General features: G+C 41.6%; 2 protein-coding genes across 2 annotated transcripts; one reads left to right on the top strand and one right to left on the bottom strand.

The window, feature by feature from the left end:
* The first annotated feature begins 3,784 nt into the window (after positions 1–3,784).
* Positions 3,785–9,558, top strand: LOC309710266 (uridylate-specific endoribonuclease C-like). Its single transcript, XM_082539569.1, has 8 exons — positions 3,785–3,914; positions 4,041–4,097; positions 4,194–4,293; positions 4,376–4,487; positions 4,578–4,699; positions 8,622–8,734; positions 8,879–9,029; positions 9,113–9,558. The coding sequence occupies exons 1-8, from the start codon at positions 3,904–3,906 to the stop codon at positions 9,386–9,388; spliced, it is 942 nt and encodes a 313-aa protein (XP_082395695.1). The 5' UTR covers positions 3,785–3,903; the 3' UTR covers positions 9,389–9,558.
* Positions 9,559–16,140: 6,582 nt separating this feature from the next.
* Positions 16,141–18,567, bottom strand: LOC309709495 (uncharacterized protein). Its single transcript, XM_082538108.1, has 2 exons — positions 17,254–18,567; positions 16,141–16,665 (listed from the first exon to the last, which is right to left on the bottom strand). Exons 1-2 carry the CDS (start codon positions 18,377–18,379, stop codon positions 16,364–16,366), a joined length of 1,428 nt encoding a protein of 475 aa, XP_082394234.1. The 5' UTR covers positions 18,380–18,567; the 3' UTR covers positions 16,141–16,363.
* Between the last annotated feature and the right edge of the window lie 40,822 nt (positions 18,568–59,389).

Raw genomic sequence — 59,389 nt, 5'->3', positions numbered from 1 at the left:
CAGCTTCATGGCGCAGAGTGGAAACCTGTTGCCTACTGCTCTAGACGCCTCACGGAGGCTGAAACACGCTACGCACAAATCGAAAAGGAGTGTTTGGCAAGTGTTTGGGCCTGCGAGAAGTTTGATAAGTATCTATGTGGCTTAGATCGCTTCAGGCTTGAGACCGACCATAGACCTTTGGTACCCCTGGTCAATAGCCGGGACCTTGACAATGTTCCATTGAGGTGTCAACGCCTCCTGATGAGGCTCATGAGGTACAAGCCGGAGGCTGTCTATGTCCCTGGCAAAACGCTTGTCATCGCCGACACGCTGTCACGGAGTCCACAGACTTGGGCTGAGGATGACATTAGCACTCACAGTGAAGTGGACTGCTACATAGCCACCGTGTTACAGGGCATTCCAGCGTCCCCAAGCCGAATGGAAAGCATTAAAGCAGCCACTGCAACGGACGTTGAACTACAGACCGTCATTACGTACATTCGCAGGGGTTGGCCTGCACACGGAGCTAGTGTGCCATTGAACATTAAAGCGTACATGAAAGTGAAAAACGAGCTATCAGAGGCTGACGGCCTGGTTATACGAGGCTGCAGAATTGCCATTCCAAAGTCGCAGAGAACAGCCATTCTACACAAACTACATGAAGGGCACCAAGGCCTCACCAAGTGCAGGGATAGGGCTAATTCATCTGTGTGGTGGCCGGGGCTCTCCACTGAGTTAAAGAATGTAGTGCTGCAGTGCCACACATGTCTGGCCCAGAGGCCAACACAGACAAAGGAGCCGCTCATCCCCACACCTTTGCCAGATCGTCCATGGCAAAGGATAGCCCTGGATCTCTGTGAACACAACCGGAATAATTACCTCGTTGTGTCGGACTACTACTCACGTTTTCTGGAAATACTTCACCTACCATCCACGACCAGCGGCCAAGTTGTTCAGAAACTGAAGTCGACCTTTGCTAGGTTTGGGATCCCTGACGTGGTGGTGAGTGACAATGGCCCTCAGTTCTCCAGCTCTGAGTTCCAGGCCTTAGCGAGAGAGATGGATTTCGCCCACATAACGTCTAGTCCCCACCACCCACAGGGAAATGGTCACGCGGAGAGGGCAGTACAGACTGCAAAGAAAATCCTCCGGCACGACGACCCACTGATGGCGCTAATGTGCTTTAGGTCTACTCCCTGTGCCACTACAGGCTTCAGCCCAGCGGAACTTCTTATGGGGAGGAGGATCAGGACGACCCTGCCTACCTTGGAGAAGAATCTTCGACCTAAATGGCCAAACAAAAGAGAAGTTAAACGAAGGGATGCTGGTCAGAAGGCCAAGCAGGCGTTCTACTTCGACCGCCGCCATGGTGCTAGGCCCCTACCTCCACTTCATCCAGGGGATGCTGTCCTAACTAAGCTGGACCAGGAGAAGGCTTGGACAACACCGGCCATCATCTCCAAGGAGAGCGTCACTCCGAGGTCCTATCTCGTTGCCACACCCCAAGGTGCGATGCTGCGATGGAACCGCCGCCATCTCCGCCTCGAACCTTCTCCACGGGCTATGCCACAACCCCTTCCAACACCCACTGTGGACGCTGAGGAGCCGCCACCTCAGTGCACTGGTGCGTCCACTCCAGAGACCCCACATTTGGCCCCTAGTCTTGCCCCAACGCTCGCACCCACTCACGCTGACGTACCGACTCTGCTACGCACGAGGTGCGGCCGGGTACGTAAGCCAGTCAGCAGGCTGGATCTATAGACATTGGGGTGATGGGACAGAAGGAAGGACTGGGGAGTGGGAATGTTGTATTGTTGCTGTTTTGCACTTATGTTTTCAGCTGCAACCAATACTGCTGTTACCTGGTTGAGTTAATTACCTTAAAAGTTTGCCATGTTTCATGGGTCCTGTTTTGTGGACACTGCCCTTCAGGCTGACAGTACGCCATTTGTGCTCGACCATAAGAGAACCGCCCAGAGGCTATTATAGTGTCGCATGTTATCATTGTGTCATTGCTGTTCTATTTGGGGTTTGTTATTGGACATAACATGAAAAGGGGGGAGATGTCATGTACTGGGCTTTACGGCTTTACGCCACTAGGACCTGCTCTGCGGCAGGGGGCTGTCTATATCCTGTTCTATGTCTTAGCTGACACACACGTTGTTGAGCTGTTATAACCCCTGCTGGATGCACGTTCAATAAAGCAGCGTCACAAGAAAGCAACCGAGTGGTCATTCTACATATATGTTTCAAGTATTTAATTCCTTCACAACTCCAATCTGGAAAATTAATCATATTGTTTTGTAATATGTCAGGGTTGTTCCAGATACATATGTATGTATGTATCTGTTTGACGTTGAAGGGGCGTCATTAAATTCAAACCCTGATGGTATAAAATATCTGCTTATACTTTGATTAGTCGAAGATCAATTGCTGTCTGCGTACGGTGGTGATCTTCCCACGCGTGTGTTCATTAAAATCAATTGTTTGACGAAGCTCTTCTGGACCATGGTTGTTTTTACTCTCCTCCTCAATATTTGAACCCTTAACAATGCCCTCTGCAGCTCTCCACCTTCCCTGAAAAGATGTCTTTTTTGTACACTTATGCAATTAATAAGGGGACGCAAGAACTCTCTAATGTTGGTCGATAATGTTGACAGATAATTGGAGATGACAAAATCTGCTCTACACAACTGCTCTGTAATCAGAATTTCTGTGTTTTGTTCAACAATTAAATCCTCCACAAAGACTTTTATTTATAGAGCCTCAATTTTATTGTCACAAAGAGACGGAGAATGGTTGTTCCCCTTTAGCACTCGGTTCTGGAGTTTACCCTTTACAGCATCCAGGCCTGACATTAATTGTTTACCGCTGTGAGGTGGCACAAAATCTGAATGCTGCTGAGTTTAGATGTGTGAACTGCTGTGGCGCTAAATGACAGAACACTCACTAAACTTATGAGATGCGTCTTCTGTGTGTAATCGAGAGCTCGAAGTCTCGAACTCTCTTTTATTTCTGCTTCTTTTTTTCAGTCTTTCTCAGATTTATTTCTTTTGTCTAGTCTGTCTGGCTCTCCTCTCATTTCTTCTTGTCATGTCTCCACACGTTCATACATGCACAGTAAAGCCTTTCTACAGTTCTGCACAAAAGTCTGTGTTCAGTGGTGAGATGCACCCATCAGCCCCTGCTGACACCTCTGTACTGGTGATATACATCACACCACTACAATGTAACCTACTATAATAATGCTGTTGACATGTGGTCACTCTACAGGACATGCTGACATAGTTAACACATATGTGTGCTCCTGCTCAGAGGTAAACCAGGGCAGCTATATTTTTCCATAAAGCTAGATTTAATCTAGGCCGTTAACTTTTAATGTTAGCATCTTGGTGAATTTTAAAGCACAGAGGCTTTCGTTTCTGAGAAAACATTTTCTGCTGTTTGACAGCTCAGTACACCCCCCTTGTGTTCAAGTCACAGACCACTGCCTTTCCCCAGATTTACATTTCACCTTACATTTGCACAGCCTACTTTACCTACTCATTGAATAATGAGTCTACCCTTCTCTTATCCCCGTTTACACTGAAACAATACATGAAAAACCTTTCACTGAGACTCTGGATAGGACTTTTGTGAAATTGCATCATGTGTGTGATGGTTTATAAGCTAAGTTGTATAAAAAATAAAAATTAAAACCACCTGAAGCTGCATCGCTGTATCACTTCTTTAGTAAAAGTTCATGCAAAACCATAGAGAGAGGCTGTGCCCTGAAACGAGGCGCCATCTGGTGGTTAAAAGTGGGTCTCAGGCTCAGAAAGGCCACTGCAAGATTCTGGGTGGAGGCTGGACCTTTAGACAGACAGGCTGTGTGTGAGTCCTCTGCTGCAGTCCAGGCTGAAACAGTGGACACTTTCATTTGTCATGTCTGCGAGGTTTGTATTTTTATTTACTGACTGAAGATTAGTTTGTTTACGTTGTTGCACAGGCAGCTGAATACAGGTCAGAACTTTGCTGCTTTTCCCATCTGTAAAAAATGTTTTCACATCTGTTATGTGCAGGTTGTTCTGTGGATTTCTGCTCCTTGCAGTGTTCCTCAGTGGACTGAATGGATCAAGGTACAGTGGTATAAACCAAACTCTGCTGATGTTTCCTCTATTTGCGTGTGCATGCGTCAGATGTTTGCATAGCCTGTCTGACACTTTCTATAACAGACCAGCTGTAAACCAGGAGCTCTCCACTATTTTCAATGAGCTGTGGAGTTTGGATGTGAATCGCATGACACCTGGGATAGACTACATGATCTCTGTTCAGGTGAGAAATCTTTTCTAGTTTATTTAGCGCCTGCTATGTCTTGTGTTTGTACAAAGACGTGTTCTGTGTTTGAATTGCCTAGGGTAGAGCAAGCTTTGTAAGTCAGGGCAGCCACACGGTGCAGGATCACGCCTCGCAGCCGCTCTTCTCCAACGTTAATGAGAGCAAACTGAGAAATATAACCACTTTTTCTAGTAAGTGTGTAGTTGTGAGCACTCTGAGCTTAAACATTCAGATCGTGTTTGCAGTCATCACTGTAATAAATGGGATTTCTGGGCTCGCAGGCTTTATGACACTGCTGGACAACTATGAGCGGTCTACTGGCGTGACGGAACAAGTCACCACAGAGGAGCTCACAGAGATGGATCTCTTCTTGGACGCCGTCTTAGAGACAAAAGTCATGAAGGTATGCGTCACAACAAGCTCTGTCGAGCAGAAAGTTTACATTTGAGCACTTTAGTTACTCCATTCTGTTGGAGAAACCTGGTAGTTTCAGTCTGAATGTCTCCTCACAGCAACAAGAGAATTGTTTTTGGTATTGCACAACTTTCTATTGTTTCCTACAGTTCATGGTTTTGAGGCTGCAGCTGAACTCTAGAGGGAGTTTTATGTTCTTCCTGTTGCACTGCTGCTCTGCACACATTACTTCAAGACATTACAGAGGCAAAATAACATCTGTGTGCAGCTGTGGAATGTCGCTCTGGCCTCAGCAGTCTCCCAGAAGGGGATCACTGCAGGAATGTGGACATGATGTACTTTTTGTAGGTGGAAGAAACCCCACGCTTTTCAGTGATCTCAGCGGGGACACATGAGACAAATTCCTCACAATAACCCCTCCAACAGCGGAGATGCTGTGCTTTTCTCTTCAGAAATAGCACAGCATCTCCTCCTCTCCTCTGACTCTGGGCACACTCAGGTTTGCAACCATGAAGAAGCCAGAAAGAAAATGGAGGAGGATGTCAGATATTAGAGGATTTCTTTTCACAAAGTTTAAATGAGAAAACAAAAAAAAAAGAATCTTTAATAACACAGCTAAAGACAATATGATTCACAGAATCCTCGCAGAACAGAACACAGATAGGTGAGGTGCACAAAGTTTATTATCATCCCCAGCCAGTTGTGGCTTCCCCGCCCAGAGCCTGGTTCCTTGGGAGGTTTCTTCCCACTTAAAGGGCTTTTTTCCCTGTAGCCAAGTGATTGCTTACAGTGGTATTGTTCTGTAGGGTCTTTCCAGCCTTCCATCTTCTTTTGCTTATCCAGGGCCGGGTCATGGGGGCAGCAGCCCAAGCAGAGTCAAGTCCAAGCAGACCTCCCTCTTCCCAGCCACCTCCTCCAGCTTGTTCGGGGGAACATCAAGGTGTTCCCAGGCCAGCTGAGAGATATAATCTCTCCAGCGTGTCCTGGGTCTGCCATGGGGCCTCCTCCCAGTGGGACATGCCCGGAACGCCTCACCCAGGAGGCGCCCAGGCATCCTTGTCAGATGCCCGAACCACCTAAACTGGCTACTTTCAATGTGAAGGAGCAGTGGCTCTACTCTGAGCAGCGAGTAGCCAATTTCTTAAAGATGGGAACCACTACCCCGGTCTGCCAATCCAGGGGTACTGTCCCTGACCTCCACGCAACATGGTAGAGGCATGTCAACCAAGACAGGGTCTTTACCTTACAATATTCAACCTCTTCAGGTGACTGGTGTTGTGATTTAGTGCTATAAAAATGTATTTGAATCGAATCTTGCTCACTTTAGGGGCCGCTTCCATCTCACCCAATCTCTAAAATCTTCTTCTGTCACACCAACCCTCTGCATGTCCTCCTTCACTACATCAGTGAACTTTTTCTGCCTTCTCTAAATCTTCAGCATCAGTTTTTCCAACATATCCTATCCTATAGTATTCCTCCTCTGGACATGTCCAAATCATCTCAACCTGCTCAACCTGAGTTGTCCCCCCTGATGTACTCATTTGTAATCTTCTCCATCCATGGTGGCAGTGCCACCATCTCCAAATCATACATCACAGCAGGTCTCGCTGCCATCTTGTAAACCTTCCCTTTCTCTCTTGCTGCTGTCACAAATCACCCTGACACTCAACTCCACCCTCCCTGCACCCTGTTCTTAAACACATGAAACTTGCACCACTGGATGAACCAGATGACTGCAGGTAACATTTGGACAAAAAGTCTCATGACTCCATCTTTAGGGCTTAGTTAAATTAAATATTTAATAAGTTAATTTAACAATTAAAGACATATTCATCCAAAAGACACTCTTATAAAGTAGATTAAATATAGTGTTGACATAACATCTAGAGGTATGATTTGTTTTTTTAAAGAGTTAAATGTTGTAATTACATGAACAAAAGTGCTTTATTTCCAAGATGGCATCAGGGTTAAGATAAGATAAGATAACCTTTATTAGTCCCACACGTGGGAAATTTGTTTTGTCACAGCAGGAAGTGGACAGTGCAAAAGTTATGACGCAAAAATTCGAATACAATAAGAATAAATACAGTACACAACTGTACAGAATAGAATAAAATAAAATACTATATACAGTAGAATAAAATAAAATAAATATACAATAAGATAAAAATAGAATACAAATACAAATACTATATACAACTGAGTAAAAATACAACGATGACAGAAAGGATTATTGCACTTAGTATTATTGCATATGTATGGATGTGTGTGCTTGATCAGTTAAAGTCTTTATTATGGAGTCTGACAGCAGTGGGGAGGAAAGACCTGCGAAATCTCTCCGTCCCGCACCGTGGGTGCCGCAGTCTCCCACTGAAGGAGCTGCTCAGTGCTGTCACAGTCTGCTGCATGGGGTGGGAGATGTTGTCCATCAGGGATGACAGCTTAGCCGCCGTTCTCCTGTCACTCACCACCTCCACTGGGTCCAGAGGGCATCCTAGAACAGAGCTGGCCCTTCGGATCACCCTGTTCAGTCTCTTCCTGTCCCCAGCAGAGATGCTGCCGCCCCAGCAGACCACACCATAAAAGATAGCAGAAGCCACCACAGAGTCATAGAAGGTCTTCAGGAGTGGGCCCTCCACTCCAAACGACCTGAGTCTCCGCAGCAGGTACAGCCTGCTCTGCCCTTTCCTGTAGAGGGCGTCTGAGTTATGAGTCCAGTCCAGTCTATTGTTCAGATGAACACCAAGGTACCTGTAGCTGTCCACAGCCTCAATGTCCATACCCTGGATGTTCAGTGGTTGCAGTGGAGAATGCTTGTGCCTGCGGAAGTCTACCACCAGTTCCTTGGTTTTACTGGCGTTGATCTGGAGGTAGTTCAGCTGGCACCAGTCCACAAAGTCTTGGGTCAGACCTCTGTACTCCTTGTCGTCCCCATCAGTGATGAGGCCGACTATTGCAGAGTCATCAGAGAACTTCTGCAGGAAGCACTGGGTGGAATTGTGGGAGAAGTCTGCAGTGTAGATGGTGAAGAGGAACGGAGCCAGAACCGTTCCCTGTGGGGCCCCCGTACTGCAGACGACCCTGTCCGACACACAGCCCTGAGTCCTCACATACTGTGGTCGGTCGGTGAGGTAGTCCAGGATCCAGGTAGTGAGGTGATGGTCCACTCCAGAGTTCACCAGCTTGTCCTTTAGAACCGAGGGAAGAATGGTGTTGAAGGCACTGGAGAAATCAAAGAACATGATTCTCACAGTGCTTCCAGCGGTCTCCAGGTGAGCGAGGGAACGATGTAGGAGGTGAATGACGGCATCATCTGCTCCAATGCCAGGCTGGTAGGCAAACTGAAGTGGGTCCAGTGATGAGCTTATTAGGCGCCGAAGCTGAGCCAGGACCAACCGCTCCAGGGTCTTCATCAGGTGGGATGTCAGAGCCACCGGCCTGTAGCTGTTGAGGCCCTTGGGGCGTGAAGTCTTTGGCACTGGTACAACACAGGAGGTTTTCCAGAGCTGTGGGACTCTTCCCAACCTCAGGCTCAGGTTGAAGAGGTGCTCCATCACCCCACACAGTTGGTCCGCGCAGGACCTGACGACCCTCGAGCTGATGCCATCTGGACCCGCTGCCTTCTTGCCATTAATCCTCCTCAGTTCCCTCCTAACCTGGGTGGTTGAGAGAGACAGGCTGGAGCCTTGTGTTGAGTGTGTATTGGATGCTGTTGTTGGGGGTGGGGGGGAGTGAGCAGGGTGAATAGAGGAGGTTTTAACACCTTTTACGTTTTTATAATTATTTTAGGTGTAAAAGCTCAAAATAATGACATAAATACATCTGTTCATGTTATTATCACAATAATATTATTATTATTATGGCAAGTCAAGTTTGGATTCATAAATATCATCAATGATGTTTCTCCACAGCGGGCTCATCAATACCTGGTGAGAAAAGGTCAATCCAGCTCTGACTTGAGGCTTTTCAAGAAACAGCTCAACTTGATCTGGTTCCACCTCTACCACAGGCAGAGAAACACAGGGTGAGATCTCCTCCTGCCAACCATCCCGCTTTAACTGTGTCCAGTTGTTAAATTCATCCATGAGATTCTGCAACACTATAATTTAATATGCATTTCTTTGGTAAGAAGTATGTGTGTTTCTGTTCTTAAATTGATCATCACCAGCCTGGACTCCAGTGGATTTGAACATGTGTTTGTTGGCGAGACAAAATCAGGAACAGAAATCATTGGTTTTCACAACTGGGTCCAGTTCTACCTGCAAGAGAAAAACCAACACTTGGACTACAAAGGATATAAAGCCAGGGAGCATGATTTGGTAAGAATAACAGTTCACCAGACAGAAGAGATTCATTTCCTTCGCTGGTAACATAACCATTAATGTTCATGCTTTTGTCACAGCCTGATCAAGATGACCACGTTCTCAACCTCCAGTTCAGCTGGCACGGTGTGGTGAAGCCCGTTGGCAGTGCCTTCATCGGCACCAGCCCCGAGTTTGAGATGGCCGTCTTCACCATCGTCTTCCTCATGAACACGGAGAGAAGCACCACAGTTGTGGTCAACATTGACCAGTGTCAGATGGAGCTGGTGGTGATCAGACACGGGCGCTCACTCGGGACGGCGTACCCCAAACTGCTCAGCAGCAACGGCAGACATGTCAGGCAGCACGCGCACTGATGTGATCCATCATTTTATTCACTTCTGATAAAAACTAATCTTTGTTCAGCAATACGTGGCCTCATTGATAAGGAACTGACCTGCCTAATGTACTGCAAAGGACATTTACATGTATTTCAAGATCACTGTGACCTCAGTAGCTTTCAATAAAATGTTACTTTGGAGTTCAACATTTTTATTTTGCACAGGTTTTTTTTTTTTTAGAAAACAAGTCTTTCTAGGCATTTACATTTATTCAATGTAATATATATAGAACATAGAACTGTGGCATGACCCTTGTGGGGACAGTAAAAGCGAACAAAAGCGAGATCCCGCAAGTGATGAAAAGTAAAGAAAATCATGTGTCCTTCCTCCCTGATGAGGCTTCAAAAAAGAAGGTTGTCCTGCTCCTGTCATCCATGCACATACAACCAAGCATAGGACCCACTGAAAACCTGAAATTATTGGATTTTAAAACCAAGCAAAGGTGGTGTTGATACTTTTAACCAGATGTGCACTCATATGGCTGTGGAAGAAAAAACAAGAAATGGCCCCTTTGCGTCTTCTATGGCATGATCATTGTTGGTGTGAACTCGTGGATCATTCACAATAAGAATGCAGTGAAGAGAGGTGACAACCAAATGCAGAGGAGGCATTATATGCAGGCTTTGGCACCGGCACTTATCAAACCATTGGCAGAGGCTTCCCTCTTCAAATCTGACACGTCAACTCACAGTCCTGATCTGTAGCATCCTCGACATCCCTACCCTTGTCACTCTTGCAGGTAAGGCAGGACCAGCAGTAGAAGAAAGTAGTATTCCCTTAGTGAGGTGTGCTGACTGCCCCGCAGGCTTGGACAGGAAGTGTGTCCATGCCATTATTACCCTGCGTGTACTGACAGCATGTAAGGAATGGCTAAGTAAGAGTGGTCCTAGAATTTGCATGTTATTTAGGGCAGTGCTTATGGATAAATATCACAAAGTGGTGATTACCAGGGGAATTCATAGGGTGAAGAAAATATTTTAGTCAATTGATCATTTTCACCCACTCAAAAATGCCATTTCTTGTTTCTCTCTCCTGCAGCTGTTCGCATGTAGAACAGCTGTGCCTTCACCAGGGAAGTCTCAAATGTCCCTGGAAGGGCAGGTCAAACCCCAACTTTCCAGTGTCATTATTTTTTGTTTAGGAATTTTTTATTCTCATATTCCTAATTTTTCATTAACTTTGGAGCATTTCTTTAGGGTCCCCCCATGACATTTGTTTTGTTAGACATGTTGAAAATACCACAGTTGAAAACAAAAGAAGACCACTCTAATTTTTTGTCATAATTTGATATATTTCTGATGTTAGTGATGGTGTTACTCTTTATAGTGACAGTGTTCTAGGGTTAAACATGACAGTGAGTTCAGCACACCGTTACTGTATACCCATTAGTTTCTCCCATACTTGAAACACATTTTAATCAAGAAGCATTAAAATTTATCAGAGTGTGTAAGGGCTGGTGTGTTCTGTTACCTTCAGGAGGGCAACAACTTCCATTTTTCCAGTTAAAAAGGGAAAACAAACAAATAAACAGCAAGTTTGTTTTTATTCATAAATCATGGAAAACTATTTGCACTGGGTGCATGTTTATGCACGGTCTCCAAATTGAACACTAGAAAAAACAATATGTCAGAAATGACAAACTGGGACAGCACGTTCCCCTTCACTCTGCAACTCTCTGTAAGCGAACAGCCTGCACACCTTTACAATGTTTTCTTTCTTCCTTATTGGAGTTATTTCTGAACCAGCTGCCTAATCCAGATCTTATTTCACCTAACTTCATATTTACTCTATCTCTCTATCGCTCTCCTGTTTTCTTTAATGAACTGCTTTGATGAAATTTTCAATTCCATTTTTTTTATATAGTGACAAATTACAACCTTTGACTTTGGAGGGTTGTACTTGGCCTGCTACGCTGGATGTAAGAAGCTCTTCTCTCAACTGATCAACATTCCCAAGGCCACAAGGTGGTCTAGTACATTGGCTGTTGCCTTTTCTGTGTACTGAAATGAGGGGATGCAGATAAATGCTGTCGGACTATCCAGTCTTTGAGTGATGACGTGATGAATCCTGTTTCTTATGGAACGCCAGGACTGCCATAATGAATTAATTAAATACACCATTAAATAATTAATTAAATGTGTCAATAATTAATTAAAATTGGAATTAATTAATTAAATAAATAGTTATGACACATGTAATTAATTAATTATTGACACATTTAATTAATTATTTATGTATTTCACATTTTAATTAATTATTGACACATTTAATTAATTATTTATGTATTTCACATTTTAATTAATTATTGACACATTTAATTAATTATTTAATGATATATTTATTTATTTCATTTTGGCAGTCCTGGCGCCTGGCTCTCGTCATGAAATAATTTTATCTGTCAGCCTCACCCATCAAACTCAGGGGGCGGGGTTAACGCTGCCCATGCAGCTTCTCTAACATTTGATTGGTTGCCGTGCAAAGTAAGTCAAAACAGGTCGATCCTAGATAATCGATTGCTTGTGTAGACTTGGGGCAGCCAGTTATCCCAGAATGCAGATCAAATCACAAGCAGCAATGGTGGTGGTGTAGTTTTAAAATACCCCGTTTTTCTGTCACCAGCTACACTTTTAACAGTGTTTTAGCCGCGAATGTCGCGCCGTATGTCTGGTCAGGTTGTCAACATAGAACATGCTTGCAAAAGTGCTCAGATGTTTTCAGAGATTTCACTAGCTCTGCTAACAGTTAGCATGCAGAGTGCACCGAGGGGGTACGTTAACCGGTTTGTTTACATATTCCACTCTCCGTGTTCCACATGTTGCATTCGCAGATTCTCATTTTCACCGAACGATCGTCTCTTTCCGCCTGGTCTTGTGTCTCTGTGCTTCTGTAACATAAAGAACGAGCTGACATTTTTCTCACGAAACCAGCGATCAGCTCAGCAGACCCTCAGTTTACCTGCATGCATCCTCCTCCTCATCTGTCAGCTGTTTAACACCTGCTGCTAATTCAAGAAACACGCCTAGTTACCTGGTGATAGTCACCGTTTAACTGGGCAGCCGGTGCTCGATATAACGCAATGTCAGCGCATTTTTCTGCACAAGATAAGTAAATATAGTATTTTCCCCGAAACTGCATAGTTTCACAGACGTTTAATGGTTCACTGGCACATGTGTTAGACTGAACTATCATCTAAATATCATCTGTTTTTTAATAGTTATTCAACTGTATTCTAAGCACCAGCTGTCTGTTAGAATGTGATTTTTTTCTCTCTCTGTTGGCAGAGGTATAAAAATGCGCAGGAAAATCTGACGTGCATGGCGAACTTCACCGACGATATTTAGGGAGGAATAAACACACATCAAACATAAATGAACCATTTGCCTGTCTCCATAATTGAGAGCATTTTCTCTTCTTATGTCAACACTCTCTCTCTCTCTCTCTCTCTTTTTTTTTTTTTGCTTTTTCGGTCATGTTATGTTTACCTGTCAAAGGCTTGTTACAAACTATGAAACACATTGTGCAGACTTCTGGATGTTAGAAGAAAACGAATACTGCTCATGAATGAGACTAAAGGCAGGAAGGTGTCCTTTAAAACTAAAAATGTTAATAGGACCTCCCTATTTATATCATAGTTTATGATATAGCACGTGTATTTCAGTAATAGCCTGCTGAGGCCACTATACGTGCTGGCCTCATATCAAATGTGAAGGCAGACTGAGTCTATGTTTGACGTTTGTTTATATCTAATCTTCCTTTTCAAACATTTAAACAGCAGCGAGTCTGCAGCTGAGGGAATACAAATTCAAATTGTCGGAACAGGTTTGCTCGTTTCTTGGATTCATTTGGTGATTTATTAAATGTATAACTGTTATTCTAATCTGCTGCTGAGTCTCTTACACTTTTCTTTATGCTGTATATTTTCACGTCTCTGGAATAGTTGGCAGTTAGATAGTCAGCTGGGAAACTTTGTGTTAACTCATGGAGCTGAGGATATCGTGGATATGCTGACCTCGCTGCGTGGTGTACAGAGCGAGGTCAGCATGATTAATATTCACAATAAAAATATTAGCCGAACATCATGAAGTCTGTATGTGTTTCATAGTGTCGAACAACCTTTGTACAGTTAAAGCCAGCAGTTACTACATGACGGAAACACCAACGTTATCTCTTTTATGCGTTTATACACAGGTCACGCTGATTACTGAACAAAAACCCAAAGATCAGATGTTAAACAGATTTATTTGCTCTCTCTCCTCCTTAAACATGTTTTTAATGTTAGTTATAATTCACAATTGGCGACTGAAACACGTAGGACACATAAGAACATCAGGAAATAAAACACCGATAAATATAACCTCAGTAAAAGAAGTCAGCGGGGGTTACTACAGCTGTGTACCGGGGCCTGCGCTTTGTCGGTGGGATTGCTTGCGAGGCGAGCGGGTCTATCCCACGCTTTGCCGTGAGACTGGGACGACATCTCCGAAATCATCGAAACACTTTTGCAAAGAGGCTGTATCTTGACAAACCGACCAGACACATGAAGATTAAACCACTACATTCTCGGCTAAAAAAATATTAAAACGGTATTTGGTAACACACAAACAGGGTTTTTCAAAGCTCAGTTCTGTTAGCTTCCACATGCCGGTTGTTGTGTGCTAGAAACAATGGCCACCAGGCCAAAGCAATGGTTTTGACTCGATCAGCGTTAACCCCGCCCCCTGAGTTTGATGGGTGAGGCTGACAGATAAAATTATTTCATGATGAGAGCCAGGCGTCAGGACTGCCAAAATGAAATAAATAAATATATCATTAAATAATTAATTAAATGTGTCAATAATTAATTAAATGTGTCAATAATTAATTAAAATGTGAAATACATAAATAATTAATTAAATATGTCAATAATTAATTAATTAAATGTGTCAATAATTAATTAAAACGTGAAATACATAAATAATTAATTAAATGTGTCAATAATTAATTAATTACATATATCATAACTATTTATTTAATTAATTAATTCCAATTTTAATTAATTATTGCCACATTTAATTAATTATTTAATGGTGTATTTAATTAATTCATTATGGCAGTCCTGGCGTTCCATAGTTTCTGGGCCCAAAGTGGTCTGCATTTAATAAAGCTGATGTGTTTTTATCATGTTTTAATGCTTTCTATCTTGTTCTATTTAATCTCAACAAGCCTCTAAAACAGTCAGTGATCACTGTTGGCTTCTCTCAGTTTTTATTAGGCTACTACTAATCATTTTAAAGCTCAGTTTTTAAACCCTTAAGATGTAACTACAGCCCAGCCCATGCAGCAGTATATTAATGACTAACCTCGTATTGTGGATGGATTATCTCAGTGGTTTTCCTGTTTGGTCCATTTACAGCATCCTGCCATGGGATTGCATTTGCCCCTAATCATTGGGAACCCTCACATTAACTTTTATCGAGTGGGAAAAAAGATTTCCGTTCGTTAGCGTTCCTCCTCCAGCTTTACTGTTTATGTTATGTTAATATAGCTTTGTTGCGCTAGCGATAACGTAGCACATCATTATATACCAGCTAGCCCAACCTCAGTAGCCCTACAAATGTCGCTGCTGTTTAGTTTTCTGTCTTCATTTATGTTGGAAGTGATAGCAGAGCTGTACGTTTTAATTTGTTTCATAAATTGCTCAGTCAGAACATGGTATATTATATTTAGATGGCCGCTAGCGAGCTAACTCCCTGCTAACTTCTAACTCCGTTAAATATCATAAATTGTGTTTTCATGGATGTCTGGATGTTAAACTTAATTGTTACACCTGGTAGAACAGCCACACTGATCATTTTATTACAGATGAGAGAATTTAGACAGTTTCTAACTCTCAGTAATGCTGCAGTGATCATTTGACTAAGGGACTTGCAGCGGAGTTTGGGCCCAGACATGGGCAATGACGTCAGACTTAAAGACCGGATAGGAAAACCCGGACATTTTTATCAATCTCAAAAATCACCCCAGACGCTCCGGATGGAACGTGAAAAGTGGACATGTCCGGGGAAAAGAGGACGGTTGGTCACCCTAATCAACTTACCTATGTCACTATACTTAAATATGTAGTATTCTAATACCTGGGAATACCTTAAACCTAGCTGTGGGCTGCACAGGGTTCTCAGGGAGAGCAATATTGAGAGACCAACAAAAGCACCACAAGAGAATAAGAAAACAATCCATAATGCAAAAACACACCAAAACATAACAACTCAAAATACTGGCTCAAACTGACCCAGAACCGTGACAGGTAAGGAGATGTCATTTCAGGACTTAAACCAGACTCTAAGAAATTGCTGTGTCTAATTTTGCGATGCTGCGAGTAACAAACTGGGTTCCGTCTGGAGGTTGAAGAGGAACTCTCCCTCACCAGGCCGACAGCCGTCTGTGCCACAGTTTATCTCATCTCAGTTTATCTCATGGAGTGCAGGGCTAAATTTAAAATTATTAGATATTTAAGACAATGTATATATTCTTCTATGACAAAAAATACAAGTGTTCATTTAAGCAAATAAACAGAGCCGTAAGAGATGTTTTTCAGAAATTGTTGTCTTTATTTTGATTTGCAACTAACAAATTTTTTAAAAATTTGTAGTTTTTGTCGTGCTCTCTATTATGTGAACCCCTCACCTAATTTGTTGTGTTTTTTTAACAAATTAAACCCCAACAATCAAATGATCCCCTGTGAGCAAGCACTAGGCACAGTGGAAAGGAAAAACTCCCTTTAAACAGGAAGAAACCTTTGACAGAACCAGGCTCAGGAAGGGGCAGCCATCTGTCGCGACTGGTTGGGGGGTGAGAGGCAAAAGAAAAGAAAAATGAGAGCACAAGTTAGCTAAATGTTGCGCACGTTGTCTAACATGAACAACGTATGGTTTTCTGGACTGTGGATGAAAAGCAGTCCATCATTACTAGTCTTTAAAAGGGACCTAATCCATCACCAAGGTGGCAATATGGCTCAAGGAGGCCATAGACAGAGTTAAATAGGCAATCACTGTTAAGCATTGAAAAGCCCCAGTAAGCTGCAGGTATAATAAGGCCTACTGCGGCAACACCTAAACCTATTTTAAGTAGGCGTTTGGCACCATGACGCCATGAACCACTAGTCGGAGCCACGTCAGGAGATGGTTCTGAGACAGGACAATCAAGCTCTTCAGGTTGAAGACCAAGATTCTCCTGTGTCGGGACCACATCAGGAGGTGGTTCCGAGGCAGGGAAACCTCCAGCAGAACCAGGCTCAGGAGGGGACAGTCAACTGCTGGGACTGGTTGGGGGGGGAGGGTGAAAAAAGAAAAAAGATGAAGAAGGTGGAGAATATGTGTTAGGGGGGACAGGAGAGGTGAAAAGTAAGATGGATCACAGGTGGAGGAGGACGAGGCTAAATCATCTGAATAAGCGGCAGAACCAGCCTTTTTTCTTCTTTTTCAGGTATTTTTCCATGAGCTCGTTCTCCAGGATAAGGGTTCTCAATTGATCATTTGTTTCTGCATTCTGCTGCTCGAGTTGCTGGCATCTTTGCTCCATTTCTTTTAAAGTTTCTTGTTTTTTTCTAAGCTTTTCTGTCAGGTCTTCATGTATTTTCTCTTGTTGCTTTTGTGCCTGCATTTCAATTATTTGGCTCTTCAAGTCATTGGACTTCAACAACATCTCCTTAATGACCGCTGAGTGTTTCCTCTTCATTCCATCAATCCTACGCTGCATCTTTGAACATCGTTTTTCCAGTATTTCCTTTTCTCTTTGCAGTTCAGGTGTTTCATTACAAAATTCTAGCAATTCTAGATTCCTTCTCTCAAGGTCCCGGAGAATACGTTTTTCTTTGTTCTGTTGCTTTTTTAGCCTCACAGGTTCAGGAGCAAGATTCTCCAGCTGCAGAGGTTCACCAGTGATGTTGTGAACAGCAGCTAATATTTCTTCTTCCTCCTCCCTTCTCAGCTCATCCTGAAGATTATTAATTATTTCTCTTTTCATTTTAAGATGTTCATAAAGTTCATCTATGAGATCTTCGTTATGAACAATCTTGAAATTTTGCTCTTTGACTTTTTCTTTCAGCCAAAATATTTGCAGTGTCAGACTTTCTGTTGTCTTTTCTTGATACTCAAGATTTTGTAAACGTTTCTTGAGATTTGTGTTCGCTGTTTTTAATTTGTTTATCTCAGCAGCAATGCTGCTGTTCTCCTTAAGGAGATATTCTTCCTTTTCCTGAAAGTCACAGTGCATCATTTGAACGGCTTTAACCTGTTCCTGCAATTTAGCCTCCAGAGATTCCACCTGTGACTGTTTGTCATCCAGAGCCTGTCTCACCCCACGCTGAAGAGTACAGATTTCTTTTTTCAGCTCAACTATCTGTTCAGTCTTGTGATCTATTTCTCTATTCTGTTTTTCTATTATCTCTTCTTTTTTTGATATTTTATGGTGAGCTTCTCCCACTTGGTGCTCAAGTCTCACTAACGCTTCCTTGAGATGTGCGTTCTCTTTCTTCTGTTCATTTCTCTCCCTTTCAATCTGAGACAACTCAGCAACAATGTTGCTGTTCTGCTCAAGCAGAGATGCTTCCTTTTCCTGAAATTCATGGAGCATCATCCGAAAGGTTCTAACCTCTGCTTGCAAATTTTTATTCTCTGCAACAATTAGAGCTTGGATGTTATCTGACTGTTGAGTCACTTCTTCAAGCTCAACCATGCTTTCCCTAAAGTGGACATTCCTGTCATGCACATCTGTACTCATTTGTTCACGCTCATTTTTAAAGCGATAGTAATTCTTTTTGTAATATTTCTTTTCGCGCTTTAGGGTGCTTAACTCCAACTGGAGTTCTTGTATTTTCATTTGAAGGTCCCTAGGCTCCGATATTTCTCTCTCCACTAACCCACATAGTTCGATTGATTCCGCTGGAATCGCTCTGTCAGACTGTGAATTATTGACTATTTCTCGTGACATTTCTTTAAAAGCTTAATGCAACGTGTCGAAAGAAAAATACGTGTGCTTAATTATTTAACTTTAAAATAGTCCCTTTCTGAAAGGTTTCTGGTTTGCTAAACACAACTCGCTGTTTCTGAAAATGTTCCAAGTAAAACTGTGTTTGCAACGGTGAAGAGGGGGTATTTATAGACTTTCGTGGCTGCGAATTTGACGTCAGCGCTCTTTGAGCCTTTGATCCTTTGATTCTTTGGAACGTGATGTCACAGCAGGGGGCGTGGCCAGGATTTTTGGTCGAGGCGTCACATTAGCAGGCCAAGCAAATGTTTGCTGTATGGTCGGTCATATTATTCGTATGGTACAGTACGGAGCCCCGCAAGGGACATGGGAGAAAAAAATGAGAAGAACTTTTGCGAGCGCTCGCAAAAGTTACTCGGGATCTTGCAAAAGTTTTGCGAGCGTCCGCAAAAGATCCTGCTACTTTTTGATGGCGGTTCTGTTGAAGGGTGCGGTACGGTACGGAGCAGAAATGGAGGAGGATTTAGAACATTTCCTGCGGTCAAGAGAGGTCCCACAAGAGGACATCATACACATGCATCAAGACAAAGTACGTATAAAATTCCGTAAGTCAAAGAACAAGACAGCATAAAACACCGGGGTTGAGAAGGCGAGTAACTTGTTGAAAAACACTTGTTGTCAGTGGCGGCTGGCCCATAGGGGGCGCTCGGGCTCCGCCCCCCCAAATGTGGAGGAGTAAAAATATATATTTTTAAAAAATTCATCAATGATAGTTTTACTATGTGTGTGCCCATATACAGCCAGGCGTATTTTAACATTTTCACCAGCTGACTCATTAAAGTTCAACCAACAAACGGTGTTTTTCTTCTTCTGGGGCGCTCGTCAAAGCGCCCTTGATATGCAGCGAAATAGCCTATCATTAAATGGTTGCCAGGGGAAAATAATAAATATTTGACCTATCAGCGTCGCTGAATTAAATGGTTTGGGGGCGCTTAAAATTGCGCCCCTGCAGAAAACGCGCGAAGATTTGCTGTTCTAGAATTTTACCTCAGTCAGTAGCCTAAGTGAGCTATAAGGTCAGAGAGAGACGATGGCAGCGGTATTGTTAACGGTTGAGGCACAGCCTCCCCCAAATTCGGTTAGATCGCTTCTAACCTACCCTTTTGCCAGAAGGACAATGGCAGAAAAACTGCAAGTTAAAGAGTTGGGACCTGACAAGCCCGAAATTCAACTAACCCAGGCAACGAAGGAGAAGTCAAAAGCATACAACAGGACTTTGGAGTTGGTTCCAGCGCAAGTCGTGGCTGACAGGCTGTGGAACAGCTAATGCACTTTTTTGTTTCCCGTGCATACTGTTCAAAAGTGACAAGTGTGATTTGACGTGGACACAATCTGGACAAACCGACTTAAAGCACCTCTCCGAACGAATCAAGAAACATGAAAGCTCACGAGTTCATATGGACAACAGTGTAAAGCTAGCTGTGCTAGGGAAAACTAGCATAGCGGCGCAGCTAGATGATGGACATCGGATTGCTTTAAGAAGGCACAACGAAGAGGTAGATAAAAACCGTCATATTTTATCTAAAATCATCGATTGTATTAAGTTTTGTGGTGCTTTTGAGCTAGCAATGCGGGGACGCATTTAGCCCACCCCCCCAATCAGTTTACAGTTGTTGTTTTCAATAGTTATTTTTCATTCATTCAAAAAAAAAAAAAATCTGTTCATGTTCATTTTTACAAATCTATACAAATGGCCAGAATATGGTTGTTCATTTTAAATTTAAATTAAAATTGTGTTGTTTGATGTACTCATTAACCCTTTACAGCCGATCGGAGCGGGCACGCTCTGTTTTGCGTAACTATTTTTAAATCCCGGTAGCTCTGCAACCAAGTAAGCTAGCGCAATAATTTTTTTTGCATATGAAACTGGAGGAGTTGTACTTACATCTTATGCCATCAGCTTGTCCTCGGTCAGTTTCCTTCCACATATAGCTTTGCAAAAACTGCATAAAAATCACTTGCAGCAACAAAAACATGATATTCCAGAAACACGCTTCGCCGATCCATCAGCTGTTTGTAACACTTCCTACGTCCATCAGCGCGAACTATCACATGACCGCATGACCTGCCCGAAACCGGAAGTGACGTCATTTTGCGGAAATGTAGTTTTTTACGATCGAGGCCTTATGAGCTTGTGTTTTACTTGTTATGTGTTTTAAAAAGTTATGTTTGACTTTATGACTTTCTGTGTCGTTTCTGGGATGCTTAAGACTCATATTGCACTGCTGGAAATAGTTTATTTTGATGCATATGCTGTTATTTTGCAAATTTGCACTATAATATTTATTTTTGTTTTTCCTGCAGTATATAAAAATTGGTGTATTTCAAAAATAAAACTATGAAGACACTCAAAATAAATTTCCTGTGGTGGGAAACTAGTTTGTGTAACTTTTTTGTATTTACAGTTTTGAGGGATAAGCCTCTTAAATTTCTCTAACTAGAAATATATGTTAAAAAAACAAAAACGATTTTCAATTTTTTTGTAGTTTATTGCACTTTTTTGCAATTTATGTAATTACTATGCACCTAATGCAGACATATTATTAAAGTTTGGGCTATAATGGTTGTATTGATGTATAGCAACTTGAAATGCTCCCAAAAATGGCTCCACAGCATGTAAAAATATAATATAAGCTCTGGCGAACTTGGTTCTATGGTAGGTCTTAAAGGGTTAAATGGGTCATTTTAGTCGATATCATAAAAATTGCCCCCCCTGAGATTTTTTTCAGGAGCCGCCACTGCTTGTTGTATATGCAAGCCTTTAATGTTAACTCTTGTAAATATGTTCAGGTTAATTAACATAACTGGTTAAGTGCACATATGTTTTGAAATTTCATAAAGTTATCTGGCTGTGCCGTTACCATGGTAACGTGGACGCCACTGTAATACATCCTTTTACTCTTGTAAGTGAGACATGTAGGCTGAAAATAAAGAGGTGTATCTTTTTTCAATGTCTTAAAATCTATTGACATATTTTGTAGACTTTTTAAGAACATTCATGATTTTTAATAGGCTAAGGTAAAAGATTGAAGAAGAGTCTCATGAACTTGAAGGGTTAATGTGTCTGCTGTCAATTACTGCAGTACTTGCACAAATAAATTTCAAACATATTCAGAACATTGATATTTTAGAATCTGTATAATTCATTTACATTTCTTATGGAAAGTGCATGTTTTTTCTTGTACCCAGGACCATGGACTGAATATCATCGCACAAGGTTTGCCTTTAGATTCAAGCAACCAACTTTCCCCATCAAATTCAGGAGATCCACAGAGCCCCCTACGTGTATCAATTGGCAGGATAAAGGTTGTTGATGATCTTTTGACTGTATTTATGGACAGTAGCATAATGAATGTGACTTTAAAGTTGAACTTTGTAAATGAAAATGCTGTTGATGACACTGGGGTGTCAAGGGAGGTTTACACTGCATTTTGGGAGCAATTTTTGGAACAGTGTGAAGGTGAAACTGAACGAGTTCCAAGGCTGAGGCCAGACTTTTGTGAGGCTAAAAGGCAAGCAGTTGGGCAGATATGGGTGAAAAGGCTTACTAGATCATGGTGTCTTTCCTGTGAGGCTGTCAAAAGGCATCAGTTGATGTAGACATTCTGATTACCGTACATCGTTTCTCAACTATCTCCCTCCTGTTGAGAGATCAGCTGTTGAGAAAGTTCTAAAAGGCACATTGGATGAAAATGATGAAGAGGACCTGCTTCACCTTTTCTACAAGGATGGGTTCCCACTTCCCATCACCTAAGAACAACATGCATCCTGCCATTGAAACAATGGCTCATAAGGCCATTCTCCAAGAGCCAAAGTATATAATGGATTGCTTCTCCACACCCATGGCACGTCTGCAGCTGAAACTGTCAGACAAGGAAAGTGTGTTGTCTCTGTATGAGACAAAGAAGGCCACAGGCAAAAGAGTAGTGCAGCTATTTGAAACAACAAAATTGATACTGTCTCAGGGAGAACAGACAACCTTTAACCATCTTCAGCGTTATGTCAAAAACACTGATGAACCAAAAGCTGAAAAAATCCTGCACTTCTGCACAGGATCTTCTGTGATCTGTGTTGACAAAATTTGTGTGTGCTTTAATGCTGAAACTGGGCTCAACAGAAGGCCTGTTGCTCATACCTGTGGAGCTACCCTTGAAGTGCCATTTACTTACAGTTCTTATCCTGAATTTTGTACCGGGTTCGACAATGTCCTTTCCAGCAATTACTTTGAAATGGACATCATTTGAACTTGATGTGTGTACTAATGGTTACAGCTGTAATTGTTATATGTATGATTATCCTTGAGTTCATAAATTCTGTCTTTTTTTTTTATTTATCATTGAAGCATTTCATACATTCAGCCGTATAGTGAGCAGTCATCAATTTAATTTTCCGATGGTTTAGTTGTATGTTACCTCAGATTTCACAAGGACTTTTCATTGTTTAAAATGCTTTGAAAATGACTTTTCCTCTGCTAATGTGTTTCCTCTTTTTTGATAAATGAGTGCAAATAAAAGCAGCTCCAGTTATTCAGATATTTTAAGATAAAATAAATGTTTTAACTGTTCTCAATTTTCTTCCATGGTCCATATTTTTTAGTCCATCCATCTCTTAAACGTTAATGTTGATTCAGAACAAAACCCTTACTTTAGCTTGATGCTGAGAAACTGAACTTTTTAACATGGGGTTCTATGAGGGCTGGCTGGCTTTTGAATCCAGCACACCAGAGCCTGACCAGAAACTGGTCGCTCCTGATATGGGCGTCACTTATGGCTGCCGTAATAGCATTTGAGCTTCTGATGAGGTCACGCATGAGGCGTTTTCATAATAAGACACGAAACGAATGCTGAATAAAATTTGAAATGTTTCTGCTGAGCTATTTAACAAGTCAGCAGCGCCGCTGTGTGGCCAAATGAGCGTACTGCATCAAAAATCAAACGAGACGCTGAAAATGAGAGACGTGGATAGTTTTCCATTGTTTCTAATGCAGGACGCTTCGCACAGCATCACGCACACAGACAAAATTCTTTTAAAATATGTTAAAACGTTGAATTATGTTAATCAATGATGCGACAAAGTAAAAATACTCCATTACTGTACTCATGTAGAGTTACAGTATACGAGAATTCTCCTGAGAGCTTTGGTTTTACACCAAACATCTGAAGTCAAACGTCTCCACTGCAGTGCCTTGCGGTCAGCAGCGGATCAATTCCCATGACAAAGTGGTCAAGATTCTACAGAGCATCCTGGTATTACCTCACCCTGTGAGGATTTTAATATGTCAGATTATATTCTTTTTTTTTTTTTTATACATTTGTCAACAGAACACAAGTTTCCACTGAAATCACAGAAAACATACCTGACAGAATCCTTTGGTTGTTCCATATCCACCTGCACAGGAAACACCGGCAGGAAGACCAGGCCAGTGTTTCTTACAGACCTTTGGTTCAATGGCAGACACGTCCACCACCGTCGGCTCATCAACAGGTTCGCCATCAGTTTCAGTTTTTCCCCATCCAGCCACCTGACACACTTGATTTTCTTTTAGGTTTATTTCAGCACGTGGAGGCTGAATTGTTTGTACTCTGTGAACTAATCGAACGTTCACACACAACTGGAGACACAACATGAAGTAAAAAATAGAAACACATTTTCATGTAAAAACTCTTTTAAAAATATAATTATTCTACAAATACATCACATGAAACTGATGCTGCTTTCAATGATGTCATTAGCATGTTCAGTGTTTTTGTATCCTTCATGGATTTCATTTTCTCTCAATCTTTACTTTGGGATGATCAGTGTGTGCGGTCACTGTGTGAGTAATCATTGAGAGGGAATTAAAAATGTCAACAATTTTAAACTGATATCTTTATTTCTCATTAGGCAATCGTCACAAGCAGGTTAATGTCAGCATTGCTGTAACCAACGGCTGTCAGAAGTCAAAGGTCATTTTTATTTGATGCTATTGCACTTAATTGTGTTTTATTTTCCCTCGAAATAACATCTGCCTTATCAATAACTTAGAGTGATCTGATCAATAAACACAAGTTTGAAAAAGTTTGTTTTTGGATGAACTTCATGAACAGGAAATCTAACTCACAACCGGTCACAGTGTGCAGCAGTGAGCACAAAGTCTTCAGTGATGAGGAATTCTCCACAGACATGTTGACCCTTGTTATTCTGAACTGATCCCATGTAGGGTATCGAGTTGTCCGGAGCTTTTGTTCCATGAAAAATTCCTGTTGAAAACTCTGGTAAATAAAAAAAAAAGAAGATGATAAAGTTAGTGTGCCGTTTACAGCCGTAAGATAAATCAGGTATATTTGATGTTCACACTGATGCCTTGTAGACATGGTAGAAAACAAAGAAGAAACTTGTGAAGACAGTGCATGGTGCCAGCAGGACACTCAAACTGTCCTTTACTCAGTAGAAAGACTTTTATACATCACGCGTCTTAGTTTGAAGGCTGGTCTATCGTTATCATCTCGACTTCCTGTCATGCCAACCTCTCTGCAGTGCAGGTTTGATTTACCATTATCTAATGTCAAAAGGGGGATGGTGCGTTACAAGGCAGCAAGAGAGACAGAAAGGCAGGAGAGTTCAGGTAAGAGTTGGATTTTAAATAGAGGGCTCTGTGTGCGGGCAGGCAGAGATGAGGATCCAAATGCAGGACTCAAACACAGAATTGTAACTCAAAACCTCAGCTTTATTGCTGGAGAAATTAAAACATGAACTGAACAAGGGTAGTGAACACGAAAATATTGACCACAGTATAAAACACACATCCGATGGTACGATGCGGCACTGAGCAAGGGCAAACACAGGGCTAATATACACAGGGAAGTAATCAGGGAATGGAAAACAGGAAACAGGAAAACAATACACACTAAACTAACACTAAACTAAGACACGGACTGGACAGAGAGAGACAGACTAGACACTGAACTAAACCAGCAAAAAACATGAGAACACAAAACCTAAGAACTAATCCCTAAACAAGAATAACTAAAACATAGATTAATAATCATCATCATCATCATCATAACCAACAAAAGCACCACAAGAGAATAAGAAAACAATCCATAATGCAAAAACACACCAAAACATAACAACTCAAAATACTGGCTCAAACTGACCCAGAACCGTGACAGGTAAGGAGATGTCATTTCAGGACTTAAACCAGACTCTAAGAAATTGCTGTGTCTAATTTTGCGATGCTGCGAGTAACAAACTGGGTTCCGTCTGGAGGTTGAAGAGGAACTCTCCCTCGCCAGGCCGACAGCCGTCTGTGCCACAGTTTATCTCATCTCAGTTTATCTCATGGAGTGCAGGGCTAAATTTAAAATTATTAGATATTTAAGACAATGTATATATTCTTCTATGACAAAAAATACAAGTGTTCATTTAAGCAAATAAACAGAGCCGTAAGAGATGTTTTTCAGAAATTGTTGTCTTTATTTTGATTTGCAACTAACAAATTTTTTAAAAATTTGTAGTTTTTGTCGTGCTCTCTATTATGTGAACCCCTCACCTAATTTGTTGTGTTTTTTAACAAATTAAACCCCAACAATCAAATGATCCCCTGTGAGCAAGCACTAGGCACAGTGGAAAGGAAAAACTCCCTTTAAACAGGAAGAAACCTTTGACAGAACCAGGCTCAGGAAGGGGCAGCCATCTGTCGCGACTGGTTGGGGGGTGAGAGGCAAAAGAAAAGAAAAATGAGAGCACAAGTTAGCTAAATGTTGCGCACGTTGTCTAACATGAACAACGTATGGTTTTCTGGACTGTGGATGAAAAGCAGTCCATCATTACTAGTCTTTAAAAGGGACCTAATCCATCACCAAGGTGGCAATATGGCTCAAGGAGGCCATAGACAGAGTTAAATAGGCAATCACTGTTAAGCATTGAAAAGCCCCAGTAAGCTGCAGGTATAATAAGGCCTACTGCGGCAACACCTAAACCTATTTTAAGTAGGCGTTTGGCACCATGACGCCATGAACCACTAGTCGGAGCCACGTCAGGAGATGGTTCTGAGACAGGACAATCAAGCTCTTCAGGTTGAAGACCAAGATTCTCCTGTGTCGGGACCACATCAGGAGGTGGTTCCGAGGCAGGGAAACCTCCAGCAGAACCAGGCTCAGGAGGGGACAGTCAACTGCTGGGACTGGTTGGGGGGGGGAGGGTGAAAAAAGAAAAAAGATGAAGAAGGTGGAGAATATGTGTTAGGGGGGACAGGAGAGGTGAAAAGTAAGATGGATCACAGGTGGAGGAGGACGAGGCTAAATCATCTGAATAAGCGGCAGAACCAGCCTTTTTTCTTCTTTTTCAGGTATTTTTCCATGAGCTCGTTCTCCAGGATAAGGGTTCTCAATTGATCATTTGTTTCTGCATTCTGCTGCTCGAGTTGCTGGCATCTTTGCTCCATTTCTTTTAAAGTTTCTTGTTTTTTTCTAAGCTTTTCTGTCAGGTCTTCATGTATTTTCTCTTGTTGTTGCTTTTGTGCCTGCATTTCAATTATTTGGCTCTTCAAGTCATTGGACTTCAACAACATCTCCTTAATGACCGCTGAGTGTTTCCTCTTCATTCCATCAATCCTACGCTGCATCTTTGAACATCGTTTTTCCAGTATTTCCTTTTCTCTTTGCAGTTCAGGTGTTTCATTACAAAATTCTAGCAATTCTAGATTCCTTCTCTCAAGGTCCCGGAGAATACGTTTTTCTTTGTTCTGTTGCTTTTTTTCTTCAAGAAGCTTTTTCTTTTTGCACTTTGTTTTACCAAACCTGACTATCAGATCGTTGTACAATTTCTGTGTGGCTTTGAGTTTGTCCTGCATTTGTATTTCCTTTTCTCTTTGCAGTTTAAGTGTTTCGTCATATTCTTTATTATAAAATTCTTGCAATTCTAGATGCCTTCTCTCAAAGTCCTGGATAATACGTTTTTCTTCTTCCTGTTGCTTTTTTTCTTCAAGAAGCTCTTCATTTTTGCACTTTGTTACACCAAACCTGACTATCAGATCGTTGTACAAGTTCTGCATGGCTTTGAGTTCGTCCTGCATTTGTATTTCCTGTTCAGTCTTCTGTTGGTGGATTTTTTCAATTGTTTTCTCCGCTTCATTGAGCTTTCCTCGAAGCACCTGATTCTGTTTCTCAATGTTTTGGAGATCCCACTGTATCTCCTCAATATTAGCTTTCTTTCGTTGAAGCTGGGCAGATGTTTCTTTTAATTCAGCACTCTGTGTTCCTGATGAAAGAAAACGAGAAAAGATCTTCTCTCGTCCTTCATCAAACTTCACTCCCGAGCCCTCATTGATCATTTCTATATCAGGCTGGCGTTGCTGTTTTTCTTCCAGGTCTTTATTTCGTGCTTCCAGTTGTCTGCACTTTTCCTCTAGTTGAAGCTTCTCTTCTTCAATTTGTTTAATTTTGTAATGTAGGTCAGATTTTTCCTTCTGACTTTCATGTAATGCTCTTTGGACTGATAAGACACCATCCGTGGTCATTTCTCCTGGAGAGATTGGCCGGCCAGAACACAAAGGACAGGCAGCATAATCTTTTTGTGTTTGTTGGCGTTTTTGTGGAAGCATGTTGGAGCCTGTGCACAGTGACTCTGAAAAGGCTTAGAAATATTTCCAAATGTATCTCTGGTCGAACGTTTGAAGGCTGTGAACAAACTGATTTTAAAATTGCTGCTTCTGATCCCTATTTATAGACTTTCGTGGCTGCGAATTTGACGTCAGCGCTCTTTGAGCCTTTGATCCTTTGTTCGATCACAGGATCACATGACAGCTGTGCGTAATTCTGCGCATGCTCAGAGAATACACATTGAGATGCACGGTTTTGTTTTGAATTTTTTTAAATACCCTGAAAACAGTGTTGCCAACTTAGCGATTTTGTCGCTATATTTAGAGAGTTTTCAAACCCCCCTTAGCGTCGTTTTTTTTTTTTTCTAAAAAGCGACTAGCGACAAATCTGGCGACTTTTTCTGGTGTTATTGGAGGCTTATTTATGACGACTTTTGACGTGAAAGCGCTTGTTGCTCTTACTATCAACAAGCAGCGGGTGCTGCCGTGGGCACATCGCTCGTGCCAAAGCGCTCACAGGCGGAGGATAGTCCTCCTCCAGCCGCTATCAGGGCAGGAGATGTTCACGTGCGTCCAAACTGCAAATGAATCGCGCACGAGCAAAGCCGCCGCTCCCGCACTGACTGTAACGCAGTCAATTCTTCTTTTACTGTTATGCTGTTTTGTGGATCACAAGGTTTAAAACTACTTGTAAACACACACACAGTAACTCCACCCTAACCTGCAGCTGCAGCGCAAATAACAACGAAAATTGTTTGTAAACGTGTCCTGGAGTTTACAGGTGCAGACAGTGCAACAGCTTCCAGGTCATTTATTCTGCCAATATGGCAAGAAGGTCATAACTGCTTCAAGCACTGTCTATATCAGGGGTAGGCAACGCCAGGCCTCGAGGGCCGGTGTCTTTTAGATCTCACCCTGGGTCAACACACCTGAATCAAATGATTAGTTCATTACCAGCCCCCTGGAGAACTTCAAGACATGTTGAGGAGGTAATTTAGCCATTTGAATCAGCTGTGTTGGTTCAAATAAAAGTATTCAACAAATAAAAAGTTGTCCTGTGAAGGACGTGTTTCCTCTTGCTAACAGAGGTAATGACTAGATTCAGCCCACTTGTATCATTAAAAATAATTCTGGACAACAAAGTTATCCTGAATACTTTATCGACAATGGCAATATTATGGAAAACACTGCTGATAAGGTCAACAGCTTTAATCATTATTTTGTAAATATTGGACCAAAACTGGCAGAACAAATTCCTGAGTCACTGCCATCAGTAGACTGTAGTGAAAACCGGATTGATAGGAACCCTAACTCAATGTTCCTCACATCAGGGCCCTGTTTCAGGAAGCCGGTTTAGTGGAAAAACTGAGTAAGTATACCCTGAGTTAACGAAAACTCTGGGTTTTCGGTTTCACAAAGAGAGTTCAGATGAAGCCTCAGTGAGTCACTATGACGACACACTCCGTGAAGCTAACCTGCCCCCTAGCAGGTTTACTACAACTAACCCTGACTGTCCCCACCTCTTTGTCGGAAACCTGACTGTAGGAAGTGTCGGACATGGCGTGCCTCTTCCTTGAAGAGCCAGTAGATCGTGAAGCCCAAATTCTCCGCAGAGCTCTCCGCCGGGAGAGAGTGATTAGAGCGCGTTTGGACATTTTATCATTTCCTGATGATTTTCTGTGCGAACGTCACCGTTTCTCAGCACAATCTATAAGTTATTTGGATAACATCCTCAGGCCATATATTACGCATGTGACACATCGCGGACATGCTCTCAGTTCATTACATATTATTTGTATTGCACTTCGGTTTTTTGCAAACGGGAGCTTTCTGTATAATATTGGTGATGCTGAGCACGTTTCCAAGGCTACCGTCTGTCGGGCAGTCAGGAATGTTACAGTTGCACTGAAACGTCTCCTGTACTCGTTTGTGGTGTTCCCCGGTCATAGACCCACAAGATTTATCAAAGAGAGATGCCACAAAATTGCAGGTATCAGGATGACCAAAACTTAATTTATGATGTGGTGATACTTGGACTACTACTTAAATTTCACATTTATTTTCAGGGTTCCCAGGCGTGATTGGCTGTATAGATGGCACTCACACTCCAATCATTGCTCCTTCAGTAAATGAAGGAGACTATGTGAACAGGAAGTCTTTCCACAGCAGTAATGTACAGGTACATAGTTCCCTGTAGCATTTCAAACTAACAAATTATTTCATCATAGTAATGGATGCTAATTTGTGTTCTCTGCACTGTGAAGATCATATGTGATGCTGCCAACATTATCACAAATGTGGAAGCCAAGTGGCCAGGCTCTGTCCATGACTCACAAATATTCCGTGAATGTACACTGAGCACAAAATGTGGACATGGTGAGTTGAGAATACTTTAAAATATATAAAGACCAATTGCTTCAGGGACATTTGAACTGAAGTGTATCCTTCTGTCTTAGGAGAGTTCACTGGCTACTTGCTTGGTGATAGGGGGTATCCATGTTTACCCTATTTGCTTACCCCTTACCCTGACCCTGAACCGGGCCCACAGCAGCGATATAATCTGGCTAATTGCAGGACAAGAGCCAGAATTGAAATGACTATCGGAATGCTTAAGGCCCGGTTCCAGTGCCTGCAAAGACTCAGGGTCACCCCAGAAAGGGCATGTGACATTATTGTGGCATGTGTGATTCTACACAACATTGCCACAATTAGAGGAGAACACTGTCCTTCTGAACCAAACATCAGCAGTGATCCAAACCATGAACATCCTGACCCTCCCACGGACATACAAGATGGAAGCGCAGTCAGAGACACCATATGTCACAATCATTTCTTTTGACCCATCACCTCAACATGTTGAAAGAAGAATAAACAGATTTTTTGTTCAACTGGCTTTATTGGTCGCCTGTATTTCCTGTACACAAAGTATTAAAAGATGTAAACCTCATAAAGTGTCTCTGTTGCTTCCTCCTCTGTAACAGCTGTCAATGTTTCTTCATTATTTTCCTGTAGTAAAGAAATAAACAACATTGCTGTTCTACTGTAAACTCATATAATCTGTGGAGTATTACTCACAACTGCATGTTGGTCTGGCTCAACAGGAGGCTGCACCAGATGCAGTACACCACCACCATCAACTGATAGAATATGAGGTTCATACAGGTCACTTATAACTTACAAGGGACCAAATGGCAATTAACAAACATACCAATCACCTTACACTTCATTGTCATTATGCTCTCAAAGACAACCAAGACTGAGGGAAGGCAAAATCAGTAGGAAAATAACTTCACTACAAAATAATCCATTATGGTAAAGAGTTTATCAAATGAATGAGCAGCACTGCAAAGGTGACTGTGAAGAAAGGATGTATGCACATCATGTATTATTTTGGATTTACCCCCTATGTAGGCACTTGTGTCTTGCGGGGTTATTGACTCAGAGGATGTCCCCGCAGAGATGCCTTCGGCCACAGGGCGCCCACTGTTTTGGCTGAGGGCCAACTGCTCAGCCTCTGTGAGTGGTGGTGGTGGAGGACCCCCACCTGTTTTTCGGGCCTCCGCTTTTTTTCTGTTGGCTATAACAGGCCACATTTGAGCATACAGAGTACGCAAATATGTACTTGTATGTGCTCAGATAATTTCAATAAGTGCTTACAGAAAGAAAATTAATGTAGCCTCTAACTGCAATTGATTTACATGGGACAAACAGACCAAGCACTGTGGCTCATAATACAATTACACCTCACCTGTTTGGACTATATTTTTATATTTCATTTTTACTTGCTGCCAGGCACGTTTGGGGCCTGTTGGGTTGCACCTGCGCTCACATCACGTCACAAAATAAAATGTATAACATAACAAATAAAATAACATATGATAAAATAACGTGTTAAATGGGTGGAAATCCCTAGATCAATGTTTAAATTAACACTCACGCATTGACTCTGTCGGCTTTGTTTTGCCATGCATGCTCCCTTTCTTTCGCAGCTGTGGCTGTGTTACTTTTTTCCTGCAAGATTTGCATGTTATCGGCATATGCTGCCATCAGAATTTCGGCGTCAAGCGCTGTAAAATACATTGACCACGCCTTCTTTCCCTCCGTCTCCATGGTGACTCGCTTAATCTGTGCTCCACTAATCAGGGCTTTATGTATCCTCGTGCGCGTGCTTAACTTGGGGTTAAAGCAACTCCGCGTTGATTGAACTACTTGTTATCAGCCTTTCTGAAACCGAATATTCCGAGTTGGACAGTTCGGGGTTACTCAACCCTGAGTATCGTTTTTCACTCTGAGTTTTCTAAACCGGATTCCTGAAACAGGGCCCAGTGGAGGAAAAAGAAATAATTGACATTGTACACATGTGTAAATATAAAACATGTACTGATTGTAACGATATTGACATGAAAATCATCAAGAAGGTCATTGAAGGAATCGTAGGACCTCTAACATATATTTGCAACTTATCATTTCAGACGGGAAAAGTGCCAAACAAAATGAAAATAGCTAAAGTTGTGCCGCTGTATAAAACGGGGATAGACGCCACTTCACAAATTATAGGCCTGTTTCTTTACTACCACAATTCTCCAAAATCCTAGAAAACCTGTTTAATAAACGATTAGAAAAATTCTTAGATACATATAAATTACTCTCTGACAGTCAATATGGATTCAGATCAAAAAGATCAACATCTCTGGCATTAATCGAATCAATTGAGGAGATTACGAATGCTATCAGAAACAGTATGCAGCTGGAGTATTTCTGGATCTCAAGAAAGCATTCGACACAATCAATCATGACATATTAATTAATAAATTGGAACGGTATGGGATTAGGGGGGTTGTACTGCAATGGGTGAAAAATTATTTAAGTGACAGGAAACAATTTGTGAAGCTGGGTGTCCATTCCTCATCATGCTTGGACATTGCTTGTGGTGTTCCACAGGGCTCTGTACTGGGTCCAAAATTATTTATTATTTATATAAATGATATTTGTAAGGCATCTGATATATTAAAATTAGTATTATTTGCAGATGACACAAATATTTTTTGTTCTGGGGGGAATCTAAAGGAGCTGCTGGATACAATTACTTCAGAAATGTGCAAAATTAAAAAATGGTTTAACAGGAACAAACTATCGCTAAATCTAAGTAAAACTAAAATTATCTTATTTGGGAATTCCCTTAGAAATGCACAAGTGCAGATTCATGTAGATGGTGTGGAAATTGAAAGAGTACTTGAACATAAGTTTCTTGGTGTGATTATAGATGATAAATTAAACTGGAAGTCTCATATAAATCATATACATAACAAAATTTCAAGAAGTGTCTCAATCTTGAGTAAAGTAAAACACATTCTGGACCACAAATCACTCCACATTCTCTATTGTTCCCTGATTGCACCGTATTTGAATTACTGTGCAGAGGTTTGGGGCAATACTTACAAATGTTTGCTATCATCAATCTTTATATTACAAAATAGGGCCTTAAGGATAATCCATAAAACTGGTTACAGAGATCATACAAATCCACTATTCTTAAAATCAAAAATTCTAAAATTCACAGATCTGGTTCATTTTCTCACTGCACAAATTATATATAAAGCAATAAATAACCTGCTTCCTGACAATATTCTAAAACTGTTTTCTAAAAGGGAACGGGGATACAATTTGAGGGGGGAATTAAATTTAAAACATCCTCGTATCCGTACAACATTAAAAAGTTTTTGCATCTCTGTGTGTGGAGTGAAGCTGTGGAACAGACTAAGTAAAGATATGAAGCAATGTCCGAGCATGGTACAGTTTAAAAAGCGGTTTAAGGATATGGTTTTTACAGGGTACAGGGAAGAGGTAGAGATTTGATAGGGTGTTCTTGTCCAATATTTTCATGTGTGTGCGGGTGCCCGGGTATGTTGTTATGGGTGGATATATAAAACACCCAGCACGCCCCTGCGGGCGGTTTATCCTTCAAGCTCGGGTCCTCTACCAGAGGCCTGGGAGCTTGAGGGTCCTGCGCAGTATCTTAGCTGTTCCCAGGACTGCGCTCTTCTGGACAGAGATCTCCGATGTTTTTCCCGGGATCTGCTGGAGCCACTCGCCTAGCTTGGGAGTCACCGCACCTAGTGCTCCGATTACCACGGGGACCACCGTTACCTTCACCCTCCACATCCTCTCGAGCTCTTCTCTGAGCCCTTGGTATTTCTCCAGCTTCTCGTGTTCCTTCTTCCTGATATTGCTGTCATTGGGAACCGCTACATCGATCACTACGGCTGTCTTCTTCTGTTTGTCTACCACCACTATGTCCGGTTGGTTAGCCACCACCATTTTGTCCGTCTGTATCTGGAAGTCCCACAGGATCTTAGCTCGGTCATTCTCCACCACCCTTGGGGGCATCTCCCATTTTGACCTCGGGACTTCTAGGTTATACTCGGCACAGATGTTCCTGTACACTATGCCGGCCACTTGGTTATGGCGTTCCATGTATGCCTTGCCTGCTAGCATCTTGCACCCTGCTGTTATGTGCTGGATAGTCTCTGGGGCATCTTTACACAGCCTGCACCTGGGGTCTTGCCTGGTGTGATAGACCCCAGCCTCTATGGATCTTGTACTCAGAGCTTGTTCTTGTGCTGCCATGATTAGTGCCTCTGTGCTGTCTTTCAGTCCAGCTTTGTCCAGCCACTGGTAGGATTTCTGGATATCAGCCACCTCCTCTATCTGCCGGTGGTACATACCGTGCAGGGGCCTGTCCTTCCATGATGGTTCCTCGTCTCCCTCCTCTTTCTTGGGTTTCTGCTGCCTGAGGTATTCACTGAGCACTCGGTCAGTTGGGGCCATCTTCCCAATGTATTCTTGGATGTTCCTTGTCTCATCCTGGACTGTGGTGCTGACACTCACCAGTCCCCGGCCCCCTTCCTTCCGCTTAGCGTACAGCCTCAGGGTGCTGGACTTGGGGTGAAACCCTCCATGCATGGTCAGGAGCTTTCTTGTCTTTATGTCAGTGGCTTCTATCTCCTCCTTTGGCCAGCTTATTACCCCAGCAGGGTACCTGATCACGGGCAGGGCGTATGTGTTGATGGCCCGGATCTTGTTCTTACCATTCAGCTGACTCCTCAGGACTTGCCTGACCCTCTGCAGGTACTTGGTGGTTGCAGCCTTTCTAGCGGCCTCTTCATGGTTCCCATTTGCCTGCGGGATCCCCAGGTACTTGTAACTGTCCTCTATGTCTGCAATGTTGCCTTCTGGTAGTTCAATCCCCTCAGTTCTGACTACCTTCCCTCTCTTTGTTACCATCCGACTACACTTCTCCAGTCCGAACGACATTCCAATGTCATTGCTGTATAGCCTGGTAGTGTGGATCAGTGAATCGATGTCTCGTTCACTCTTGGCATACAGCTTGATGTCATCCATGTACAGGAGGTGGCTGACAACTGCTCCGTTCCGTAGTCGGTATCCGTAGCCAGTCTTGTTAATGATCTCACTGAGGGGGTTCAGGCCTATGCAGAACAGCAGTGGGGACAGAGCATCTCCTTGGTAGATCCCGCACTTGATGGTAACTTGTGCTATGGGCTTGGAGTTGGCCTCTAGTGTTGTACGCCACATCCCCATTGAGTTCCTGATGAAGGCTCTTAGGGTCCCATTGATCTTGTACAATTCTAGGCATTCCAGTATCCAGCTGTGGGGCATTGAGTCATAGGCCTTCTTGTAATCAATCCAGGCAGTGCACAGGTTGGTCAGTCTGGTCTTGCAGTCTCGGCTGATTGTTCTGTCTACCAGTAGCTGGTGTTTTGCACCTCTGGTATTCTTGCCAATTCCTTTCTGTGTCCCGCTCATGTATTGACCCATGTGCCTGTTCATCACATGAATATATATATATATATATATATATATATATATATATATATATATATATATATATATATATAAATAACACCCAGCACGCCCCTGCGGGCGGTTTATCCTTCAAGCTCGGGTCCTCTACCAGAGGCCTGGGAGCTTGAGGGTCCTGCGCAGTATCTTAGCTGTTCCCAGGACTGCGCTCTTCTGGACAGAGATCTCCGATGTTATTCCCGGGATCTGCTGGAGCCACTCGCCTAGCTTGGGAGTCACCGCACCTAGTGCTCCGATTACCACGGGGACCACCGTTACCTTCACCCTCCACATCCTCTCGAGCTCTTCTCTGAGCCCTTGGTATTTCTCCAGCTTCTCGTGTTCCTTCTTCCTGATATTGCTGTCATTCGGAACCGCTACATCGATCACTACGGCCGTCTTCTTCTGTTTGTCTACCACCACTATGTCCGGTTGGTTAGCCACCACCATTTTGTCCGTCTGTATCTGGAAGTCCCACAGGATCTTAGCTCGGTCATTCTCCACCACCCTTGGGGGCATCTCCCATTTTGACCTCGGGACTTCTAGGTTATACTCGGCACAGATGTTCCTGTACACTATGCCGGCCACTTGGTTATGGCGTTCCATGTATGCCTTGCCTGCTAGCATCTTGCACCCTGCTGTTATGTGCTGGATTGTCTCTGGGGCATCTTTACACAGCCTGCACCTGGGGTCTTGCCTGGTGTGATAGACCCCAGCCTCTATGGATCTTGTACTCAGAGCTTGCTCTTGTGCTGCCATGATTAGTGCCTCTGTGCTGTCTTTCAGTCCAGCTTTGTCCAGCCACTGGTAGGATTTCTGGATATCAGCCACCTCCTCTATCTGCCGGTGGTACATACCGTGCAGGGGCCTGTCCTTCCATGATGGTTCCTCGTCTCCCTCCTCTTTCTTGGGTTTCTGCTGCCTGAGGTATTCACTGAGCACTCGGTCAGTTGGGGCCATCTTCCCAATGTATTCTTGGATGTTCCTTGTCTCATCCTGGACTGTGGTGCTGACACTCACCAGTCCCCGGCCCCCTTCCTTCCGCTTAGCGTACAGCCTCAGGGTGCTGGACTTGGGGTGAAACCCTCCATGCATGGTCAGGAGCTTTCTTGTCTTTATGTCAGTGGCTTCTATCTCCTCCTTTGGCCAGCCTATTACCCCAGCAGGGTACCTGATCACGGGCAGGGCGTATGTGTTGATGGTCAGAAACAGTATGCAGCTGGAGTATTTCTGGATCTCAAGAAAGCATTCGACACAATCAATCATGACATATTAATTAATAAATTGGAACGGTATGGGATTAGGGGGGTTGTACTGCAATGGGTGAAAAATTATTTAAGTGACAGGAAACAATTTGTGAAGCTGGGTGTCCATTCCTCATCATGCTTGGACATTGCTTGTGGTGTTCCACAGGGCTCTGTACTGGGTCCAAAATTATTTATTATTTATATAAATGATATTTGTAAGGCATCTGATATATTAAAATTAGTATTATTTGCAGATGACACAAATATTTTTTGTTCTGGGGGGAATCTAAAGGAGCTGCTGGATACAATTACTTCAGAAATGTGCAAAATTAAAAAATGGTTTAACAGGAACAAACTATCGCTAAATCTAAGTAAAACTAAAATTATCTTATTTGGGAATTCCCTTAGAAATGCACAAGTGCAGATTCATGTAGATGGTGTGGAAATTGAAAGAGTACTTGAACATAAGTTTCTTGGTGTGATTATAGATGATAAATTAAACTGGAAGTCTCATATAAATCATATACATAACAAAATTTCAAGAAGTGTCTCAATCTTGAGTAAAGTAAAACACATTCTGGACCACAAATCACTCCACATTCTCTATTGTTCCCTGATTGCACCGTATTTGAATTACTGTGCAGAGGTTTGGGGCAATACTTACAAATGTTTGCTATCATCAATCTTTATATTACAAAATAGGGCCTTAAGGATAATCCATAAAACTGGTTACAGAGATCATACAAATCCACTATTCTTAAAATCAAAAATTCTAAAATTCACAGATCTGGTTCATTTTCTCACTGCACAAATTATATATAAAGCAATAAATAACCTGCTTCCTGACAATATTCTAAAACTGTTTTCTAAAAGGGAACGGGGATACAATTTGAGGGGGGAATTAAATTTAAAACATCCTCGTATCCGTACAACATTAAAAAGTTTTTGCATCTCTGTGTGTGGAGTGAAGCTGTGGAACAGACTAAGTAAAGATATGAAGCAATGTCCGAGCATGGTACAGTTTAAAAAGCGGTTTAAGGATATGGTTTTTACAGGGTACAGGGAAGAGGTAGAGATTTGATAGGGTGTTCTTGTCCAATATTTTCATGTGTGTGCGGGTGCCCGGGTATGTTGTTATGGGTGGATATATAAAACACCCAGCACGCCCCTGCGGGCGGTTTATCCTTCAAGCTCGGGTCCTCTACCAGAGGCCTGGGAGCTTGAGGGTCCTGCGCAGTATCTTAGCTGTTCCCAGGACTGCGCTCTTCTGGACAGAGATCTCCGATGTTTTTCCCGGGATCTGCTGGAGCCACTCGCCTAGCTTGGGAGTCACCGCACCTAGTGCTCCGATTACCACGGGGACCACCGTTACCTTCACCCTCCACATCCTCTCGAGCTCTTCTCTGAGCCCTTGGTATTTCTCCAGCTTCTCGTGTTCCTTCTTCCTGATATTGCTGTCATTGGGAACCGCTACATCGATCACTACGGCTGTCTTCTTCTGTTTGTCTACCACCACTATGTCCGGTTGGTTAGCCACCACCATTTTGTCCGTCTGTATCTGGAAGTCCCACAGGATCTTAGCTCGGTCATTCTCCACCACCCTTGGGGGCATCTCCCATTTTGACCTCGGGACTTCCAGGTTATACTTGGTACAGATGTTCCTGTACACTATGCCGGCCACTTGGTTATGGCGTTCCATGTATGCCTTGCCTGCTAGCATCTTGCACCCTGCTGTTATGTGCTGGATTGTCTCTGGGGCATCTTTACACAGCCTGCACCTGGGGTCTTGCCTGGTGTGATAGACCCAGGCCTCTATGGATCTTGTGCTCAGAGCTTGTTCTTGTGCTGCCATGATTAGTGCCTCTGTGCTGACACAAATCACTGCAGTGCAGTACCTATAATACCTACAGCATGTTCTCCCAACTTTTATTTAACTTTTTCCCCCAACAAATACAAGACTGGTTCAAATCCAAAATAATAACACTGCACAGCACTAGAGTATTTAGTTTTATTTAGTTTTATTTATTTATTTAGGACAGTGCATGTTAATGAACATAAATGTGTAAAAAAAAAAAAATTACATGAATGTAAACATACCAGATTATAGCCAAGGGCTAATTTCCATCTGTATTACAGCATTATGTCTATAATTGTTGTCCATTAGGATCCAGTTTACAGGTTACTCCCAGTGCTTCCAGTGGTTTCTTCCATTTGTCCACAAAAATTCGGGAGCTCCCATCAATATAATGTCCCAACCTGATCAGAGTAATAACATCAATGATGAGCGACTTCCATAGAGAAATGGAGGGAGGCTCAGCCCCCACCCATCTCAGCATAATGCTTTTCCTGGCCAATATTAACAGTGACTGAATGACATGCTCATGTTGTACCAGTGAGACAGGAATATATCCCAATAAACACATTAATGGGTTTTCTGTACTAATATTGGCGCAGACCTCTTTCCAAAATGACTGAATAATAGCACATTCCCACAAGCAAAGGAATCTAGTGCCCACTCTGGCCTTACACTTGAGACAATTTGGAGATGTTCCCATACTATACTTACTATAAATATACGGAGAAATATACACATTGTGCAAAATTTTGTACTGCAGTTCTTTAAGTCGGTTACAAACAGAGATTTTAGATGGAAGGAGCAGGATTTTGTCCCATGCCTGTATATCTATTTCACATTTAAGCAACATCCCCCAAGATTTTCTCAACCATGCCAATTTATCCACAATTAGGGCATAAATCTCTGAATAAAACTTTGATACAAAATGTTTATGCTCCCTATTATCCAGAAAGAATTTCTCCAATCGAAAAGAGGCTGTTGAGATTTGTAATGATTTAGCATTTTTTAAACACATAATTTCTCAATTGCAAATTCTTATAAAACTCTGTCTTTGACATAGAATACTGGGACTTCAAGGATTCAAATGATTTAAACTCACCATGTTTAAAGAGACCTACAGCATGTTCTAATCGCTTTAATAGAATATTATGGTCGACAGTATCGAACGTTGCACTGAGGTCTAGCAGAACAACCACAGAGATGAGTCCACTGTCAGAGGCCATAAAAAGATCATTGGTAACCTTCACTAAAGCTGTTTCTGATTAGAGTGCAATGTTACTAAATAATAAAACAGTATTTAAAAAGATGTAATAAATAATGCTGTGATGAGCTCTGAAACCTAACTGAAACTCTTCAAATAAGCCATTCCTCTGCAGATGATCTGTTAGCTGTTTGACAACTACTCTTTGAAGGATTTTTGATATGAAAGGAAGGTTGGAGATTGGCCTATAATTAGCAAGACAGCTGGGTCAAATAATAGCAGTGTCTGCATTTGTCATTACAAATTCAAATATTTACTCAATAAACTGAAAAAACATTAAGATTTAGCATTCCTGTGAATCACTAAACTCATATTTTGTTGTATAACCATTGTTTTTGAGAACTGCCTCACATCTGTGCTGCATGGAATTGATTATCTTCTGGCATGTGCAAACAGGTATACCAGCCCAGGATGATTTGACAACCTTCCAAAATTCCTCTGCATTTCTTGGTTTTGCCTCAGAAACACAATTTGTCACCGCACAAGTTTTCTATTGGATTAAGGTTCAGGGATTGGGCTTGCGACTCCATAACCTTAATTTTGTTGGCCTGGAACCAAGATGCTGCTCGCTTACTGATGTGTTTGGGGTTGTTGTCTTGTTGAAACACCAATTTCAAGGGCATTTCCTCTTCAGCTTAAGGCAGCATGACCTCTTCAAGTATTCTGATATAAGAAAATTGATCCATGATCCCTGGTATGTGATAAATAGGCCCGGCACCATAGTAAGAGAAACTTGCATGTAGAACATGTGCTGGCTTCATCCTTAAATTAGGGCTACATGATTGACACCTGTTTCTTCACATAATGAATGACCTCACTGATTGAACTCTACAATGCTATTATTTTTGAACATGCCCCTTTCACTTAATTATTCAATTACACAGACTCAGGTGCATTCATATCATTAATGTTGTGTCTGTTGTAGAGCTGGGCAATAGAACGATAACGATATGTATTGCAATATAACGTCTTCTCGATAGGAAAATACAACTATCGCGATAGACCTCATCTCTCTCTCTTCCTCTTTAAAAAAAAAAGAAAAAGGAACAGCCAATCAAAATTAAGTAGCGCAGAGCCGAACCACGTCACGTGACTTGTTACGTACAGCACAAGTGCCAAGCCGCACGTGCGTATTTGTTTGCGAAGCAGCTAACCGCCGTGTCGACCGGGTAATGGAGAAAATGAGTGTACCAAGTAGAGAAAAATCAACCGAGAGAACGGAAGAGAACACAGATGACGGCTCGAACGCCGAAGAGATTGTCGAAAAGAAGAGCCAGAAAAGTTCCGTAGTGTGGAGATATTTCGGCTATTTGAAGTCCATATATGTATATATATGTGTATATATATATGTGTGTATATATGTGTATATATATATGTATATATGTGTATATGTATATATGTGTATATGTATATATATGTGTATATGTGTATATATGTGTATATATATATGTGTGTATATATATATATGTGTGTGTGTATATATATATATATATATATATATATATATTTATTAGGGGTGCAACGATATTCGTATCGATATTGGACCGTTCGATACAGTGCTTTCGGTTCGGTACGCATATGTATCGAACAATACAACATTTGTAATTTATTTTATCAATTTTCCTTCTGACGATGCTGTCTGTGTTGAGCGCTCAGTGAATCTGTGTTCGACTACTCCGCCTAGGCTGCACTGTCCAGCGCAGATCCACTGAGCGCTCAACACAGACAGCATAGTCAGAAGGAAGAGCGCAGGGCACCTCCCCCACCCTCATTCAGATCTGGCGTTTGGAATTATTTTGGTTTTCATGTGACGTATGACCCTGAAGGTAAGCGAGTCATGGACTAAAGTAAAACAGTATGTTGGATGTGCCATGCAATGCTCAATTACATTGGTGTGAACTAGTGTGCTAGCGCAGTTAGCTCGTTAACGTGTTGGCCGTCTAGCCCCATGCACAGAGCGATCGGCGGTAGCTCGTTAACGGAGATTTGCCGTGTTGTGGCGTTAAGGTCATTTCAACGAGATTAACCTGAAAGCACTAGTGGGAACACGACGAATATGACTGCACATTTACGCCGACATCATCCTAGTGCAAAGACAAGTGGAAGCAGACAAAAAAAAGCAAGCATGCTACTAACTTTAGCCGAGTCATTTAGACAGCTGTTAGCACATGATTCTCCTTATGCTGCTGAGAATATAGCCCAGAAGAAGCAGATAGTATAGCTTTTATTTTGGAAAGAGCCATTTCTCTGTAATAAACTCTCTTTTCCAAAGATGAGTGATTCCTCAATCAGATACAGGGCTTGCAATATCGCTAGCCCGACGTCCCGGAGCTAGCGATTTTTTCAGTCGGGCTACCAAAATCTATCTCTTCCCTGCCCGTCGGGCTATTGTAGGTAAAATCTATGTCAATGCTTTTGCATTCTTTCAGAAATGTAGCTGGGTAATTATGTCATTGGCATCGGTGAGCCACTGTCAATATGTGACATATTGAAGTCGCGTTTGAATTTGCGCTCGTTTTTTTGCTTTCACTTTGCAATCGTGCGAACTGTGTATAGAGAGCGACAGTACTGATCTGTGAGTGATGATAATTTGTGCACCAATTCCTCTGACATCGTCTTATTAATCGTTAGCTTACTATGCAAACATGACAAGTGAAATCTCCCGCAGCAAGCTTAAACATGTGAGAGGTTGATCGCGCAGAGAATCGCTGAGCTTATGTGAGTGAGTGTGTAAAAGCATTTCAGTTCTGCTGAGCCAAATAAGACAGGTCAGGGTGAAGAAGTGACAGCCAAAGAAAAGCTTACCACAAAACGGAGAAGTTATGACAAATCAGACTATAAGGCAAAAAGAAAGTGCAGCTTTATGGTTTCATGGACAAAAGAATTTCTGTGGCTGCGATATGATGAGCTAAATAACCAGGGCTGCACATAAGTGGTCCGCAGGTGCGCATTCGCTGTCAAAATAAAAAACACGCACAAGGGTTAGGGTTAAATTTAAAAACTGTACTTTTGAGTTAAAATATATATTTATAATTTTAATAAATGACAAATTAAAAAGGCATGAACATTTTTTTGTATCGAAAAAATATCGAACCGTGACACCAAAGTACCGAACCGAACCGAACCGTGAATTTTGTGTATCGTTGCACCCCTAATATAAATATATAAATATATATATATATATATATATATATATATATATATATATATATATATATATATATATATGTGTATACTAGGGCTGAACGATATATCGCATTTGCGATAATATCGCGACATGATCAAGTGCAATTTTCTAACCGCAAAGGCTGCGATTATATTCTGGACATGTCCAAATTCATGGGCTGCATCCTCCTGAGGCCGCATTTGTAGACCGATTACGTCACAGCGACGCGCCGAAGGCTGTCCAAATTACTACCATATCCCAGAATTCATAGCGCGGCCCAGCCAAACTCCAGTTTCCAACAATGGCGGCCGCTACTAAGTTTTAAAATTACTCATACTAATCTTTCTGGGTCACAAAATAAACTTAACATATTTTCAGGCGAGAAAGTAGTTGTGTAAACATCAAATATCTGCTCGGTTTATCAAGATATCCCATATTTGCAAAAGTGCTTCGACGTTTTCAGAGGCGTCTGCTACCCACCAGCTCGACAGCTAGCCGGGAGCTCGAGGGTTACTGATGCGGCCGAGAACGGCACAACTCCCGGCACATCATTTTCAGATCACCGCGGAGTTTCGCTGCTCAGGTTAAACGTAATATATAAGTCACTTAGACAACCTAAAAATGTTATTGTTGGGCTTTTTTCAGTGTTTTGTTTGTTCGTGAGTAAATCGGTTTGGCTGAGATTAAAGTTATTAGATTAGATAAAATAAAACTTTATTAATCCCCCGGGTGGGTTCCTCCTTGGTTTTCACACAGCTGACTAAACGTCAAACAGAAAACTTATTAAACAGAAGTATGAGACAGTCGAGAATTTACGCCAGTGTCTGGTTATATTTTAGATAGCAAGAAGCAGACGGCCGAGTTTATTAAACTCCACCGAGACAGCGGTGACGCTAATCAGAAGGCTAGACCGTCCAATTTCACGCCTTTAAATTTTAAAGGCGTGTTTGTGTGTGTGTTTATACAATTGCTATTATGTTTGCACTTTATGTGTAATGTTACTGACTGCAGAGATCAGTAAGATGTGTGTATTTTTTATTTATTAGTTTTATTTATTTAATATTATTTTTTTAATTGAATGACTGTCTAGTAGTTCACAGATGTCGAAAAACTGAGTGTGGTAAAGCCACTGATTTTTTTTATGTATATTTCTGCAATCTGCACATTGTACTGACTTTCATTTTAATGTTTACACCAGGGTTCCTTGTCAGCACTTTATGCTCAGATGTTTGTAAGCTAAAAATAAACTATTGTGTATGTTCAAATATACTGTTGTGATTGAAGAAGTTAAATAAAAATGTCAGTCATCAATTCATGCATCACCTCATGTCATCATAACAGAGGTCTGTCTTCCAGGAAAGAACAGTTTAAAATTAATGTAATATAGTATTGGCCATACTATATGATGTATTGCTTGTCTTTGTTTAATAATACAGAAGACAAAGACCTTAAAAAATAATCGCATATCGCATCGCAATCGCAATATTGGGGCAAAAAATCGCAATTAGATTATTTTCCATAATCGTTCAGCCCTAATCTACATTGATCACACCATCTGTGACAGAGGGCTCATCTCTCCTGGATTCCTACAAGGAAACAATCATATTATTTAAAACACCAACTTATTTGCTTACTTAAAACATTGTTTCTAAATTTGCTATAGAACAGACCTCAAGTTAAACAATCTTAGGCTCCCTCCCCACCGGAGAGGTGGCATTCAATGTCTTGCTTGTTATTCTTGATAGCCCTGACCACCACCCGACACACAATAATGTCATGAAAGCATTTTTTTAAAAAGGGCTTTGTAGACATGGCAAATAACCTTTCATTGTAATTAGAGCTGGGCGATAGAACGATAACGATATGTATCGCGATATAACTTTTACTCGATAGAGAAATTAAGCTATCGCGATAGACCTCGCCGCTCTTGTCAGCCGATCCAAATTCAGTAGCGCAGAGCCGAACCAATCACAGCCGCAGCGTCACGTCGCGTGACTTGTTACGTACAGCACAAGTGCCAAGCCGCACGTGTGTTTGTTTGGGAAGCAGCCAGCGGGTAATGGAGCCAGCGCGTAATGGAGGAAATGAGTGTGCCGACTAGAAAAATCAACCGAGCGTGACCGAAGAGAAAACAGATGATGGTTCCAATGCCGGAGAGATTGTCGAACGGAAGAGCCATAGAAGTTCCGTAGTGTGAAGGTATTTCGGCTATTTCAAGTCTGACAAAAAACAGAGTAGCGTGCACTGTAAATTGTGCCGAAAGCAAGTCTGGAAATACAATAAACTGGTGCATGCGTCACACTGTGCGCCACGTTATTGTTTCGGTGAAATGAATTTCTACAATACTGTTAATTCTACTCTCTGCAGTGTTTAAATGCTTACATATACACACAGTTACTGTCCCTCCACACATACGACTCGGTTCTGCTTCTATGCCCCAGCTTTGTTTACTTTTTCCCACCGAGGCTTCTAGACTTCTGATTGGCCAACATTTCTACACGGTTAGGAATCTAACGCCACCTGCTGCTTTGGCATGTTCATAGCAGCGTTTTCCGTCATTTCTGCCTTTATGTGTGGACGGGATTATTTTTTAAAACGAAAACGGAAAATCCCCGTTTTCAAAAATACCCGTGTACGTGTGGACGTAGCCTCAGTCTCTGACTGGAAGCGCTAATTCGTCATTCGGCTTTTGTCAGACTAAAGTAACTGTTAAAACTGTTTGAAAAGCTCAGCTATACAACAAGGAGAGATTGAGAATTTCCTTTTAGTTCTCAGTTTATTTGATATTGACAAAAGTTAGTCAGTTTTGTCTGTTCTTCTGTAAAACAAACTAAGATTTATTTTTAGAATTAATATTTTGTTTCTAAGTGGAATTGACAATTTAGTCTGTTTCGTTTGTTCTATTTTGAAACTTAAACGCTTTAGCAGCTGCCTTTTGTGTAGTTTGCAATATTTGCCTTTATTTATCTGAAAAAGTCTCATGTTCCTTAAGTCAACACGTTCTCACTCCCAAAGCGTAACATTTTACGCTAGGTGACAAATCGTCACCATATTACGTTTTCGGCTACCCACCACGTTCCTAAATGACGACCTCGGAAAAAGAGGAAATATGAGAACCGTCTGGACTGAACCTACACATGTTCGCTCTTATTCTTCAAATCGCTTAGAAACACGCTATTTAACATCATTAAAGTCCTGGTTAAGGTCAGGAATAAGGTTATGGTCAGGGCTAGGGATAAGGTTAGGTTTAGGGCTGGAATACAGGGCTGGAACGTCTACTCCCGCGGGAGCGTCATTGCACTGGATTCCAGCCATAACCCGCCGCGTACCATAAGAACGCCGAAGGTCTCCTTTCGCGTTCCTCAGGAACGCCGCGGGACGTGACAAAACGTCGACATGTTACGCCTCGGGAGTGAGAACGCTCTGCTTAAGTACATCTACCCTGTTGAACTTATTATGGGAAATAAATATTTAAATCAAAACAAGCTGCTGATTATTTCACATTTTACTTGTGAGCAACGGCACATTTAAATCTTACAAATAGTTATTTGGCTTATATCGTGATATATATCGTTATCGCCTGAAATGAAAAAAACATATCGTGATATGAAAAAATCTCATATCGCCCAGCTCTAATTGTAATTGAAATAAGAATGCTGGTTTGAGATTGGAGTCAAGGAGGCCATTTACGTGAAAAGGGAAAGACCATCTCTGAATCGAGGAGGGGGCCTAAGGATACATTATTCAACATCTTACAATGCAGCCATTCCCCAACTCTCTGTGAACGGTACTCATGGCCATTGATCGGTGGTCTTTGATCAGTGGGTTTTGGTCAGTGGTTGTTGATCAATGGTCATGAGAATTTGCATAATTAAGATTAAGGAACTGACCTCCCAGCCCATTGTTCCTTCAGTGGGCTGGTTTCAGTCATTATGCAAATGTACTGTTTATAAGATTTGGGGAAACCTGCAGTCAGCTGAGACTGAAGAAGTCACTTGGATGAGTAACGAAACATTTCTCCCACAAAACGCTACGTCCAGATGAACAGAATCAACTTTTGGAGGCTTTCATTGTAATGATCTTCAGAATAATTTGGGCACAAAAAAATGTAAATTCAAAAACTTGCAGACTTCACGGTATACTGTGCAGACAGTGTGGACCTTATAAACGAAGTTTGTGGAATATGATCTTTCAATAAGTGCAGACCAAACTCTCGTTGTTTGTATTTGCTTACACAGCATGTCTTGTAGAATGTAGCTGTCACAGTCAAATGTGTTTATTTGATTATAATGTTCAAAACTGAGTATTTCATCTAATCCCCATGTTGTAATGTTGCCACCTACTGGTGGACTTGAGTATTGTATTTTGAGGTGCACACTAGTGATGGGAATTTCAGCTCTTTTCAGAGAGCCAGTTGTTGTGGCGCGGCTTCCAAAGAAGAGCCAGCTCTTTAGCTCCCAAATGGCTCTTAATTTGTTATCATCTGTAACTTCATATTTTAGCCTTACTTGACAAAAATGAATACTTTGTGTGTTTTTATGAGAAGCCTTATAATTGCCTAATTTTGTGTATTTGTTCTGTTGCAAAAGCAGGCATTCTTACTTTTGTTTAATATTTTAATCAAACTTTTAATTTTATTTTAACACAAAAACAGATGAACAAAACACTGCAAACAAATCCACAGAACAGAGACAGAACCAAACTCAGTAACTAAACAGTGCAGGTTGACATTCAGAAAAATCAAATGCTTCTCCCTGGATGGGCTGATGCGGTTTCTCCTCTTAGTTAGTTTCTGCCCTGTTTTTGAGAAGACTATCCCAAGGAACAGATGTTGCCACAACACACAGTCTCCCCTCCATCACCTTCACCAGGTGTGGAAAGACTGTGGCCACCAGCTCAGTGGGTCTTCTCCATGTTGGATGATGGGCTCCTCATCCGCTCCTTGTTTTCATTACCTTCAAGGAATCGCTTATCATCAGGTTTAATGTATGTGCCAGACATGGGTGGTGGGTCCACTTCAGAGTTTGTATGGCTTTGGTGATGTTTGCAGCATTAACACTCACACAGCACACCACTTTGTCTTTTACTTGCCACTCTTAATGGCTACTCTACCAAATTTTCTGCGGTGTATCTGTCAGTGAAGTCAAAAAAGTCCAGCAGGCAAGATGTCATCTTTTAATTTTCAATAAAGTAGCAAGTGACAGACATGAAAGAGCAGGTGGTTCTAGAGGTCCAGCAGTCACATGTGAGGCAAACTGATGGAGCTTATTTCACCCTGTCTTCCCATAATGCACATTTTGTGTCATATAGTTTCGGGATCGTTGTAAGGGACAGTGTCTTTTTACTAGGTAGTGTGTGCATTAAGGCTTTCATAAAACGTTTTAAAAACTATGTTCTCCACAACGGAAAGGGTCTAGAAATCAGTGGCAATCATTTTAGCCAACTCCTCATTGGTGGGGTGATCTGCTTTGGTATAAACTGACTTATTTTGCTTTGGGTTGGAGCAAGATGTGTTATACTTGCATTACTAGTATCTGCTGCAACAGTTGTTGTTGATTTGGGACCAGACACTCCAGGGTCAGTAGACATTGAGCCAGTTTTCCCTCTCTCTTCCAACTGCACCATGGGATGGACAGTCCTGATGTGTCTGTGCAGGTTTGTGGTGGAACCTGCTCTTACTGTTATTTTTATTTTACAGTGAAAGCACTGTGCTCTGCTACTCCCAATATCTTTAAACTGCAGCTAGATGCTGCTTTGTTTACGGGTGTCAGTCGTATTTACGCGTTTTACGCTTCCAATACCAGCGTTTCATGATGCAGGATCAATTTACATATGAAAATATCAATATCTAATTTGATTAAATTTGTTTTTAATCGTAAATATGACACACAGACAAAAGTAAACTCAGCAATTAGCGGGATAGTTGGCAATACCCTGTTAATTGGAACTACACTGGCCTTCCACCTCTCATTCATGTGCGTGCTACAGCTCTGCAAGAGAGTAATCCAATGAGAAACCCGAAGCACAAAACATTAGACCATGTCACTGTTCTGGGTCATTTTGACCCAGCTTTTTCTGTTTCTTATAATTTGGTGTTTTTCTAAATTATGATTTATGTTCTGATTTGTTAGTTTTGCTGTTTTGATTATTAATGTAGGTTTAGTTCAGTGTCAAGTTTGCGTCTTTGTGATTTGTTTCTTGTTTCCTGCTTTATTTTGATAGTCCCAGTCCTATGTCAGTGTATTCAGTTTTACTTCCCCCTGTCTCGTTAGCCCTAATCTCTCCCAGCTGTGTCTCCCTCCTGTTTCCCATTCCCTGATTACTCCCCTGTGTATACAGGGCTCTAGACTAACTTTTTGCCATGGGCGTACCGGCATAAAAGTTAGGTGCACACAAATTTTAGAATAATTTATATACCGTATTTCCCGGACTACAAAGTGCACCTGAATATTAGCCGCACAAGCTAAAATCAGGGGAAAACCCTGTTTTGTACATACATTAGCCGCACCTGACTAAAAGCCGCAGGTGTTTCAATGTTGACTTATCATATGTAAGAGAATATGCACAAAGGGAATTGTCAGGAAAGAGATGGCTGTTTGGAGACACACCCCTTTTATTAATATTTTGAAAAACAAGTTATGGGTACATATTTGCACATGTAGTACATAACAGTAACCTACAGCACACCAGAAAAATAGATTCGGACTACCTTTTAGGCTCAGGTGCAGTGACACGGCTTTAACAAGAAGAAAAGTCAGTCATTCACCATCTTTCTCTTCTTCCTGCGCTCTAAAACCACCAAAGTCCTCTTCTCCAATGTCGGATACAAACAGGCTCAGGATGGCTTCGTCATCCACTCTCCGCTTCTCTCCTTCGTTGTCACTTTCAAAACCAAAGAAATCCTCGTTGTCAGTGTCAGAGTCGAACACCCTCAGAAGGGCCGTGGCGGTGTCCTCCTCTCCATCATGCAGCAGTCCAGCCCTTCAAAATCCGTTGGTGATCGTGGATGTTTTCGCACTTTTCCACGCTGTCAGAATCCACCGGTGGAGTTGGGCATAACTTGCTTTTCGCAAGTTTATCGCCGCTCGTCATCCACGCCTCCCGCTGAACGCGTAGCGCTACTTTGAAGTTTGTTTTTCGCGCTACTTCGTACGGCACTACGTTGCCTGGCGGACGGACATGTGACTAACATACCACTCTTGAACCCCGATCCTTCCGCCAGGCAACGTAGTGCCGTACAACAGCGGAACAAACAAAACAAATCGTCTTACGATATCACAAAAATCATGGACAATCCATAGAAAAGCCGCACCTGACTAAAAGCCGCAGGGTTCAAAGCTTGTGCAAAAAGTAGCGGCTTATAGCCCGACAATTACGGTAATATAATGTGTTTTTCTGGATGCACTGCTTTTTCAGCATTCAAAGATTGATGACACCGTGTCAGAGCACTGGCTATGAATTTCAGATGGATCAGGCCTTAACAGAAAAGTTATCAATAGTTATTTTCTTATTACAGCTACATCCACTTCTGTCGGCCTAGGCTGCTCACTAGGGCTGGGTATCATCACTGATTTCTATAATCCATTCGATTCCGGTTTTCAAAGTCCCGATTCGATTCAACTTAGCCTCAGACAGTCAGAAATATTATAATTCTGATCATTTATCAGCACTGACTTCTTCAGAATTGTGAACATCACAGCAGATGCCTTTGTGTGAAAGTAACTGAGAATAAAACACAGAAAAACATGAAGGAGATTTTCCTGGTCTGGCTTTTTATAGCAGATAAGCTTAAAAACATTCTACAATGTTCTGCATATAAAGTTTAAATTTCTTCAGTATTGAACAACAGAAATTAGGCTTTCTTGTCCGAGGTCATTTAAGTGAAAAAAAGAAAAGAAAAAGACAGCAGCCACAGCGCTGTAAACAACGGTAGACTGGTGGGTAATAAGCGAATGAATAATACAGAAAACAGAGATTGGAGACGGGAAACTGTTCTTGAAGTACAGAGAGAGAAAGAGAGAGAGCTAGCTGTGCATGAAGTGTGATTTTAATAGTCGTGGAAGCAAAACAGCAAAATTCATGACGACATTGATCAAATGTGAAGCGCAGTTTGCTGCTTCTTTTGCTGCTGGCTCGGTGAATTTTGGTTGGAGAGCGACAAAACCTGCAGCTCAGAATCAGCGCAAAAAGACGTAAACACAGAGCGGACCCGACGCAGAATCGCCGAGCTCCGACAGCGTGTCCGTCTGCGGGCTGTCGGGTGAGAAAGCCGAGAAAGACAAAGCTGATTCTGATGCGTCGGGTCTGTGTTTGGCCTAATAGAAGGGGTTTGTGTGTGCATCTCGGTCTTCAACATGTTCAAGTGACTGTTTTAGATGGAAACACTTAGTAATGAGTTGTTCTTTTTAAAAAAAACAACTCCTCACCAGCACCAATCAGCACAGCAGGAGATGACGGACAAGCAGAAGAAAGAAGTCGACTCTTTGAATGCTGTTATTTAAACATTAATTTGTTTTAGTTTTTAAGATTATGCTCTTTTCTACACTGCTGCCATGTTGTGGGATTCTACATGCCAGATGTTTTTGTCATATGTGATGAAAACATGATGATTACCTGTGTTTTCATTCATACCTGTTGACTACTGTAGCACTACAGTAAAATGTTTTAACCCTGCCTCTGCTTCTACCTCTCGTTAATATTTAAAATCATATCCAGTGTTGCAAAATAGCTTTCTTTGCAATTCTCCCACTAGAGGGCGATGTTAATGTAGGTAAATAATTTTCAAACTGGGACTGTATCACATTGCAAAGCAACTCCCTTTTATGTAACTAGGCTGAGCTGTCAGCCTGATAAATCTTTTACATGCTGGACAGAAATTAAATGACTGGGAGGGAGGCAACGCAAGGAGACAACAATTCACAGTCTGGCTGCACAATTTGTTGCTTTCTTAAGCAAAGCAGGCTCCAAAGACCTCGATTCTGAAAGACGAATAAGAAAAATCAGACACATTTTCCTTTAAATGTATGTTGATTATCTACAAGTCTTTAGTGAAGATATCTTTAAATATATAAAGCCTTTTATTCAGTCAGAAAAAAATCCACATTGTGAGCCCCTTTATTTTGTTACTTTAGAGCATATTTAAAATGATGCATCACACCGCAAATTAAAAACCTGTAGTGTGATTTCATTGCTCCCTTGTGTTTGGGAGGGGTACCAAAAACTTTGGATCACATATGTGATAGTAACTGTGTTCAGCCCTGAGCTCAGGCCTGAGAGTACAACTTGACGAAGCAGAAGTCTTCAGCCAGACACCACATGGACTGATAGTTACCCTCTCCATTTAACTACTGGTTTAATCTACTGTTCTGATTGTATCTGTTTTGATTTTTGATTTTATATACTGTTTTGTTTGTTTGTTTGTTTGTTTGTTTGTTTGTTTGTTTGTTTGTTTGTTTTAATCAATTTTAAATCATGCTTTTTATTTTTGTTTCTAATGTCTCTGTAAAGCACTTTGAATCACCTTGTTGTTGAATTGTGCTATACAAATAAACTTGCCTTGCCTTGCCATTGAGGTTAACTGAATTGTTTGTGGCCTAAGAGGCAGGATTATTAAGCACTGCTAGCATACAATTAATCTCTATTTTTTTTTCTATAACATCACAACTAAGTAAAATAATTTGAAAATACTAAAGCTCATAGATTACTTAGATTTCTTCCCATTGATTTAGTTGTGGATAGTTTCAATTATGCAGATCCCAGCTGTTGGAAAAAACTATTATTCTTGCACTACATGACAATATATAAGTCAGATTTCTCATGTCATGTAGTTCACATCCTGTAATGCCTTCCTTAAGTGTGAGCTCATGTGAGCGACAGCAACAGAGTCTAGTTACTGTCACCTTACAAAGAAAGTCTTTGAACTGTAAAGAAGTGAATACCTGGCATATCCATGTGTCAGTTTTAGCCAAAAGAATCGGCCTAATCTGCACAGGTGGAATGTGATTATGATTTAATGTTTCCCTGAAGCTATTTGTAGGGTTTTTTGTGTGCCTCAATGTGATATGAACATAGTAATAATTATATCCATTAAAAATTCACCTTGTTTGATAAGCCAGTGTCTAATTGTGCTGTTATGGCTAAAATATTCTGTACAGTACTATTAAAAATAGTGTCTTCAAGTCACCATTTGAAGTTTGAATCTGCCCTGATAATGAATTTTTTCACTGTAGATTATTTACTCTTTTTGTACACACACATGGAGCTATTGGGGAATCAGTGTCTTGTTTAAAAAACTGTAATGGGGCAGGCACTTTCTATAACGTTTTATCTCTTCTGATCCAATTGATCTATATGAGCTGATGTTTCCACCATCTCTTAGTTAGATCTTGAAAAGCCCTTTTTCCCCACTTTGCATCCTGATGGAGGAAACGTTTGATGAGAATATGGCAGGAGCTGAGCTACAGAGAGAGCCGATTGGTAGCTGAATGAAGGTCAAAGGGTCGTCTCCTTCCCTTGCATTGTTTCCCATTCAGCAGAGTTAGCTGGATATCTGAGTGGGAGTAAGATGGACCATTGTGTTGTCTAACTGTATGTGTGGGGTTGGCGGAAGGAGTGATAGTCCATAATAGGTCTTGGGAGAGTGTCTGTGTTCTTTTTCCAAGCAGTGAGCACTCAAATTCAAATTTTATTTGTCACGTACACAGTCATACACAGTACGATATGTAGTGAAATGCTTGGACAACTGCTCGTGACCTAAAGAAAACAAAAAGGAAAGGCTATGAATAAGATAGGAAATAAATATGAAAAATTAAAAAGGGTAAATTTAACTAGGAAGGAATAAAATATAAATTAAGGTTAAAAATGAAATAACTGTACAACACAAATTAGAATGAAGGGTAAATTTAACTGGGAAGAATAAGATAAAATATATAAATTAAAGTTGAAAATAAAATAACTGTACAACAAAATACACAATACACTCCAGAGGAGGTACCTTGGAATATGTTTGAGTGAGTTTCTAACAGTGCATATGTTTACATCTCCTGGCAAGGTACAAATGAGGAGTGTCAACTGAGATCTGGCCAAATGTGTTCCACACAGACTTTTTTGCTCACTTTTAGTAGCCATTGGGACCTGTGATCCTGTTGTGCATAAAAATATATATATAAATTTTTATATACTGCACACACACACGCACGCGCATGCGCGTGCACACACACAGCATTGTAATATTGTCAGATATTTGTTTTTTTATTTACACATCTTCGAGTTTCAATTTTTTTTAATAGCATCAGCCACTAAGCTGCAGAGAGGACGATGGTCAGACCAAAGAAAAGAGTGAAAAGTGAATTGATTTTTGAAAACGCTCTTCTGGAGGTCGACAAACAACCCATAGCTGCCAATGGACTTGTTTTTCTTTTTTCTTAAGCTACTGGAGAACATCAATAACAGACCATCAAGATGTGTCTAATGAGGTCATAGAAACATCAGGAGCTGCTTAGGCTCATCTTTTATATACAGTCTTTGCTTTAATTAGCAGACATGAAGCCTAGTGGACAAATATTGACTTTAAACCGGACAACTGCAACAATTTAAACCTCCATTATACATTTTAACATGCTAGTCTTTGGTAAATTGCTCTCTTTTGGAGACAGCTACAAGCAAAGGAAAAAATAGAACTCTACTCCTCATATATGTACACATACTTGAACAACAAAGCTGATGCCAATTCTCTTACAGGAACTGTACTGGAACTAAATTATTCACATAAGCTACTGGAAAGAACAAACTTTTTTAGCACAACACCTCACCTAAAGTAAAAGATATGTTTGATTTAAGTAAAATTTCCCACGCCATGTAGCTCACACCCTGTAAAAAATGTCATTGTGTCTCCGTGAGTGATTGCAACTTACAGAGAAAGTATTTGAACTGTAATGAGGCAAATGCTTAGAATATCAATGTGAGCTTCCTGTCACCACCACTTTATTAGGTACACCTGTTCAGCTGCTTATTAGTGGGGGTGTGATGGGATGATTCATCATCAGTTTGCAAATTCTGGACTGTCTTCTATAAAGCACCATGATTTTTGCTTTGCACAATAATTAGTTACTACAACAAGTCACATCCTTCAGCTTTTCATGTATTTTCAAACTGGGTTTCGTTGGCGATCTGGAATGTATAGGTGCCTGTCTCTAAAGCACTTTGGGTCCATTTCTGTTGTGCTATATGCTTTAAATCAAATGGATGTGACAGTCAACACAAAAAGGTTCAGATATGTTTTGTCATTAAAAATATAACACAGTTCAGTGGGCTAAAAGTGGAATTTATCGATCCTATTGCACTTCAATACCAATGCCAGTACTGACATCGATACTAGTGTGACAGGATTTGTTCACCTCTAGCAAATATCTAATCAGCTAGTGACACGGCTGCAACTCAGGAAAATTTTATGTTGAGCTACATGTGGAGCTTAGAACATAAAAAAAAGTATCATGTACCTGTCATGCTAGTATCAACCAATATTGCTAGCTAATACTTATCTCTAAGTGTGGAACTTTGACTCTTAGCTTCAGCTATTTTGAGTGGATGTCTTGTTTATTTTTTAGGCTTTTCCTTTCCACCTTACAGTATCCTAACCCATACTTAAACACAAAGAATCCTTTCATTTTCTCTGTGATCCATATCCACCCCACCCTTCCCGCCTCTGTATTTTCTCCCCAGGTGAGTGGCCAGCTGCACTGAGGCGTGTTCTGCTTGTTTTGGCGTAATGGCAGCAGGACTCAAGTTGGATGTTTTTTCAGGCCTTTTCAGAATAGGCTGAGCCATGCTGAAATGCAGCAGGGAGGCACAGACAGCGAACTTGCCCAGACTTGTCTTGGCCTCCGGGATACAGGGGGAGGGAGTCTGGCAGTCAGCAGCACCCTGAGGCATTGTGTGTCATGTATCTACTTATTATTGTTATATAAGATTAAATAATGTCAGGTTAAGTTCTCTGAGTAAATCAGTGCTAAAATCTTGAAGCTTAACACCACTACTGTCACGTAGAGGAAATCGGTGCAGTGTGAAACAGTTACTGAAGCATTTAACTTAGCTGAGTTTGAATGCATTGGTGAGTTACTTGATGAAATTGTTTGCATTTTCGAAGAAGATTTCCACTGTCCTGGTGAATTTCTGTTGTTCTGAGCACTTTAAGGGTTTTTAATAATTTTTGAATTGGAGATGTATTTTGACTTATTCAAAGAGAGAGAGAGAGAGAGAGAGAGAGAGAGAGGGAGAGAGAGAGAGAGAGAGAGAGCACAAAGTCCACTTATTGGCTTTCTCTTGTACTTTCTAAGGGGACTCTATACTATTTGAATTCTCAACCTCTAGTATGCTTCAGCAAAAAGGCTGGTCTGTGTGCTTCATTTACATTTACTTGGCTACATAGTAACCAGTGAAGAAAGCAGTATTTGTTTCTTAATTCTTTTTGGTCTCCAAATATTTTCTGAGATCTATTGATGTCTCAACTAAATGTTTCAGAGTTCAAGCTGTGTTTCAGTACACCATCCACATTTTTTCTACATCTTTAAGTAAGACATAGAAACCCTGTGGCTTCCCGTGGTTAGGCCTTTGCTTATTCATAAGTTGTGTTGTGAACCGGTGAGAGACAGGGATTTTCTAATGTTCCCAGGTCACTGCTCATGTAAAATGCAGTTGATTTACCAGTAAATCTAATCTTTTTAATCTTACAAGTTGTATTGTGAAAGTTGCCCTTTTACATAGAAGTTATTTTGATGACGTGTGGTATGGTGGTGCAATGGTTACCTCTGTTGCCTCACAACAATAAGGCCCTCGGTTTGAATCCACAGGGTGGTTTTGGCCTTTCTGTGAGGATTTGCACGTCCTCCTGTTTGTTCTGTACCCTGCCTCTCATCCCTCCACAGCTGAGATAGGCTCAAGTTCAATTGCAGCTCTCAACACGAAAATCCCTTCACAAAGATTTTGTGTAAACACATGGGTTTAAGTGTCAGAGTCATGATGTTGTCCTCATCATTTAACTTTTTCAGTAGATTTATTTTATAATAATAATTCATTTAGTGTGACTGACTGCAGTAGCACTATCCTGTATTTGCAAATCTTAATGTAAGTATGTCTGTGTTAAACCTCTCATTGTTATTTACTCTTTGTGATAGAATAGATAATAAAAACCAATCTTTCCATCTAACCTGACTCATTACATTTTGCCTTTGATGATTCAAAGGATGAATGACTAAGTCACTAAAAAGGGAAAAGTCTTTAAGGCAAGTGCTGATTTCTTTTTCTTTTCTTTTTTTTTTTGGTGTGGTTATACCAATGCCCTGCCTGTCTGTTGCTGTGCCCGCCACCTACACCATATGATGTAATTCTTTGGAAAAGATGTTGGGTGGTCTTCATGTGCAGACAGGTAGTCATGGCCTATTAATGCACGGGCAAAGGAGGATCTGCTTAGCTGTTACCTTGTGCCATTGCTGTACCGACAGGCATTAGGGTCACGCTTTGACTTGTTGCTGTGGTTACGGCACTGCCTGCCTGTGAGTTTTCCACCTCGAGCCGCTGCTGCTCTTGTCGAGTCTTGTCCTGAAGTGCCCGTCCCAGGGATTAACGAGACAAATGCACACTTGCTCAGCATTGAAGTCAACACTACACACCTATCACCACCTTAACTTAAACTCAACAAGAGAGAAAAATATTTTTTGTTACTTTTTAAATTTTTATGAATCAGGGTGTCCCCAGAGGAGTGACCTTTGACCTGTGCAGCATGCATGCTATTCTGCAGCCACAAGTGGCATTTTAAATATAGTCGAGGCAGCTATGTATAAAGTATAGCACCAAGATTATGTGTGTGTGTTTGATCCTGTTTACACAGTGTGTTAAACGCTATATTGACTGATCTCTGCTTCCTGCTTGTGCCTCATTGTTTTCAGCAGTGGCCACTCAAGCAAGTCAGTTGCTCCTGATTGAATAAACAGCGGAATGAAAGCTGTGACACAAAGTCACAGCTGCTGTGTGTGTTTGTATGTATGTGAAGTCCTATATAGACATTATACTTGCTACCAGGCTCTTCAGCATTAACAGAAAGATCACACAAGGGAGTTTGTTGCCAGCAGGTTGTTGATTTTCCAAACAAATACTTGTCTCCTTGTTGAATTTGTAAAGGACCACACATGGATGAAGAAAAAGGGTTAAATTAATCATGTGCACCCAGTTATGTTTACGTGTGGGCATATGGCATGAAAAACTGTTTTACCAGTTTGCTATGGAAAGATAATAAAATGCATTGGGCTTACACAAAGTACAGAAAACCACATGCTGTACATTCATCCAACAAAATTTTTACAGTAGAAGCCTTTGTCACTGTGGCCACGTCCTCTGTGGCAAAATCCTGATCCTAGTCAGAGGGAGTGAAGTGTGTGTGTCTGTGTTCTGTGTGTGTATGTGTGTGTGAGTGCATGCGTGCGTGTACTCCTACCATGCATGTAGGCATGTAGGCAGGCCACGCTGTATGTGGCCTGCCTACTCAGCTCTTCCAGCCATGGGTCGGGATTCCAGTGAGCCTCCCTGCTCGGGTTTTGGAGGGGGGGTGATAGCGCTGGAGAGCAGGCTTTGAAGAAGGCTCCAATGACTCATTACCCAACAATCCACCCATCCTCTATGTCCTCTACACCCTCCAAACATCTCCATTCTCACCCCTGCCCCTGCTCCTTGTCCTCTGGCTCAGACAGTGGACACACAACTCCTTGCAAGCTACACACACACACACACACACACACACACACACACACACACACACACACACACACACACACACACTTTCTCGTTGATGATTGATAGAAGAAAAGAGAGACTGTGTGGCCTGAGTTCTTGTGAAAGACTCTATTGTGTGTTTGTGTGTGCGTGTATTCATGCATACTTTGATGCCACATGGACAACCTCCGCACTACATTTTCCAATATTTCGACATCATTT

This window comes from Aulonocara stuartgranti (assembly GCF_965226115.1).
Source record: "Aulonocara stuartgranti genome assembly, chromosome: 7".
Lineage (NCBI taxonomy): Eukaryota > Metazoa > Chordata > Actinopteri > Cichliformes > Cichlidae > Aulonocara > Aulonocara stuartgranti.
The sequence above is the reverse complement of the archived record's forward strand: the minus strand, read 5'-3'. Positions and strand labels throughout refer to the sequence as shown.

What these genes read in the sequence shown, in the direction of transcription:
- LOC309710266 (XM_082539569.1), top strand. An exon ending in CACAGGCAGAGAAACACAGG is followed by an intron (nt 8,735 to 8,878) that starts GTGAGATCTCCT and finishes GATCATCACCAG; the next exon opens with CCTGGACTCCAGTGGATTTG. An exon ending in AAGCCAGGGAGCATGATTTG is followed by an intron (nt 9,030 to 9,112) that starts GTAAGAATAACA and finishes CTTTTGTCACAG; the next exon opens with CCTGATCAAGATGACCACGT.
- LOC309709495 (XM_082538108.1), bottom strand. Translation starts at nt 18,379, where the DNA reads ATGTCACGAGAAATAGTCAATAATTCACAGTCTGACAGAGCGATTCCA. An exon ending in GCAACAGAACAAAGAAAAAC is followed by an intron (nt 16,666 to 17,253) that starts GTATTCTCCGGG and finishes GTTCTGCTGGAG; the next exon opens with GTTTCCCTGCCTCGGAACCA.